General features: G+C 43.8%; 1 protein-coding gene across 1 annotated transcript; it reads right to left on the reverse strand.

Moving 5' to 3' along the window:
* Positions 1–27,351: 27,351 nt before the first annotated feature.
* Positions 27,352–55,481, reverse strand: LOC142198660 (vomeronasal type-2 receptor 26-like). Its single transcript, XM_075269689.1, has 6 exons — positions 55,473–55,481; positions 54,866–55,087; positions 49,281–49,404; positions 45,683–46,551; positions 36,019–36,108; positions 27,352–27,414 (listed from the first exon to the last, which is right to left on the reverse strand). The coding sequence occupies exons 1-6, from the start codon at positions 55,479–55,481 to the stop codon at positions 27,352–27,354; spliced, it is 1,377 nt and encodes a 458-aa protein (XP_075125790.1).
* Between the last annotated feature and the right edge of the window lie 16,608 nt (positions 55,482–72,089).

Consider the following 72,089-nt stretch of genomic DNA (forward strand, 5'->3'; position numbering starts at 1 on the left):
AAAATTTGGTGGAAGTTCCATCATGCTTTGGGGCTGTGTGGTCAATGCCGGCACCGGGAATCTTGTTAAAGTTGAGGGCCGCATGGATTCCACTCAGTATCAGCAGATTCTTGAGAATAATGTTCAAGAATCAGTGACGAAGTTGAAGTTACGCCGGGGATAGATATTTCAGCAAGACAATGATCCAAAACACCGCTCCAAATCGACTCAGGCATTCATGCAGAGGAACAATTACAATGTTCTGGAATGGCCATCCCAGTCCCCAGACCTGAATATCATTGAACATCTGTGGGATGATTTGAAGCGGGCTGTCCATGCTCGGCGACCATCAAACTTAACTGAACTTGAATTGTTTTGTAAAGAGGAATGGTCCAAAATCCCTTCATCCAGGATCCAGGAACTGATTAAAAGCTACAGGAAGCGACTAGAGGCTGTTATCTTTGCAAAAGGAGCATCTACTAAATATTAATGTCACTTTTCTGTTGAGGTGCCCATACTTTTGCACCAGTCAAATGTTGGTTTAATGCATATTGCACATTTTCTGTTAGTACAATAAACCTCATTTCAATCCTGAAATATTACTGTGTCCATCAGTTATTAGATATATCAAACTGAAATGGCTGCTGCAAACACCAAAATATTTAGAACTAAAAATGATTAAGATTAATAGGGGGGCACAAACTTTTTCATAGGACTGTATATATATATATATATATATATATATATATATATATATATATATATATAATAAACTTTAACTACAGACCCGCTAGTCTGCAGACACTGCAGCGAGGTCCACAGGCCCAGATGGGCGGCTGTAAGTCTGAACAGCGCTCTATCAGTTAAACTGCACTGGCAGTCATGTGGCGCGGCACACAGTGTGAACAAGCTGCAACAACACCCTGCCGGTTAACCTCACTGGACAGGTGCACAGTACAGCTGCAACAGCAAGGCTGCCAAGGGTTAACTGTCACCCCAGGTCAGCAACAAAACATGATCCTGCAACAACTAGGAGCTACATAGTGAGTAGTCAGTTAAATGGGCTACTGATTCCCACTGGCAGAGCCAAGGAATCCTATCTAGATCCCTAGAGACTGCTCCTACCATTAACTGGAACCTGACCCTAACCTCCTGTCTTAAGGTACTTAGTCAAAGTGTGAGCACCGGGCGGGCGTCAGCTCACGCCATATAAAGGCAAGCCCCCGCCAACAGGGCGGTGGCCATGATGTCACCGATCATGCTCAGTATGGGCAAAATGGGACTTAGCCTCTGAGCGGCTCCAAAATTTCTGAGCATGCTCAGTATGGAAAGAATGGTACTTAGCCTCTGAGCGGCTCCAAAATGTCTGAGCATGCTCAGTGGGCCGAAAGCTGGACTTAGACTCCAGGCAGTTCACTGCACGATGCCGAGGGTTGGACAGACCCGCAGGTGATGCTATGGGCTGGACGGGAAGCCTGCAGGACCCCATCCTAACACACAGAGGGTTGGTAAGTATGCCACAAGGAGTTAACAATTAGTATACACGGTATACAGTCATAAACAGGAATGATATACACACACATTACAGAGTGTGACAGCTATGGAACATTAAAGATGGTCTTAAAAAATTATAGCAGTAAATGTTGAATAAAGATATATATATATAAAACCTTGTAAAACAAGGCTCAAATGGACACAGGAAAGACTCTGCTGTGCAAATTCCAAGTGTAATCAAAACTAAACTCTGCAAACATCTAATGGAAAGGTAAGTATAGTAAAGGAAGTATCTGTACAAGATACTGGTCTGTATTGCCCTTTACTCACGAACAAAACTACATGGTGTATTATTGTTAAACTCAGCTTGTGTTAGTAGAGAGTGACCCAAAGTCCAACAACTGTTAAGCAGGTTATCCGGGTTCAGCAGCTTTCATACACCATCTGAGCCCATAATATTGGGCATTGAAATTTCCTATTTTGAGAAAAATTGCAATTTTATCTCTTTACCTTCAATTGCACACTCATTTCTAGAAAATAAATGAATACAACACATGGGGGAGTAAAGAAAAATTGCTCCCCTGCTATGACAGGGAGATTGTTGGTGGGGGGAGATGACAAGCTCTGAGGTAGACTGTGACTGTCTCCACTCACTTATATACAGTCTGACTTACCAGTATAAGAGGACAGAGTATACCTACATCCCAGACTATACCTAGGCTTAAGGTGGCCTAGGCTAGATCATACTCCGGGGTATAAATTAGCTTAGACCAATTCATACCCCTCAGGCCATATTATACCCCCTTCAGTAGCATTCAGTGATATACACAAGATTATTATTATTATTACTTAATCTTTCAATCTTTTATTAGGGGATTCAGCTTTGTCTGGGAATACTTTGGGAAAGTATTTTAAATACAAATACTAAATACTACTTCAAAAGTATTTTAAAAATACTAAAATACTTGAAAAATTTAAATAAAAAATTTAATAAAAACAAAAAATGGAACAATTGAACATAGGATAAATGGAAAAAGAACTTGAAGTTTATTTCCAAAACTCAAAAAGTTATTATTAGAGATGAGCAAGTAGGTATTTGATCGAATACTACGGTATTCAAAATACTCGTACTCGATCGAGTACCATTCGCTATTCGAGTGTAAAAGTTCGATGCAGAACCAGCATTGATTAGCCGAATGCTATACAGCGTCCCCGCGGCGTCTTCCGGCTCTGAATTCACTCTGCCAGGCATCGGGCCTGAGCAGAGCCGACTGCGCATGTCTGCTTGTAGTGCGGGCATGCGCAGTCGGATCTGCCCAGGCCCGATGCCTGGCAGAGTGAATTCAGAGCCGGAAGATGCCGCGGGGACGCTGCACGGAGAAGACTGCTCGGAGGATCCAGGCTGACCCTCACTCGTGGACTTGGTAAGTATAATTTGATCGAACATTGCCTACCCCTGAAACGAACATTTTCCCCCCATAGACTATAATAGGGTTCGATATTCGATTCGAGTAGTCGAATATTGAGGGGCTACTCAAAACGAACCTCGAACATTTTACTGTCTAATAAAAACTCTCTAATAAAAACCAAACCATGATGTAATTAAATAACTTACCCTTGAGGAAGTTGGACGTTGAGTTTATTTGACCCGTGAGTAACTTGTTTGCAGTATTTAGTTTTGTTAATTTTGAAGAAAAGTTCCGTCCAAAATTGCAGGGAGATGCGGGTCTTCGAAATCTGAATCATTGTCGGTTGCGTCCCCATCACTGGTAAAAATTACATTTCTGAAGTAATTTTGGATTACGCGATTGGGATGATTAAAAACTAAAAATAAATCATGCCAGAACATGCAGGACGGTGAGTATGTAATTTTTTTCTTTTTTGTCTCAGCGATTTCTCATTAGTGATAAGTCACTTATCACTCAATGTAAAGCACAACTATTCAGGGCAACAATCGCCATCCTATGTAGTGGGACCTTCAGATTAGCAAGTCCTTGCTATTATATCAATGTTTAAAGTTAAACACTGATAACAACATTACAATGATCAGGTTTATTCTCCAGTAGGGTTGAGCCGATCTTGACTTTTCAGGATCGATTTTAAAATCCGATTTCCGATCATTTTTCATTCGAACCCGATCTCGATCCCAATTCCGATCCCAATGCAAGTCAATGGGATTTTTTTTTATTAATCGGAGATTGGATTTTAAAAGTAATCCTATTCACTATACAGCATGTAATCTAAGAATTGTTAGAATCCACGCTGTGTAGTGATTTTTTTTTAATCCTCTGGCTTAGTCCCCCCTGGTGTCCACTTACCTGCAGAGATGGCTGCTCCGCTGTTCTTCGCCTCGCTGCCGCTCCAGCTGCAGTCTTCTCCCTTCGCTGCCCCCTCCCTGCCAGGTTAGGAGAGTGTGGGCGGGTACTGGGTGGGGAGACGTCACGTCACGCGAAGAAGACTGAAGCTGGAGCGGCAGCAAGGCGAAGAACACCAGAGCAGCCATCTCTGGAGGTAAGTAGCTACTAGAGATGCTACTTTAGTCTCCCATTAGAATGAATGGAGGCAGCCGGCGCGCAGGGGGGTTAAGGCTGTGTGTCGGCTGCTTCCATTCATTCCTATGGAACCGCAGCGGAGCCTTCACACTGAGTATATGCTATATACTCAGTGTGAAGGCATTGTGGGAAATACTACCGATCTCGATCCCACCTAAAAAGATCGTGTTCGGAATTCCGATCGCGATCGTGAAATTTTCTCGATCTCTGATTGGAATCCGATTTTTTCCGAACACGATCGCTCAACCCTATTCTCCAGATAACATGCATCTGTTACGATTCTGTGTGTATATATATATATATATATATATATATATATATATATATATATATATATACAGTCCTATGAAAAAGTTTGGGCACCCCTATTAATCTTAATCATTTTTTGTTCTAAATATTTTGGTGTTTGCAGCAGCCATTTCAGTTTGATATATCTAATAACTGATGGACACAGTAATATTTCAGGATTGAAATGAGGTTTATTGTACTAACAGAAAATGTGCAATATGCATTAAACCAAAATTTGACTGGTGCAAAAGTATGGGCACCCTTATCATTTTATTGATTTGAATACTCCTAACTACTTTTTACTGACTTACTGAAGCACAAAATTGGTTTTGTAACCTCACTGAGCTTTGAATTTCATAGCCAGGTGTATCCAATCATAAGAAAAGATATTTAAGGTGGCCAATTGCAAGTTGTTCTCCTATTTGAATCTCCTCTGAAGAGTGGCATCATGGGCTACTCAAAACAACTCTCAAATGATCTGAAAACAAAGATTGTCCAACATAGTTGTTCAGGGGAAGCATACAAAACGTTGTCTCAGAGATTTAACCTGTCAGTTTCCACTGTGAGGAACATAGTAAGGAAATGGAAGACCACAGGGACAGTTCTTGTTAAGCCCAGAAGTTAATCTGCTAACTACAGAGCAGACAGAGGCTAAGGAAACCCCACACAGAGGCCTAGTCTGTACACATGCCTGGATCCTGGAGCCTAGCCCTGAACTACTGTCATTTAACAAATTTCAGTCATTCTGATTCAAAGTGTGAGGGCAAGAGTTAAAGTGACCTGCAGGTGGCGCTGTGTGCTGAGAGAGAACCCTGCGGGACCCAATCCTAACAGCATGTTCTATTGTTGACTGCAGATTGAAGCTTGCAGGACATGTTAATGTTAATTTATCTCTGACAAAATGGCGACCAGAAGTTTTCACGACAGGCTTTTAGGATATTTGGCAGTTGGATATTAGTGAGAACCTGATTTTCCCCGTGTTAAAGAATCCCTCCATCTCCTCGACATGGCTTAGCTTTTTGTCTGAACTGGGACTTGGCATTTACACGTTTTTCTGGATGTAGGTAGTAGATCCACTGGGGGGAACTTTTGTGGTGTCGCAACGTAGAATCTTAAAAGCTGGTCATATTGTTGGTCTTCCATGATTGTCAAAATTGGAAAATATTTGGTGTCATAGAGCGCAGAATAAACAGCACATCAGAGGCAGAGTCATAACTTGGACCACACCCACTGTCTGTGAAGCCACACCCCTTCTAAAACATTTGAGAAATGTGGCACAAGGAATGTTACAGGTTTTTGTTTTTTTTTTATACAAATTATACCACAATTCTGGTGCATTTAATAAATTCATAGTAAATCTCCACTCTGCCTCTGTTTAGTATCAGGTGATGATAACTAGGGATAGGCGGTTCAGATTTGGTTTGACTGATATAAGGACTAGAGATGAGCGAACAGTAAAATGTTCGATATTCGATATTCGTTTTGAGTAGCCCCTCAATATTCAACTACTCGAATCGAATATCGAACCCTATTATAGTCTATGGGGGGAAAATGCTCGTTTCAGGGGTAGGCAATGTTCATCAAATTATACTTACCAAGTCCACGAGTGAGGGTCGGGCTGGATCCTCTGTGCAGTCTTCTCCTTGCAGCGTCCCCACGGCGTCTTCCGGCTCTGAATTCACTCTGCCAGGCATCGGGCCTGGTCAGAGCCGACTGCGCATGCCCGCACTACAAGCAGACATGCACAGTCGGCTCTGCACAGGCCCGACGCCTGGCAGAGTGAAATCAGAGCCGGAAGACGCTGCGGGGAAGCTGCACGGAGAAGACTTCTAAAGGTAGGAGAAGAACCAGCGTTGATTGGCCGACTGTATAGCATTCGGCCAATCAATGCTGGTTCTGCATCAAACTTTTCCATTCGAATAGCGAGGGGTACTCAATCGAGTACGAGTATTTAGAATACCGCAGTATTGGATCGAATACCTACTCGATCGAGTACTACTCGCTCATCTCTAATAAGGACTAATGAGGTATTTTTGTCAAACGTCATACGTCCTCTGGATTGATTTTCTTAGCTGAATCAGTTGCAGCGGATTGTAGTCTCCAATGTGGTTTACTAAGCTTCACCAAACCCCAGCAACGAAGTGTCCTTTTGAGGAAATAAATGGTAGAACCAGCCAATGGCTAAATGTAGAGTGAACCTTTCAAGATTCTGTTTGGGTTTGTTGGCTTGGACTATAAGCTTGGTGCCATCCAAACCAGAAGTGCGAATACATTTTTTTTTTTTTTTAAAAAAGTTGTCTATGGTGCTCTGAGTGCTCCTTTGATTCTATGTAACCTTTTTTCTTGTTCTTTCATGTAAATATAGAAGGATGTATTGGCATTTTTTAGGGAAAAAAATAAGATCTTTAAATTGCTACATTTTGAAGAAGAAATAATAAAGGGGGTAGTGTATATAACTTTCACTAGGATTTAGCATGTCCTTTCCGGGGCATCCCCATTGCATCCTATGCACCTCCTGGGTTCTCTTTCGCCCTCCTGACTGACGTTATGTACACCGGCGTCACTGTGGAAGCTTTTAAGCAACATGACAATCATTAATAAATGAGATATATTGTCAACTAATCCCAAAACATTATCAACCCAGTATGCCATAATCTTTTTCATAATCTTGAGACTAATCCTGCATTCACATGAACATTGTCCCCATATGATGACCAGTAGAGCCGGTCCATAGTTACAGGACATGATGTTCATTTCATGTATTTCCCTTCCAGATCAGCTATGGAGCTATGGATTCCATATTTAACAACAAGCTCCGCTTCCCTTCCTTATACCGCACAGTTCCTGATGGGAGGGATCAGTATAAGGCCATTGTTCTCTTACTGAAGCATTTTGGATGGAGCTGGGTGGGGATTGTAGTAGGAGAAGATGAAGGAAGCCAACGAGCCGCCATGGAGCTGAATAGCGTAATAACTCAGAACGGGATGTGTGTCGCTTATCAAGTCATTGTGAAAGAAAAAGTCTCAGAATCAATGATATTCCAAGGTGTTAATAAGTACTACAGGGCGGAGTATCAGATACTGAAGACACATTGTGATGTTATTATAGATATTGGGACCTCTGATGATCTACAGATTGTACAGTATGTAACACTGAAGGAATATAACAGCAAAAAAGTCTTTGTATTATCGGCTTCATTTGCTATGTGGGATATAGAATATGCTCAGACACTGATGGGATCTCTACAGATTTCACTACCAAGAAGAAATATTCCAGGGCTGAAGGATTATTTGCTCGGTGCTGGTCTGTACAAACATCTGAACTCTTCAATAATGTCTGACATACGGTTTACCTATCTTTATTTTGATGAACATTTCTTAAGTCAAGTGGATCCTTATGTGTATGATGTCAGTAATTTCCGCTATACCTTTAGTATATACTCTGCCGTCTACGCTGTGGCGAACGCATTACATGACTTATCATTAATAGAAGGAAATCTCAAGTCATTGTCTAAGAACAGATCCCAGATGTTATCAAAGGTAAGTAGTCTGGTAAATATAGGGCAGTACTAAGAATGGCGCATTGATGGAACAACCCTGGAATCTCTGATGTCCATTACACACATCCCATTATTCCACAGGTCAACCGATACTTACAGAAGGTTAATGTCACGACTCCGGGCGGTGAGAGGGTTTACTTTACTGATGAAAGAAATGTGCCCGGAAGATTTGATGTGGTGAATTATTTTATTTCCAAGACAGAGAAAGAAATAAGACAAGTTGGGTATTTTCAGAATGTGGACGGCCATGAACAGTTTATAGTAAATGACGGTGATATTCGATGGAATCCAAGATATACTCAGGTAAGTTCTTGAATCATTTGATGTATTTTATTTATTTCTTCCATTATTTATATGAAAAAAAACCTTCTATTCTCCTCCCTCCTGGGCTCAGAATTTGTCTTGTTTAAGGTCTTTATATACTTAAGAAGTTTACTATAGTTAATCAGAGACAAATTCCAAATGGTTCCAAAAATTTTGAATATGCTATGGATTGCAGTGGATTTCATTGCGTTTTGCCAACTGATAACATGTGCAACACCTTGGTAGAAGTCACCTACCCGCCAATATTTGTCTAGGAAAGCTGTTGTTGCTTTATATGCTTTGCATATCTAGACCATTTTCCACACCCATCTTCACCAGGGCAAGGTGTTGCTTCCACTTCCCCTCCCTTGTTTTATCGGTGTAAAGTGAAGCGCTGCTAGACCTAGAGGAGCCATGCAGAAGACCTGCTGTGAGTGCTGCAAATTGAGTTGAGTAACATATTGGTCACCAACATTGCCCTTGGTTGATGCAAGGGGAACCAGGGAAGGGTGAAGATTTGGGTCAGGGTCATTATGCTGGAGGATCTGAGATTTCTTGACTGGGAGATATGGAGGAGGAGGAAAACTAATCTTTAAATGCAGAGGGGGGGGGGACTTAATATTTTGCAAGCAATCATTGGAAGGAGGCTGATCTCTATTTTTTTCAAGCTGCTGGGCCTATACACACACTTGCATGCATGTAAAGCTGTATGCTCTGCTGTTTACACAGTGACAAGCTTATTATTGGCATCAAGCTGAGGAATGAATAATGGATCGGCGTGAACTTAAATTCTTATTATAAAACCAAAATGGGGCAATTCTTCTCTGTCTCCCAAACAGAAGAAAAATTGGAATATTATATTTCCTTTGCTTACCATTTGTTTTTCCATGGACATATTTGTCATGTTTACTTTGACATAACTTCAGTGCTATTTGAATAGATGGATCCTAAGAGTCCTAAGAGTATTCTACACTATGTTTTATAGATAGGTTCCTAGGAGTCCTAAGAGTATTCTACACTATGTTTTATAGATAGGTTCCTAGGAGCCCTAAGAGTATTCTACACTATGTTTTATAGATAGGTTCCTAGGAGCCCTAAGAGTATTCTACACTATGTTTTATAGATAGGTTCCTAGGAGCCCTAAGAGTATTCTACACTATGTTTTATAGATAGGTTCCTAGGAGCCCTGACAGTATTCTACACTATGTTTTATAGATGGGTTCCTAGGAGACCTAAGAGTGTTCTACACTATGTTTTATAGATAGGTTCCTAGAAGCCCTGACAGTGTTCTACACTATGTTTTATAGATAGGTTCCTAGGAGTCCTAAGAGTATTCTACACTATGTTTTATACATAGGTTCCTAGGAGCCCTAAGAGTATTCTACACTGTGTTTTATAGATAGGTTCCTAGGAGTCCTAAGAGTGTTCTACACTATGTTTTATAGATAGGTTCCTAGGAGTCCTAAAAGTATTCTACACTATGTTTTATAGATAGGTTCCTAGGAGCCCTGATAGTATTCTACACTATGTTTTATAGATAGGTTCCTAGGAGACCTAAGAGTGTTCTACACTATGTTTTATAGATAGGTTCCTAGGAGCCCTAAGAGTATTCTACACTATGTTTTATAGATGGTTCCTAGGAGCCCTAAGAGTATTCTACACTATGTTTTATAGATAGGTTCCTAGGAGCCCTAAGAGTATTCTACACTATGTTTTATAGATAGGTTCCTAGGAGTCCTAAGAGTATTATACACTATGTTTTATAGATAGGTTCCTTGGAGCCCTAAGAGTATTCTACACTATGTTTTATAGATAGGTTCCTAGGAGTCCTAAGAGTATTCTACACTATGTTTTATAGATAGGTTCCTAGGAGCCCTAAGAGTATTCTACACTATGTTTTATAGATAGGTTCCTAGGAGCCCAGAGAGTATTCTACACTATGTTTTATAGATAGGTTCCTAGGAGTCCTAAGAGTATTATACACTATGTTTTATAGATAGGTTCCTTGGAGCCCTAAGAGTATTCTACACTATGTTTTATAGATAGGTTCCTAGGAGTCCTAAGAGTATTCTACACTATGTTTTATAGATAGGTTCCTAGGAGCCCTAAGAGTATTCTACACTATGTTTTATAGATAGGTTCCTAGGAGCCCTAAGAGTATTCTACACTATGTTTTATAGATAGGTTCCTAGGAGCCCTGACAGTATTCTACACTATGTTTTATAGATGGGTTCCTAGGAGACCTAAGAGTGTTCTACACTATGTTTTATAGATAGGTTCCTAGGAGTCCTAAGAGTATTCTACACTATGTTTTATACATAGGTTCCTAGGAGCCCTAAGAGTATTCTACACTATGTTTTATAGATAGGTTCCTAGGAGCCCTAAGAGTATTCTACACTATGTTTTATAGATAGGCTCCTAGGAGCCCTAAGAGTATTCTACACTATGTTTTATAGATAGGTTCCTAGGAGCCCTAAGAGTATTCTACACTATGTTTTATAGATAGGTTCCTAGGAGCCCTAAGAGTATTCTACACTATGTTTTATAGATAGGTTCCTAGGAGTCCTAAGAGTATTCTACACTATGTTTTATAGATAGGCTCCTAGGAGCCCTAAGAGTATTCTACACTATGTTTTATAGATAGGCTCCTAGGAGCCCTAAGAGTATTCTACACTATGTTTTATAGATAGGGCTTCTAGGAACCTAAGTGTATTCTATAAAAGATAGGTTCTCAGAAGCCCTGGAAGTGTCGTATACTCTGTTTTATAGATAGGTTACTCCGAGCCTTGGCAGTGTCATACTGTATACTGTGTTTTAAGCCAATGTGATATATGGTTTATACCAGACTTATCTGACCCATAGCAAATCTTTATGCTGAACTGCCTGAACCAGGTACTTTATACCAAGAAGCATCATGGTACAAATAAAGCAAATATAACAAGAGAAAACATATGTAACATAATCTGACCAATCTTACCAGACTAGTAGAAACAGAGTAAGGAAGTGTGTGGAGCAATGAGCGTCAGGGAATAGGCTGTATGGCAGGGGTCAGGCGCTGTGTATAGTATCAGGGACGAGGTATTAAATAGGGAATGAAATTCACCTGTGAAAATGTGTGAAAATTCACTCACCACTGTGTGCATCGCAACGGGATTGGAGGATGTACCTCTATGGTCCATAGTAGCACTTTACAGTGAACTCACTTCCGGTCACGAGCAAAAGTACTTGGGAGTGAAGCCAATGTGGAAGGTGCACAATGGCGCATGAGAAGTGAATTCACTTCCAGTTGAGTCACCCAGTGCCAGGAGAGAAGAGAGAAGACCAGGACAATGGCAGGCCAGAAATGAGTTATGTCATGTCACTCTACGTCTGGGAAAGGAGGTCACATGTGTACAGGACACACTGATGGGTTGAGCCCCTCTCTGAGCTCCTCAAGACAATGCAAACTAAGTGCTGAAACATTAATGTTTACAAAGCTTTGTTTTATAAACCTCCTTCTATCCCCAGACTCCCCAATCTGTCTGTACTCCAAGCTGTCTACATGGATATAGGAAAGTCCTCCAGGAAGGTCAACAGAGATGCTGCTACTATTGTGTGCCCTGTCCGGAGGGCGAAATCTCCAATGAGACAGGTAATATTTACCTACAGACTGTCAAGAAAAAATGAAGTTGAAAGTTTCATACATTGGGGCGAATGTAATAATCTGTTGATTTCTGGCACAGAATTGGTGCATTTGTGGGGCACAGCTGATTGCTCTAAAAATGCACCAAAAATGCAGCACTTTGGCGACTTTCTAACTTGATTGCAACATTTGAAAAAAAAATGGTCGGATCAGCCCAAGGTCGAGGCCCTAGAGATTTATTATTATTCATGAAATGTCTGATATAGATATCATTTCTGGCACACGGGACCTCTCATAGTGCACCAGATATATCAGGTCAGTGCCATATAATAATCCATGCACATCTACCACTAGTACTCTAAATATTACAATTGGTGCAGTATGTGCTGGTCTTAATAAATTCCTCCAATTATCTATCTCCATTTCAAACATATTGTGGGGATTTATTAAGACTGCTATATACTGTGAATGTCTTAATATTTTCAGAGCTGGTGAAAATGAGGCATTGATCTAGAAAGAGCTACCTTCCATAAGGTGGTGCTAGAGCAAGTTCCTCTCGTGTTACCTTATTTGCAGATTTTTTTCTCAGCCAACCAATACTCTACTTCACACTGATGAGAGACAATAACCTCTAGACAGCGAATGGGTCACTGGACGGGTCACTATTCCTTTGGGAGGAGATTTGCTTTTTTGACTTTATTTCCAAATCATGCCGCTAGTGGGGTTAAGTGATCGGGATCGGAAAAGATCGGATTCCGATCGGCGATCGAGTAAATTTCACGATCGCGATCGGAATTCCGACCCGATCATTTCCAGCGGGATCGAGATCAGAGGTTATCTCAAGATCGGCTCAACCCTAAAAGTGACTTTTCCCATAGAGAAGCATTGACTAGGGTTGAGGATCAGGATCAGAAAAGATCGGATACCGATCGGCGATAGAGCAAATTTCACGATCAAGATCAGGATCGAGATCGGCTGGAAAATGATCGGAAATCGGACTTTAAAATCGATCTTGAAATCTCAAGATCGGCTCAACCCTAGCCGCTAGGTTTCATGAAAACCAGACATTGATCTGTAGAGAACTACCTTCCTTCCAAAAGGTGGCGCTAGAAAGACTTCTTTTTCCATCAAGGTGGTCGTATTTGTATACTCTCTTCCCAAGGCAGCAGTCAAATCTGCTTTAGTGTTTGCCCTATACCCCTTCACTTCCATTTCTCAATATGAAAAGCCTTAATGCAAAATTGTGGGTCTCAGATCATTATCCACCCATAAACATCCTTCGTTGTAATTTCTTAATACTAATTCTTGCCTTTTACCATTCCACAACCCTCTCAAACCCATCACAACCACTATGTTTAAAGGGCTATTTAAATGGGTTTTCCCGCAAACATCACCAGATTTACATTTCTAGACTATTAAAAGTTAAAGATTTTAATAAAATAAAGTTAAATTTGGGAAATTTTCTTGTAAATCTATAAAAATCGCTGTGACACTTGTAAGCTTTGTAACATCTAAAATAAATTAAAGGACGATTAAAAGATGCCGATCCATCTCTTAAATCTATCCCTAACCAATGGATCCTTCCCCTCAGCCTTCAAACACGCCACTGTCACTCCTATACTTAAGAAACCGTCCCTCGACCCGTCCTCTCCTGCCAACTATCGTCCCATCTCACTGCTCCCGTACGCCTCAAAACTTCTTGAGCAGCATGTCCACTCCGAACTCTCCTCCTATCTCTCGTCCAACCTGCTCTTTGACAGACTTCAGTCAGGCTTCAGACCCCGGCACTCCACTGAAACTGCCCTAACAAAAGTCACCAATGACCTGCTAACCGCCAAAGCCAAGCGCCATTACTCTGTCCTCCTCCTCCTACTCGACCTCTCCTCTGCCTTTGACACAGTTGACCACTCCCTCGTGTTAGAGACTCTCTCATCCCTTGGTATCTCAGACCTGGCCCATTCCTGGATCTCCTCATACCTCTCCGACCGCACATTCAGCGTCTCCCACTCGCACACCACCTCCTCACCGCCCTCTCTCTGTAGGTGTCCCCCAAGGTTCCGTCCTAGGACCCCTCCTGTTCTCCATCTACACCCTTGGCCTGGGCCAACTCATAGAATCTCATGGCTTTCAGTACCATTGCTATGCCGACGACACCCAAATACACATCTCTGGACCAGACATTACCTCCCTGCTGGCCAGAATTCCAGATTGTCTAGCGGCCGTAGCCTCCTTCCTCTCCTCCCGCTTTCTCAAACTCAACATGGAGAAAACAGAGTTTATCATCTTCAGCCCATCCTGTATGGCCCCACCACCTGACCCATCTATCAAAGTTAATGGAACCACAATTACCCCTGTCCCACAGGCCCGATGCCTTGGGGTAACCCTGGACTCTGACCTATCCTTCAAGCCACATATTCAAACCCTCAACACCTCTTGTTGCCTCCAGCTCAAGAACATCCACCGAATCCGCTCCTTCCTCACCCCGGAAACTACCAAGATGCTCGTCCAGGCCCTCATAATCTCCCGCTTAGACTACTGCAACACCCTTCTGCATGGACTCCCGGCTAACACCCTCGCCCCCCTCCAGTCCACCTTAAACTGTGCTGCCCCCGATCTTCATCAGCTGCTCCCCTCTGCCAGTCCCTCCAGTGGTTACCCATAGCCTAGCGAATTGAGTTCAAGCTACTAACGCTAACATACAAAGCCATCCACAACCTGTCCCCTCCATATATCTCTGAACTAATCTCCCGCTACCTGCCCACACGTAACCTCAGATCCTCCAATGACCTCCTACTCCGCTCTGCCCTCATCCGCTCCTCACACAACCATCTCCAAGATTTCTCTCATGCATCCCCCATACTCTGGAACTCCTTACCAAGACACATAAGACTGAACCCCACAATCACAGGATTCAAGAAGGCCCTGAAGACTCCCCTATTCAGGAAGGCCTACACCCCCCAATAACACTATCACCGCACTGCCATCTGTACAGTCTTCTCCTCTCCTTCTGTCTCTACCCCTCTCCCCCATAGATTGTAAGCCCTCGCGGGCAGGACCCTCTACCCCACTGTGCCAGCCGGTCATTGTTAGTATTATATCTACCTGTATATTCTGTGTATTGTATGTAACCCCCAAATGTAAAGCACCATGGAATTAATGGTGCTATATAAATAAACAATAATAATAATAATAATAATAATAATGCTGATGTAAAGCAGAGATATGGTAGAGAATATTTATTCATGTGTTTGGGTGGTAAGACGATATCTTTTTGAAAAGCAGAGCATTTCACATCTTGAAAACTGTAAATTTTTCCAAATTTCCATCAAATTTCCTATTTTCTTTTTAGAAATTAATGCAAAAAATATTGATCAAAGTTTTACCACTAACATGAAGTCCAAAGTGTCATGAAAAAGAATCTGAAAATCCCATGAGAAAATTAAAGTGTCTCAAAGTTATTGTGAAAAATAATAAAGTGATGAGGTTTGGGAAGTGGGGAGTCAAAAACGAAAATCAAAAAACATCAGCGGTGGAAAGGGCTTAAGGAAATTTTCCATCATGTCTTTAAGGGGTAACATTAAGTTTTCCTTCACTATTTCAAAACTGCCTCAGTTTGTAAAGTCAGAATAGTTTTCTCACCCCCGTGACCTCTTGTTCTCATTCTTTGTTCTGGAAACATTGTAAGCTCCTACGGGGAATCTTCTTACTCTCCCACTTCTTGTATTGCGCCTTATTCCTTATATATTATAAACTCCTATGGACAGGATTGAGAATTCCAAATACTTCTACTGCACTGGATGGTCAATTTGTTGAAAAACAATTTTCTAAAGTTTTTTTTTAAGTATTTTCTAAAGAAATAAGGTTTTTATATAGCATTTTAGAAGATCTAGATAGAAAATAGGAGAAATCTGGTTACAGATTTTAGAAAAGATAAAAAAGAAATAAATGATAGAAAGTTTCCTATGTAACAGAATATTATTATATAAATAATCATGAACATGTCATCTCCACAGATATGGAAACTTGTCTGAAGTGTTCTGAGTATCAATGGTCGAATGAGAGAAGAGACACCTGTATCCCAAGAACGATTGTGTTCCTATCTCATGAGGATTCCCTGGGATTATATCTGGTTGTTATTGCCGTGGTCTTCTGTCTTCTGACTGCTGTTATATTGGGGATATTCATCAAATACAAGGACACCGCCATTGTGAAGGCCAATAACCAGAACCTCAGCTTTATACTTCTTCTCTCACTCATGTTATCCTTTCTCTGTCCTTTTCTATTTATTGGGCGTCCAACCAGAATGTCCTGTCTCCTCCGACAAGTGGCTTTCGGGAACATTTTCACAGTTGCTGTCTCTTCAATCTTGGTCAAAACAATCACCGTAGTCTTGGCCTTCAAAGCCACAAAACCCAACACAACAATGAGGAGATGGCTCGGGAGACATTTCTCTACATGTCTTCTAATCATCTTCTCATCCATTGAGGTTTTCATCTGTGTCATCTGGTTGTCTTTATCTCCACCATTCCCATATCAAGATACAGAGGTAGAAATAGGGAAGATAATCCTACAATGTGATGACGGGTCTGTCATTGGTTTCTACATTTCGTTAGGTTATATGGGATTTCTGGCTGTCTTGAGCTTTGTTGTAGCATTTTTAGCCAGGAAACTTCCAGACACCTTCAATGAGGCTCAGTACATCACCTTCAGCATGCTGGTCTTCTGCAGTGTGTGGATTGCCTTCATTATGGCCTATCTCAGCACCAAGGGGAAATACATGGTGGCTGTGGTGGTCTTCACCATTGAGGTTTCTAGTGCGGGACTTCTGGGCTGTATCTTCTTTCCTAAATGTTACATCATCCTACTGAGACCAGAACTGAATGTAAAAGGAAACTTAATAGTTCAAACAAAACATAACATCATATAACTGTTAGGGAAGTGCCAAGACAGCCAGACAATCCCCCAGAAGCTGCTGGAAACCCTGGGAAGGGGCACAAGAGACAGTGAGCCCTAAGCCGAAACCCCTCAGTCCCTTCCTACTTGCCTGGTCCTATCCTATGTAATAGGTGGCAACTGGGCGACGGGCCCTTCCTATATATGTGAAACACAAAACGCAGACAAGACAAACAACACAAAAGGGAGGTCAGCGAGCCAAGGGTTCAGTAATAGTCGAGCTATGTAGTGCCAAATCAAAATCCAGAGAATAGTCAATAGGGAAAGCCAGAGGTCAGTAATATAATAGTAGAAGAAGAGAAGCTTAGCAGGGACAAAGTCAATAGCCAGCACATCTATGTGGACTGATGGCCTGTATATAGGAAGCCAAAGACCAGCTCTAGGCGTGATTGGAAGACAGGCTGTCAGTCACAGGGCAAGACTATAATTAACCATTTCATGTACAGAGGCAAACAAGGTGCAGGAGACGGGTGTGGTGGAAATTCAATTACAGAAATAGAGCCAAGTTTGCACAGTGCGACAAAAAACTCTAAGCAAGGAATCAAACTGCACCCGCCTCCTGCACCGCAGCATGCGAGCAGAGGGTGGCGCAATGACCCGAACAGGCAGAGACGTTACACTTACAGATGTGTCACTTCTTAGCTGCTCCTGTATCTAGATATATCCTCAGATGTCTAGCCTTAAATACACAAGATAGAATCTTGCATAGGACTGTCAGGTGACTGGGTATACTGAAGCTGTCTACTATAGAACTGCGCAGACCTATCTCAACCTATGAGTGTCCAAGGCAAAATTATTACTTCTTTTTGTTACTTATCAGAAAAAATGGACAAAAAGAAAACAAAAAAATTGTTTAACCATGTTGTGTATATCAGTACTTGCTTACAACCACGTCTTTATAACTTTTAGTATTTTCTCTATTTTTATACAAAAAAGTTTTTTTTTATGACTGTATTATTTAAAAAAATAAAAATAAAAAAAATTATAAATTCTCAGTTAGGTCTTGAACTTTTCACATTGGGAGCTTTACCCCATACTGACAACTCTGCTTATAATATGCGGTGCTACAAGAGAATACAACTTATCAAACCTCTGAAACACAAGTGAACAAGGGAGACCCAGGCCATGCAGAGGACTTCTGTTCTTCATGTGTCGGAGCCTGACATTACAGTTTAGCCGAACAATCACTGCAAATGTTTTACTGTTAAAAGCTAGAAATGGCCAAACCTTGAAAGATTTGTCTGGTTTCGGGTTTAGTTGGTGGGCGCAAAGATTCATTTCAGATTGAAAAGTTTGTCATGAAGAGGAAGTGAAATTATTCTACTCTTGTGTTCTTTAACCCTCAGAATATAATAGGTGTAGACCCGGGGGAGATGTAAGACATAGCAAACAGTTATACTCACCTTCCCTGGATTCTTCTGGTCTTCCATGTGGCAGCGTCTTGGTCCTCTTCTGGCCTCTCACCATCTCCTGTATGCCATACACCCCTGGGTCAAGAATATTTTAATAAACTTTTAGAATATATTATTGAAAGATCTAGATTTACGATCTGAATCTTCCTTCAGGCTGAAGCCCCACATTGTGAAAATAAGATAAGATAATCCTTTAATAGTCCCACATTGGGGAAATTTCAGCATGTTACAGCAGCCTAGTAATACAGGTACAGGATAATACACAGTAATAAATTACAGACGTAGACACACATATGCTGAGAAGAGAAGATATACTAGGAGTCCAAAGCAGCTAAGGAACAGAAGAGAAAGAAGGAAGACCTCATAGTCATAATCATTAGTTCTCTGTGCGGAGTGTCTTCGCTTGGTCTGATGTAGATTATACAGCCTGGTCGCGGTTGGAAGGAAGGACCTGTGATAGCTCCTTCTCACACTTGGGGTGAAGCAGACGGTCACTTACAGTACTGCCTAGTGCCATCAAGGTCTCATACATGGGGTGGCATTTATTCTCCCACATGGAGGTCACCACAGACAGTGTCCTTCTGTCACCCACCACCTGTACTGGGTCCAGGGGGCTCCCCAGGACAGAGCTGGCCCTCCTGATCAGCCTGTTAAGTCTATTTCTGTCCCTGGTTGATATACTGCTCCCCCAGCAGGCCACCCCGAAAAAGATGGCTGAAGCAACCACAGAGTTGAAAAAGGCCCTAAGAAGTGTCCCCTGTACTCCGAAGGCCCTCAGCCTCCTGAGCAGGTAGAGTCTGCTGTGGCCCTTTCTGTGCAGCGCCTCCAGGTGATCAGCCCAGTCTAGTTTATTATTGAGGAGCACGCCCAGGTACTTATAGGTCCTGACTATCTCAATACATGTTTCTTGGATCTCCACTGGGGTCGGAGCACCTCTCCGTTTACTAAAGTCCACCACTATCTCCTTGGTCTTCCCGGCATTAATCCTGAGATGGTTCCGCTGGAACCATTCAACAAAATCCCGGTTTAAGTCTCTGTATTCCCTATCGTCGCCATCAGTGATAAGGCCGACTATAGCAGAGTCATCGGAGGACTTCTGTAAGAAAACACCTGGAGGAGTTGTGCCTAAAGTCAGCAGTGTACAGTGTGAAGAGAAATGGGGCAAGAACTGTACCTTGTGGTGCCCCCGTACTACAGATCACAGTGTCAGACACACAGTCCTGGGCTCTCACATACTGAGGGCGGGTTGTCAGGTAGTCTAGGATCCAGTAGGACAGGTGATGGTCCACTCCACCAAGGTTCAGCTTCTCCCTCAGTAGCCCTGGCTGAATGGTGTTGAACGCACTGGAGAAATCAAAGAACATTATTCTCACAGTGTTCCCGGCCTTGTCTGGTTTAATGCTGCAATTTCTGGCTGCTGAACACAGTACTAGTACACAGTTTACTATTTTGGTGAATCTCATCCACACATTGCAGAAAATAAACTCTGTGGATAAGCAGCATGTCAATAGATGGAAGAAAACGCAGTAAAAATACAATGAAAAACTCTGCGGGGAAAATGAAATGAATGAAAAAAATGGTTTTGTCCCAAACATGTGTCCTGAAACAAATAAACAGATGGAACGCAGGACTGAATTGTATATGGCCAAGTCTAATAAGAGAGCGGGATGTGCGTGTGCTGAGCTGTATATACAGCAGGAAGGATGGACAGTTTTATTGCTGCTAGTTTTATCATTAGACTTCTGATCGCTTTATATAACTTCTTATTTTTGAATGTCTTTTTTACACCATTTACTGTGCAAGGAAAATAGCGTTAAAGTTGTATCGCTCGGACCATCACAGACCTGGCAATGCTCAATATGTGTTTAATGTTTTTATTTCTTATGTTTTTATTATTAGAAAACATATTGGGATGGGAGATTTATTATCAGGATTTTCTATCCAACTGCTGCTCCTTTAATATTACCATGCCAGCCAAGGAAGCTTTTGCAGTTTCAGAGGCTTCCTGGCTTGGTACAGTTAGAGGCTGAGGAGGTTTATATAAACCGCTGCCTCCTGACACAAGTGCCGTCTAATTTAGTTGCATTCCTCCTGCTAGTAAATAATAAAACAGAATATTGGACTCTGTACAATAGATAAAAATCATTACATATAATAAATAAAACATAATAATAATAATAATAATAATAATAATAATAATAATAATACAATATTAATGTTACAGTTAGAGATATAAGGTCACTATAAAAGCAATATCAGGAGATTGGCTGAAAACTGTGAGCAATAGAGACAGCTATTTATAACAAGCACACTTCTGCTATGACAGACCCCCAGACACCTTCACCAGAGCCCACTGTGAGGAGAGTTGGACTTGCACTGAATCTGGGAATCTGAATGGTCACCAATTAGATAGATGTACCAATAATAAATGTGCCACTGCAGAAACCAAACCAAAGTCCAATAAAACTTACACAGAGGTGTAGAGACAAGAGAAGTCGCACACACAGGGCCAAAGCTAGGAGCGGACATAAGGGGCAGAAACAGAAGATGAAAGCAAAATCAAGGAAACAAGCCAAAGTCACAAATCCAAATGGGCTTGTCAAGGAAGAACTGTCACAGTTGTGTCAGCCCCGGACAACTGCGGTACTGAATGCTGCTTGCACTACTAGGGAAACGGGGTAGGTAAACTATCCCTAGTGCCACAATGGCTGACTAGGCCCTACCTGAGGGTGTTGGTCACCTGAACCCGAGCTAAGCTCGGACCCGAAAACTACTGGCTCTGTAAACCCGAAGACTTAAAAGACAGGTAGGATGAGAGCTAAAAGAGGCTAGGGACTGGGAAACTAGAATAAGTGCAGATGCAAACAGGACTAACTAGGATGGGACATGCTGGACAACTAACAGGTGCAGCACAACCACCAAACACACAACCGGGATTGAGGAGAGGAAGAGTGGAGTAGTGAGGAAAGGGTATCACAGGCCAGGGGCAAAACCAACCTGGAACTCAAAACAGAAACACCAAACAGTGTGTTATGGTCAGCAGGGTTATTAAAAAAATTAATAAACAAAAACCCTGCAGAGCCCTACTGGGCTCTGAACCGCAGGAACACACTGGTGTGAACAAGGTCTGGCAGTTAGTGTCACTGCAAGATCCCTACACGAGACGGGTGTGCTCTGGTTAATTCACAGAGGAAGCAGACAGACAGACAAGAATTCATTTTTATAATATAGAGAGATTGTTGTCTACAGCAAGCACCATCTCAGCCACACTAAGCTCCTGTTCCTTAACGCACTTTTGGGCTGTCTCCTTAAGGGATTAAGGGATTGTCCTCATGTGTCGCTATTAAATTAATAAAATGTAAATATATATAAGATTCATCTACACAGCCACTGAGCATACACAGTATTTGTACCAAAGCAATAAAATTCCCATCTATTGGTAAGCAAATTGTCTAACATATCCTTCTGCACAGGGAATCTACATTGCATATTTGGATCTTCATGAATAGTCATATAAGTATCTTGTCCCCCCCCCCCAATCTTGCCACGGCAATATCGCTGAACCCCTTGGATGCTGTGGTCATGTTTTACCATGTCATCTAAAGGGTTAAAGCCTCCTATTTGAGCTCAGCTCCGACAGTGAGGGGGTGGCCGGCCTTGGGCATAGTATTATGCCCTGGGTCACCAAGTATAAGACGCCAGGATATAATAGCACGTCCAAGGTTGTTCAGTGGTTAACAGTGACACATGAGGATAACACTGATTCTACTAGCTACAGAATCACACTGTGTGAGCAGGACACATTTTGATAATTTAACACTGACATCTGAAGACAACACTAACCCTATAGACACAGATATAGACACAGACACAGACATAGAAACACACTGGCCCGAACCACCTAAACGCTAAGCAAATTTTGAGAGGCTTGTCTGTAATTATTGCCTGATACAGATTTTCATTTCCGAAAATATTCAGGAATGGTCTGCCAAGGACCTTTAACTCTTTGTGAATTTGTTAATTTTAGGTCTAAAGGAATGTATTAGTGAAAAAATGAAATGTCTAAATTTAACCTCCGTATTATTTTTATTCTTTCAAAATGCTTAAAGGGTTAACAAACATCCCAAACGCTATTTTGGATTATTTGAGAGGTACATTTTTGAAAAAGGGGTTTATATTATATAGGCCTCTCTAATTCCTTTTAAAACTAGAGTAGTCCCTAAAAAATGAGTTTGGGGAATTTTCTTGTAAATCTGGAAAATCGCTGTTACACTTGTAAGCCTTGTAACGTCCAAAATAAATTAAAAAACAATCAAAAGATGATGCCAATATAAAGCAGAGATATGGGAGATAATATTTATTAATGTATTTTGGTGGTATGACTATCTGCCTGAAAAGCAGAGAATTTCACATTTTGAAAACTGCATTTTTTTCAAAATTTCCATAAAATTTCCTATTTTTTTTATAAATAAATGCAAAAATATTGATTAGTGTTTATCACTAACATGAAGCATAATGTGTTACGAAAAAAAAAAAAAACAATCTCAAAATCACTTGTGTAAGTTAAAGCGTCTCAAAGTTCTTGCCATTTAAAGTGACACATGTCAGTTTTGAAAAACGAGGCCTGGTCTTTAAGGCAATTTTGGGCTGTGTCCTTAAGGGGTTAAATTAACAGAATGTAAATATGTATAAGATTCATCTACAGAGCCACTGAGCATACACAGTATTTCTGCCAAAGCAATAAAAATACCATCAATTGATAAGCAAATTGTGTAACATATCCTTCTGCGCAGGAATCTACATTGCATATTTGGACCTTAATGTAAAGTCTTATAATTATCTTGGCAGACCAATCCTGAGCATTTTAGGAAAGCAAAATCTGTATCAGGCAATAATTACAGATAAGACAAGACTCTCACGATTGATTTCAGTTTAACTTGGTTTGGGACAGTGTGATTCTGTAGCTAGTAGAGTTAATGTTGTCCTCGGGTGTCACTGTGTAATTAGTTAATTGTTTCCTGATTAAACAGTGTGATTCTGTATCTAGTAGGGTTACTGTTGTTTTCAGGTGTCACTGTTAAATTAGCAAACTGTAAATATGCATAAGATTCATCTACATCTATATATTGATAAGCAAATTGTCTAACATATCTTTCAGCGTAGGGAATCTACATTGTATAGTTGGACATTCATCTATAATCGTATAATTATCTTGGCAGATGATTCCTGAAAATTTTCAAAAAGCAAAATCTGTATCCGGTAATATTTACAGATGAAAAAGCCTCTCAAGATTTATTTTGGGTTTAGGTGGTTCGGAACAGTGTGATTCTGTAGCTAGTAGGGTTAGTGTTGTTCTTAGGTTTCACTTTTGAATTAGCAAAATGAAGTTGTGTTATAGATTAATCTACACAGCTGCTGAGCGGTGTATCTAATCCTCTGTTGTGAGATATTGTGTTCTGAGTTCTGTATCTAATCCTTCGATGTGTGTTGGTGTGTGCTGAGCTCTGTATCTAATCCTCTGATGTGTTTTGATATGTGCTGAGCTGTTTTTCTAATCATCTGATGTGTTATTATGTGTGCTGAGCTGTGTATCTAATTCCTTGATGTGTGATAGTGTATGCTAAGCTGTGCATCCAATCCTCTAATGTGTGATACTGTGTGCTGAGCATTGTATATATAATCCTCCAGCATGTGGTACTGTGTGCAGAGGCACGTATCTAAGTCTCCGGCGCGTGCTACTTTGTGCTAACTCACCTATCTAATTCTCCGGCGTGTGGTACTGTGTGCAGACACATGTATCTAATCCTCCAGTGTGTGGGAGTGTATGCAGAGGCACATATAATCCTCCAGCATGTGGTATTTTGTGCAGAGGCAGTTATCTAATCCACCAGCATGTGGTACTGTGTGTAGAGGCGCATACCTAATACTCTGGCGTGTGGTATTGTGTGTAGATGCGTGTATCTAATCCTCTGACATGTAGAACTGTGTGCAGACATGCGTATCTAATTCTTCGATGTGTGGAACTGTGTGCTGATGCACATATCTAATACTCCGATGTGTGGTACTATGTGTTGAAGCTCCAATCTATTTCTCCGGCATGTGAAACTGTGTGCAGATGCACATATCTAATCCTTTGGCGTGTGGGACTGTGTGTTGACACGTATATCTAATCTTCCGGCATGTAGAACTGTCTGCAGAACTGCAAATCTAATTCTCCGGTGTGAGGTACTGTGTGCAGATGTGTTTATCAAATCCTCTGACATGTAGAACTGTGTGCTGATGCGCGGATCTAATCCTATGGCGTGTGATACTGTGTGCTGAGCCGTGTATCTACTCCTCTGATGCATGTAACTAAGTTTGGATATCAGTGTTGAATTGCACATGTGGAGTGACCCTGTGTATTGCAGTTGGAATATGAGTTAAAGACTTGCAGGTTTGTATTGATAAATGGGAGTCATTGTTTTGGGAATACTGTATCTCAGCAACAGTACACGTCTGAGTGAGTTGAGGCCTCATCGTAAACCTTTCCTGACACCTGAAGTATCTGTGTGCCAAATTTGGTGAAGATTGGTCATTTGATCGTGCATAAAGAATAGACAGACAGACAGAGAGACAGACAGAAACTTATTTTTATAATATAGAGAGATAAGATACTAGCAGGAGGACTCGGCTTCGCATGGGTATATTATATTTTTTGTTTGTGTAGTGGTCCCATAAGAATTGCCCAGTTTTGCACTGGTGTATTTGGTATGGTGAGCCGTGTGCTGAGCTGCATATCTAATCCTTGGATGTGTAATACTGTGTGCTATGCTGTGTATGTAATTCTCTGACATGTGATACTGTGTGCTGAGCTGCATATCTATTCCTCTGATGTGTGATACTCTGTGCTGAGCTGGGTTAGATAATCCTCCAACGTGTGATACTGTGTGCTTATCTGCATATCTAACCCACAGACGTTTGATACTGTGTGCTGAGCTGCGTATCTAATCATCCGATATGTGATACTGTGTGCTGAGCCATGTAACTAACCCTCCAAAGTTTGATACTGTATGTTGAGCTGTAATACTCTGACGTGTGTTTTGTGTTCTAATTTGCGTATCTAATCCCCTTACACGTGATATTGTGTGCTGAGCTGCATATCTAATCCTCCAACATTTGATACTGTTCTCTGGTCCACGTATCTAATCTTAAGAGGTATGATACTGTGTCTAATCTTAATAGGTGTGTTACTGTGTGCTGAGCTGCGTATCTAATCTTTAGACGTGTGATACTGTATGCTGAAGTGCATATCTATTCCTCTGATGTGTAATACTGTGTGCTGAACTGTGTACTTAAACCTCTGATGCATGATACTGTGTGTTAAGCTGCATATCTAATTCTCTGACATGTGATACGGTGTGCTGAACCACGTATCTAATACTCTATGTGTGATACTGTGTGCTGAGCTGCATATCTATTCCTCCAACGTGTGCTGAGCTGCGTATCTAATCTGACGTGTGCTGAGCTGCATAGCTAATCCTCCGACATCTAATACTGTGTGCTGAGCTGTGTATCTAATCTTCTGATGTGTGTATCTAAGTTTGGATATTAGTGTTGGCTTGTGCATGTGGAGTGACTGTGTGTATGGCAGTTGGAATATGAGTGAAAAACTTGCAGGTTTGTATTGGCTAATGCAGGTCATTGTTTTGGGACTACTGTATCTCAGGAACGGTATGTCCGATAGAGTTGAGAACTGGTCTAAAATCTTCCCGGACACCTCATGTATCTGTTTGCTAAATTTAGTGAAGTTCGGTCCAGTCATTTGGTCGCGCATAAAGAACATACAGACAGACAAAAACTCATTTTTATACATATGCGAGAGATATAATCTCCTTAATTCTCGTCAGACTTGGAGTACGGCAGCCCATTCTAGTGGAGAGTTGAATATGTTTAGCTGGATTATTCAACATATCTGTTCCTTATTAGGAGCTTTGTTCATGGTGCTCTGGTGCTCACTACATTTCTGCAGTTGTGTAATAAACTACTAGGGCTTTAATATTCTTCCCTTATGTAAAAGCCGATTACTTGTTTTGTATTCTTATACATTGATGCATTCACTTGGGGATTAAGCTTACACACATAACACCATCGCATTATCATTGCCTTCTAAATGCCAGGTTCTGATGATTAGAATACAATATAATAAATAAAAGATATATTTTAGACAACCTCCGTTCTTATAATATACTAACCCAATATTGAACTACAATTGTTTTATTCATTTCTATTTGGGTTTAAGTAGTTTTGACCCACATTTTAATTTAATAGCGTTGTCTAGCCTCTGCACAGATAAGCTATAATGGACCCCTTCCAATGCCTGCACTGTACACAAAACATAGCCAGTACCGATCCTTGGCTACTATACAGGGTATGGAGCTGACTGCTTCCAGCCCCTTGTTATGTAAAGTACATTGTCAAAAGTGGCCTGCTATAGCTGATCTGCATGGGAACTGCCGTTCCACCCCCCCAACAATCGCATACTATATTTGTATCCTAATAAGAGCTCACAAAACTAATTCATGGCCATCCCCTTTATTCCTATTTGTGATCTGATAATTTGCTTTTCTGTGCTTTAAATAGAGATGAGCAAACCATTTCAGATTGAACCAAATTTTACCCGAATTTCAAAAACTGTAGTTCATATATATCCTGAAACTTTAGGGGTTTGTCACCCAAAAACCGGAAGCAGAGGCGTAGCTATCGGTACGGGAGGGTAGAGGGAAGGGCTGCACCGGGCGCCCTGACTCGGGTGGGGGGCTCACCTTGGGGCTGCCATCAATGCATTACTTTTAACTAGATCGGTGTCTGCACTTCAGGCTTGCAATTTACAAGACACTGAGAGCAGACAAAATTATTATACTCTTGGGTCTCTTCCCTCACTTTTCTTTCTTCTAGCCTCTTCCCAACTCTTAGGTAAAGTCATATGACCACTGAGGCCTAATCACAAGACTCCGCAATGACCCTGTTGTGCACGACGTCACCCAGGAGTCCAGAAGAGGCCAGAAGAGGACCAAGAGAGATGGATGACATGAGGAAGACCAGAAGAGTCGAGGGAAGGAGAGTATAACTGTTTGTAATATTTTTTACACCTTTTCTGGACCTCCACCTATTCATCTTTGTGGTCTGAAGACACCCTAGTGTATAATAATTTCACTTCCAGTTCATGATCAACATATTTAGTCTAAAATGAATCTTTGGAATGAACATCCGAATCTGAAAGAAGATAAATCTATAAACAAAAAACATAAACAAAAGGCTGGTCCTCAGATAGAAGGGGACAGGAAGTGGCTTAACGAGCTTAAAGGGGTTGGCCACCCTTAAGCTGAAAAACCCACAGTGCCCCAGGCAACTCAGAAAGATGGTTATAGGACAAATGTGCTGTAAAAATGAAATGTATCTTACCTGTTCCCCATTAAAATGAGATATTGCAGTGTGAGCTCAGCCGGCCTGTGTGGGCGGGACATCAAGAAACTGAAGGTGAAACTCCTGACCTACATTCCAGGCTGAGGCGCATCACAGCGCTGCCCACACATAGGATGTGATCACACAGCTTCATTCACCTCAGCACCTCCGGCTAACAGAATGCGCTCACAATGGCTGTCACTGTCACAACACTGGGCTGAATCCTAGTGGTCCTGCACAACTAATAGCCGCTGAGGGCCGCTATGATTCATCCCATTTGAATGGAGCCCCAAAACACCTTCTTTAGCGCTAAATTCAATAAAATGCCACCGAACACCATCAATTACAATAGAGTTGAGACTAAATCCTATACTCAGTAAGGACCTGCTCCTTATCACTTATAGTATTAGCTGCCTCAGTGGGATCTATTTCCCATTACTGGTCAGAACTAGAGATGAGCGAACACTGTTCGGATCAGCCGATCCGAACAGCACGCTCCCATAGAAATGAATGGAGGCACCTGTGACGCCGGCCGGCCGCCGGCAAAGTCATCATCACAGGTGCTTCCATTCATTTCTATGGGAGCGTGCTGTTCGGATCGGCTGATCCGAACAGTGTTCGCTCATCTCTAGTCAGGACCTTTTTCCCCCCTAGTGGTCAAGATCTGAATTGAAGTAGTATTTAGCCAGCTCACAGTAAAATGGCCAAATCCCCTACTCCAGAAGGACCAGGTCCTCACCAGTGACATATATATATATATATATATATATATATATATATATATATATATATATACAGCCAGGTCCTCACCAGTCCAAATTCCAGAGAAAAGTTCAAATTCTTATGACCCCCCTTGCAAGATACCCACAGGGCAGTTATTTCACCATTAGCCATATATTTCCTGTGCACCCCCAGACAAGCATTCTATATCTTTCTAGTGCACCCCCATAGTGTTAATAAGCACTCCACAGCTCAGAACACTCCAAACAAGTTTCACACAGCTACCAATGTGTCTTTTATGGCCGAAGCCCAACGTGGTAACAGCACGGCAAAAACTGCAGTGTATTCCAGAGTTTCATGTGCCTCTCATGCAAACCTAAGGCTTAGTTCACACGTAAATTACGTATGATTTATTTTGGCAACGGAAAAAAATGCTTCCTAATTAGGAAGGTTTTTTTTTTTTTAACCTTGGCCTTCTTTTTGTATAGCGTTTTTTGTAAAAACCGCTTCCAACAAGGCCAGGCGTTTTTCCCATCCCTTAAAAGAGAACGGGCCGCAAAAAACTGCATGGTAAAAAACGTGCTTCCCATTCACTTCTATTGCTTTCTTCAGGCGGAAAACGCCTGAAGAAAGGTCATGTAGCTTCTTTTTTCGTCTAGCGTAAAAAACGCTAGCAAAATAAAAAAAAGCAAGCCCTCTACATAGATTATCATTGTATGGAGGCGGATTATGACGTGGTTTCCGCTGTCAAAATCCGCCTCCATGTCCCCGTGTGAACTAGCCCTAACACAGATATGAAAGATTCCTCCATTCTTCATGAGCCTCTTGTGCATCGCCAAACCCCCCCTTCCTGAATGTACCTTCAGTACAAGGAGCACACACAACCACCCCCCAGCTCTCCACGTGCCTCTCTACTATGCACCCCACAGTACACACTACACCCCACATTATACAATGCACCCCACATCTCTCCACCTCCACACTACAACACGCACCCAATGACTCTTACCCCATAGTACACCATGCACCCCATATCTCTCCCCATTAGACAATGCACCCCACATCTCCCCCACTTTATACAATGCACCCCACACTTCTCCACCTCCACACTACAACATGCACCCTACAAATCTTACCCCATAGTACACCATGCACCTGAGATCTGCCCCCCCTGCACAGTACACCATGCACCTACATCTCTCAGCCCCACTACACAATGCAGCCCAGATCTCTCCCCCAGATTTGTCCTCCCCTCCACACCATGCACCCTACATCTCACCCACACTACACAGTGCAGCCCACATCTTTCACATCCCCACAGTACACCAGGCACCTCACATCTCTGCATGTTCCTCCACTGCAATGGGATACAACTTTTCTACATTGTTGAAGGACCTTCTTGCAATCACAGAAACGCCTACCCAGTAACAAGACTAGAGAGTCATGTGACTGTGACGTCATAAGGTCCTTGCTGAGTAGTGAAAGACCAGGCAGAAGAGCAGAGCAGGCACAGACGTGTGACATGGTCAAGCTCAGTCACATGTCCCTCCATGTCACCAGCTCAGTGGTCAGAGGAGGAGTGTCGGGGAGCAGGCGGAGCCAGGTAAGCGGGGGCGTGGCTTCAAAAATAAAGAGACAGGTGTAGAATTGAAAATGAATGTCTATGAGAAAGTTTATTATTTGTCTTTGGGCTACACATTACAGACTGTTAGTTATAAAGTGGCCAACCCCTTTAATTTATTCTTCAATAGATTTGACTCCAAACCAACTGTCCCTTCACCAGCATGTCAGCCAACTCACACACTAAGACCCAACCTCCACTGACCTGCAGTCAACTGCAATTTGACTATGTGATCCTCAAGGAGTCTCGGGTGTGTAGGGAAATCAAAGGGATTAAAGCAGACAAGGCCGGAGGACCTGATGGTTTAAGTGCAAGGGTTCTTAAAATGTGCAGTGACCAGCTAGGTGGCATTATTACGCACATGTACAATATGAGTCTAAAGCTGGGAGTGGTACCTAAACTCTGGAAAAAATCTTGTGTGGTACCAGTCCCAAAGGAACCAAACCCGATGGGCTACAATGACTGCCGACCTGTAGCACTGACATCCCACCTGATGAAGGTCCTAGAGAGACTGGTCCTGACACACCTACGCCCCCTGGTGAGCTCCGCTCTGGACCCCCTCCAGTTTGCCTATCGGCCGGGCATTGGGGTAGATGATGCCATCATCCGCCTTCTTCACAGAGCTCTCTCTCACCTGGAGAAACCCGGGAACACGGTGAGAATAATGTTCTTTATCTTCTCCAGTGTGTTCAACACCATCCAGCCAGGGCTACTGAGGGAGAAGCTGAACATTGGTGGTGTGGACCATCACCTGTCCAACTGGATCCTAGACTACCTGACAAACTGCCCTCAGTATGTGAGAGCCCGGGACTGTGTGTCTGACACTGTGATCTGTAGTACGGGGGCACCACAAGGTACAGTTCTTGCCCCATTTCTCTTCACACCGTTGCTGACTTTTGGCACAACTCATCCAGCTGTAACTTACAGAAGTACCCCGATGACTCTGCTATAGACGGCCTTATCACTGATGGCGACGATAGGGAATACAGAGACTTAAACCTGGATTTTGTTGAATGGTGCCAGCAGAACTGCCTCAAGATTAATGCTGGGAAGACTAAGGGTGCGTTCACATGATGTAACGTGTATCGTGATCTGGCACGTATACGGCGTGTCAAAGTTTGAGTGCTCAAAAACATCCCATTGATTTTGATGGGCGTTACGAGCGATACGCCGCGTTATTTTGTGCCCGTAATTTTGCGGCTGCAAAATATTGAGCACTCAAACTCTGACACGTCGTATACGTGCCAGATCGCGCTACATGTTACATCGTGTGAACGCACCCTATGGAGATAGTGGTGGACTTTAGTAAACGGAGAAGTGCTCCGACCCCGGTGGAGGTCCAAGGAACATGTATTGAGATAGTCAGGACCTATAAGTATCTGGGTGGGCTCCTCAATAATAAACTAGACTGGGCTGATCACCTGGAGGCGCTGCACAGAAAGGGCCACAGCAGGCTCTACCTGCTCAGGAGGCTGAGGGCCTTCGGAGTCCAGGGGACACTTCTTAGGCTCTTTTTCAACTCTGCGGTTGCTTCAGCCATATTTTTCGGTGTGGCCTGCTGGGGGAGCAGTATATCAACCAGGGACAGAAATAGACTTGTCAGGCTGATCAGGAGGGCCAGCTCTGTCCTGTGGAGCCCCTTGGACCCAGTACAGGTGGTGGGTGACAGAAGGATACTGTCTGTGGTGACGTCAATAATAATAATAATTTTTATTTATATATGAGGGAGAACAAATCCCACCCCATGTATGGGACCCTGATGGGACTTGGCAGCACTGTAAGTGACCGTCTGCTTCACCCCAAGTGTGAGAAGGAGCTATCGCAGGTCCTTCCTTCAAACTGCGACCAGGCTGTATAATCTACATCAGACCAAGCGAAGACACTCCGCACAGAGAACTAATGATTATGACCATGAAGTCTTCCTTCTTTCTCTTCTGTTCCTTAGCTGCTATGGACTCCTAGTATATCTTCTCTCAGTATACACTCACCGGCCACTTTATTAGGTACACCTGTCCAACTGCTTGTTAACACTTAATTTCTAATCAGCCAATCACATGGCGGCAACTCAGTGCATTTAGGCATGTAGACATGGTCAAGACAATCTCCTGCAGTTCAAACCGAGCATCAGTATGGGGAAGAAAGGTGATTTGAGTGCCTTTGAACGTGGCATGGTTGTTGGTGCCAGAAGGGCTGGTCTGAGTATTTCAGAAACTGCTGATCTACTGGGATTTTCACGCACAACCATCTCTAGGGTTTACAGAGAATGGTCCGAAAAAGAAAAAACATCCAGTGAGCGGCAGTTCTGTGGGCGGAAATGCGTTGTTGATGCCAGAGGTCAGAGGAGAATGGCCAGACTGGTTCGAGGTGATAGAAAGGCAACAGTGACTCAAATAGCCACCCGTTACAACCAAGGTAGCCAGAAGAGCATCTCTGAACGCCGCACAGTAAGTCGAACTTTGAGGCAGATGGGCTACAGCAGCAGAAGACCACACCGGGTGCCACTCCTTTCAGCTAAGAACAGGAAACTGAGGCTACAATTTGCACAAGCTCATCGAAATTGGACAATTGAAGATTGGAAAAACATTGCCTGGTCTGATGAGTCTCGATTTCTGCTGCGACATTCGGATGGTAGGGTCAGAATTTGGCGTCAACAACATGAAAGCATGGATCCATCCTGCCTTGTATCGGTAACGGTTCAGGCTGGTGGTGGTGGTGTCATGGTGTGGGGAATATTTTCTTGGCACTCTTTGGGCCCCTTGGTACCAATTGAGCATCGTTGCAACGCCAAAGCCTACCTGAGTATTGTTGCTGAGCATGTCCATCCCTTTATGACCACAATGTACCCAACATCTGATGGCTACTTTCAGCAGGATAATGCAATGCCATGTCATAAAGCTGGAATCATCTCAGACTGGTTTCTTGAACATGACAATGAGTTCACTGTACTCCAATGGCCTCCACAGTCACCAGATCTCAATCCAATAGAGGAGCATCTTTGGGATGTGGTGGAACGGGAGATTCGCATCATGGATGTGCAGCTGACAAATCTGCGACTGCAACTGTGTGATGCCATCATGTCAATATGGACCAAAATCTCTGAGGAATGCTTCCAGCACCTTGTTGTATCTATGCCACGAAGAATTGAGGCAGTTCTGAAGGCAAAAGGGGGTCCAACCCGTTACTAGCATGGTGTACCTAATAAAGTGGCCGGTGAGTGTATGTGTGTCTACGTCTGTAATATATTACTGTGTATTATCCTGTATCTGCATTACTATGCTGCTGTAACATACTGAAATTTCCCCACTGTGGGACTATTAAAGGATTATCTTATCTTATCTTCAAGGGTTTGCCCATTTCTAGTATTAAACAGTAAAAGATTTGCAGTGATTGTTAGGCTATATCTGTAACTGTCAGTCTCCAACACATGAAGAATAGAAGTCCTCCGCATGGCGTGAGTTTCTATTTCCCACTTGTATTACAAAGGTTTGATAAGTTGTGTTTTCTTGTTGCACCGCATATTATAAGCAGAGTCGTGGTTCTGGGGTAAAGCTCGGCTTTTTTTTTTTTATAACCATACTCTCATAAAATTAATTAAAAAAAAACAAACAAACCTCATCTATAAAAAGAGAGAAAAAACAAAGTTATAAACATATGTGATTGTAACCAAGGACTGAAATACACAGATTGGCAAAACAGTCTTTTTTGCTTTTCTTTTTGTCCTTTATTTTTTTCATATACATAAGAGATTTTCCAAAGAAACTTATTATTATATTAAAACAAAAAAGGTAACATTTCATTTTGCCATGGATACTTCTTGCAAAAGGAAACACAAACAATGCGAAACACATCTAATATTAATCAGACTGAGAATAACATTAAAGGGGTTGGCCAAAATCAAAGTGCCCCAGACAACTCAGAAAGATGGTTATAGGACAAATGTGCTGTAAAAATGATTTTTATCTTACCTGTTCCTCATTAAAATGAGATTTTACAGTGTAAGCTCAGCCGGCCTGTGTGGGCGGGACAATCAACAAACTGAAAGTAAAACTCCTGCCTGCATTCCATTGGTGGAGCTGAGGTCACATGACAGCTCTGCATCTTTCCACAAATAGGACGTTATCACACAGCTTTATTCACTTCAGCTCCTCCACAGACAGTGACAAACACTGAAAATGGTCACAAGCCTCCAATCTAAACACTAGATAATGTTTATTACCCATCTGAAGCTATATGTATACTTTCAAACATATACTGTGTAATTTGTACAGAATATATATATATATATATATATATATATATATATATACACTCACCGGCCACTTTATTAGGTACACCATGCTAGTAACGGGTTGGACCCCCTTTTGCCTTCAGAACTGCCTCAATTCTTCGTGGCATAGATACAACAAGGTGCTGGAAGCATTCCTCAGAGATTTTGGTCCATATTGACATGATGGCATCACACAGTTGGCGCAGATTTGTCGGCTGCACATCCATGATGCGAATCTCCCGTTCCACCACATCCCAAAGATGCTCCTCTATTGGATTGAGATCTGGTGACTGTGGAGGCCATTGGAGTACAGTGAACTCATTGTCATGTTCAAGAAACCAGTCTGAGATGATTCCAGCTTTATGACATGGCATTGCATTATCCTGCTGAAAGTAGCCATCAGATGTTGGGTACATTGTGGTCATAAAGGGATGGACATGGTCAGTAACAATACTCAGGTAGGCTTTGGCGTTGCAACGATGCTCAATTGGTACCAAGGGGCCCAAAGAGTGCCAAGAAAATATTCCCCACACCATGACACCACCACCACCAGCCTGAACCGTTACCGATACAAGGCAGGATGGATCCATGCTTTCATGTTGTTGACGCCAAATTCTGACCCTACCATCCGAATGTCGCAGCAGAAATCGAGACTCATCAGACCAGGCAATGTTTTTCCAATCTTCAATTGTCCAATTTCGATGAGCTTGTGCAAATTGTAGCCTCAGTTTCCTGTTCTTAGCTGAAAGGAGTGGCACCCGGTGTGGTCTTCTGCTGCTGTAGCCCATCTGTAGCCTCAAAGTTGGACGTACTGTGCGGCGTTCAGAGATGCTCTTCTGGCTACCTTGGTTGTAACGGGTGGCTATTTGAGTCACTGTTGCCTTTCTATCAGCTCGAACCAGTCTGGCCATTCTCCTCTGACCTCTGGCATCAACAACGCATTTCCGCCCACAGAACTGCCGCTCACTGGATGTTTTTTCTTTTTCGGACCATTCTCTGTAAACCCTAGAGATGGTTGTGCGTGAAAATCCCAGTAGATCAGCAGTTTCTGAAATACTCAGACCAGCCCTTCTGGCACCAACAACCATGCCACGCTCAAAGGCACTCAAATCACCTTTCTTCCCCATACTGATGCTCGGTTTGAGCTGCAGGAGATTGTCTTGACCATGTCTACATGCCTAAATGCACTGAGTTGCCGCCATGTGATTGGCTGATTAGAAATTAAGTGTTAACGAGCAGTTGGACAGGTGTACCTAATAAAGTGGCCGGTGAGTGTATATGTCTGTATAAACATATATAGATGTATATATGTATTTCTATGTATACTGTACATGCATATATGTATCTATGCTATTGTGTACAAGGGTGTAACTATGAAAGACTGGGCTTCATAGCAAACTTTTGACTTGAGTCCATTACCCCCCACATGACATAGCGCCCCCTTTTCTGGCCCCTATTTTGTATAATGCCCCATTTACAAACACTGTAATGTCCCAAAGTGGCCTCCAGACAGTATAATGTCATATAATGGTACCTCCACACAGTATAATGTCCCATACTGGCCCCTATAATGTCACATAATTGTCCCTGCATACAGTATGATGTTCCATAGAGGTCACTGTACACAGTAAAATGTTCTGTTATGGACCCTCCACACAGTATAATGTCATATATATGGGGTACACCACATATGAGCTCTTCAGACCCTAGAGCAGGGGTCCTCAAACTGCGGCCCGCCAGCCACATGCGGCCCACCAAGCACTTCTGTCTGGCCCCGCCGACAACGCCTGCAGGTGTGCATTTATACTGAAGCTCCTGGGGAGCTCAGGCCAGGCCATGGGGCGCACTTCACTTTATCTATTGGAGGGCACCGCTCCCGATGTCTGTGCGACCTGTTCTGCCTCCGGCCCACGGTTTAAAAAGTTTGAGGACCCCTGCCCTAGAGTATAATAACTGGAGGCCCAGGGAAGGTGTCAAAAATAAAAAAAACAATGCTAATTGCTAGAGATGAGTGAACGGTGTTCGATCGAATTGGTATTTGATCAAATATCAGGCTGTTCGAGGTATTTGATTCCAATTGAATACCACGTGGCAAACGCACTAAAAATTTGTTTCCCCTCCCACCTTTCCTTCCGCTTTTTTTGCACCAATAACTGTGCAGGGGAGGTGGGATAGGAACTACGACAACGGGGGCAGTGAAAAAAAACGGAAAAAGTAATTGGCTGCCGGAATCAGGTGACCTCCACTTTATACGAATAGTGGATTTCAGATTCGGTTCATATGAGACTGTGAACTAGACTAGAACTACTCAAACAGCTCTTTGGGGCTCTATATACCTTCCTTGTAAGTCCTAGATACATGCAAGAGTACGGTCAATGCATTCCTATGGGAAAAAGTCAGCTCCCGCTGTGCGTTCAACTCTGAGCGCTATACCTGAGATGTAACAGAGCTGGCGGTGCGCTGAACTCTTCTATATCTGAGATCGGACCACAATGGAGACTGCTGTGGAACGATCTTAGACTCCGACTTCTCTGGCAGAACCAGCGTTGATTGGTCGAATGCTGTACACTGTATGGCATTCGGCCAATCAACGCTGGTCAATGCATTCCTATGGGGAAAAGTCAGCTCCCGCATTATTAGTGGCATAATACAGGTACTTGGGCATGTTAGATGCCCCCAGACATGCTTCCCCTGCTGTCCCAGTTGCATTCCAGAGGTGTTGGCATAATTTCCTGGGGTGTCATAGTGGACTTGGTGACCGTCCTGAGTCGAATAGTGGTTTCCCCTGAAATGAAGCTTTTTTCCCCATAGACTATAATGGGATTCGATATTCGTTCGAATAGTCAAATATTGAGGGGCTATTTGAAACAAATATCGAATATTTCACTGTTCGCTCATCTCTACTAATTACCTCTCCTGGATTCCAGAAGACATAGGTTATGCCTGTATAATTATACATTTTGATGTCACCCTGGCCCACATAATATTACTAAAGAGTCTTATAGGGATCACTATGCTTATGCGTATAATAATAGTACTTTCATGTTGAACGTGTTTGGTCCGAACAGAACCGCCAGGCAAATCTCATAAAATACATCTCATGGGGTTTGCCAAACATATTCTCATCTTGTGGGCTCATGACCTTGCTCACCGATCCCCACTTCTACTTTTGCTTGCCTCTGCTTTCCCTTGTTCCCTCCAGGGGGCTCCATCTGTCCCATATCATGTCGCTGTCAGCACGTGATATGAGATACACGGGGCCCCATGGAGGGAACAAGGGAAAGCAGAGGCAAGCAAAAGTACTGCTGCTACCCCAGTAGTTACACCCCTGAGTTGGACCCTGACTCGAGTTTAAAGGGGTTGCCCCATCACAAGGAGAATGTGAAGTCAATGGTGTCCGTCGGCCTTTCATTGATTGGTCCATTTGAATATGACGTCAAAGCAGGAGTTGTGGCGCTCTATTCAAATCGGCCGAATCATAGAGGGACCGTCGTGGCTTTTAGCAGCGCCGGAACACCTAGGTTTCATCCCTGTGCTGTGATAACACTGCCTCAGCATAGGGATGGATTCTATGGTGTCTGTTGCTGCTAATATCCACGCCGGTCCCTCTATGATTCGGCCGAATGGGATTGACGAATCACGCTACTCAATTGTATGAATGGGCATTTAGGGAATTTGAATTGAGCGCCACAACTCCTGCTTTGACGTCATATTCAGATGGACCAATCAATGAAAGTCCGACGGACATCGCTGATCTCAATGGCGGCCATCGGCTTTCAAAGCAGGAGTGCTACATTCAAAGGGCCGATTCCGCACCCTCACAATGGCGCAGTTCAGCTAGGGTTTTTTTGTTTGTTTGTTTTTTTAAACCATTGATCACAGCACAAGATGAAAGCTAGGTGTTCCGGCGCTGCTAATAGCCGCGCCAGGTTATTATTATTTTTTTTTTTTTTAATTCTTATTTTATTTGAATTTTAACAGTTTTTACAAGGTAAAACATTGTTTGGAAAACAAGGAGTTGTATAATAATATCAGATAAATCGTAGTATCAAAGGAAAAATTGTTCTGGACGCAGCCAGAACCAGATACAGAAACAAGTGATGTGACATAAACATGACTTTGTGATACTGTCAATGAATAAAAATATAATATTGTATAAAATATAGAATCAGAATTAGATAATAGGGCGGACAGGAGGGGGGCATGAGCAGAAGGGAGGGGAGAGTGGGGTAAGGAGGATGTTGAAAATAGGGGACAATGACAACTTAGAAGTGTGAGAGAGCTGATGTAGGGCAGCAGAGAAAAGCGGGGCAGGAAATTAGTTCAGTGGTGGTCATTTAAGAGTGTGGAGCCTCTGAATTCAAGCCATGGAGACCAGATCCGTAAGAATTTGTCCTTGCGGCCTTTGGACCAGAAGATGAGTTCTTCAAATCTTGCAATAGAAGCAACTTTTTCCAGCCAGTGATGAATAGAAGGGATATCGGTCGACAGCCATAAGCCGGGGATCAAGGATTTAGCAGCTTCAATTAAATGGGTGGTGAGGTTCGACTTGCTCGGGTTAAAGTCCGGCTGAGGGCAGGAGAGGAGGACTAAGGCTGGAGAGAGGGTGATGGTTGTGGAGGTTATAGCTCTAATATGTCGCTGGATATCATCCCAGTAGGGTTTGATTTGCGGGCACGACCACCAGATGTGGAGTGGGGAGCCTTGATCTGTGTTGCAGCGCCAACATCGTTGGGAGTTAGAGAGTTTGCGGGCGTATAACCACGAGGGGGTTCTGTGCCAACGAGTGAGAGTCTTATAGTGCATTTCCATCATTTTAACACAAGTCGAGAAACCATGTGAATTAGTTAAGATGGCTTCCATTTCCTCCTCAGACAGCGTTATGCCCAAGTCTTTTTCCCAGGAAGAGAGGAAAACTGGCTTGTGATTTGAAGTTTCTAGGATGGGATCTGCTAGGGCAGTCTTACAGTGAGATAATTTCCTCGTTCCAGGGACATTTGACACAATCAATTTTTCAAATTTGGTAAGTCTTTTCCTAAGACCCTCTGGTGTAGAGATAAGAGAGAGGCACCACTTGAAATGGTCATAGTGCAGGTGAGTAGTGGGCGAATTCGGAATCAGGAATTGAAGGGCGACATGGGATAACGGTGTATCATCCTTAAACAAGTCACCTAACGAGTAGTTAGCTAGTTTGGACCAAAAGTCTCTTATTGTTTTTTTGTTCTTGGGAAGGAGAGTAGGGACAAGGTCAGCAGGACAGACTTTGGATGGGTGTGGAGCCAAGTACGAACGGTGATCGCACCAAGCTTCACAGGGGCCTTTGAGAAGGAGAGGGAAAGTGTTTTTGTTAATTTGTTTCTTACTGGAGTTCCATAGCGTGTCGTTCAGGGAAGGACCAAATTGTATTTCAGCCATACGCCTAATTAGGGAATTCGGAAGGGGGGAACTGAGGGAGAGCCAATGTTGGAGTAAATTTGCTTGGTAATAAGTGTTCAGATCGGGCAGAGCAATACCTCCTCTGATCAGTAGAGAGTGAGCAAGTCTAGGTGGTTTCCCTTTCCACACAAATTTAGAAAAAAGAGAGCGCAAAGCGGCTAAATAGGTGCGCGGGAGCGAAATTGGGAGCATCTGTGGCCTGTAAAGTATTATTGGGACTACATAGGATTTTATAAGATTGTTTCTGCCGAGCCATGAAAGGTATGGGAGATCATACGAGTGCAAGGTTTGTTTGACTTTTTGTAAAAGAGGGATGAAATTCTCTGAGTAGATGTTTGCTAAGTCGCTAGTGAGGTTTATGCCTAGATATTTAATACTGTGGGATTTCCACAAGTAGGGCGAACCAATCTCTAACTCTTGCTTTTCTTGGGGGGATAAGTTCACAACCAAGACCTCGGATTTTGACAAGTTTGGTTTATAAAAGGACAACTTTCCATAGTCACTTAACATGTTTGTTATAGTAGGGAGGCCATCTTTTGGGTTGGTTACTAGGAAAAGAATGTCGTCCGCAAATGCTGCGGCATGCAAAGATTGATCTTTGAGGGATAAGCCACTCACATTTGGGTGCGACCTAACAGCCTGTAATAGGGGCTCCAGGGAAAGTATAAAGAGGGTTGGCGAGAGGGGGCATCCCTGCCTGGTGCCATTTTTGATGTCAAAGTAAGGTGACAAGGTGTTATTGACTTTAATTCTGGCATGTGGGGTCGAGTATAGGGAGAAGATAGCATCAATGAATATTTGTGGGAAGCCAAATTTAGCTAGGGAAGATCTGATAAAACTCCAGTTAACCCTATCGAATGCCTTCTCGGCATCTACGCCGAGAAGGACAAGAGGGGTATTCTTCATTTTTGCAAGGGATATGGCATGCAGAAGCTTATGAGCATTGTCTTTCCCTTCTCTGGAGCGGACAAAACCTGCTTGTTCTTCGTGTAACAAAGAAGGAAGATAAGGCTGAATTCTGAGGGCCAAAAGCTTCGCCCAAAGTTTGATGTCTAGGTTTAATAGTGATATGGGGCAGTAACTGCTGCAAATTTTGGGATCTTTCTCTTCTTTGGGTATTAACGTGATAAATGCCTCTAGGGACTGTTTGGGAAATGCACCTCCTTTGAGTAGCGTGTTACATAGGTCTACAAGCCTGGGGAGGAGAACATCACTAAATTTTTTATAATAGAGGAGGGTCAGACCGTCTGGGCCTGGGCTCTTGCCGGGAGGAAAAGTTTTTAGAACAGTTCGTAACTCATGCAGTGTCACAGGCTCAACTAAAGATGTAATTGCAGTGTTTGAGAGGCGGGGTAAGTTTAAAGAGTTTAGGAAGGTCTCTGTTTTTTCACTTCTAGTAGCTTCAGGAAGAACAGATTCATGATCACTTATGTTATACAGGTGCTCATAAAATTTTTGGAAGGCATTAGCAATCTCGGGAGTAGTGCGTGAGGGTTTATCTGAAGAGTCTCGTATTTCGCGAATGAAGGCTTTAGATTTCTTTTTTTTTAATGTATTGGGACATAAGCCTCCCTGCCTTATCTCCATGTTCATACATTTTAAGTTTGTAAAAGAACTGGTGCCTTGAAACTTGTTGCTGGAATAGTCTATTGAGTTTATCTCTAAGTACTAGAAGGTCTGATTGTCTAGAAAGAAGTTGATTTGCTTTCTGTAGTCTCTCAATACAAGAGATTTGTGACAGCAAGGAATCTACTTCCTTCTGCCTTTGTTTCTTTATGTACGCAGCTTTAGCTATCAGAATGCCTCTAGCAACAGATTTGTGAGCTTCCCATATCATTCCCATTGTAGTATCAGGGGTTTGATTAAGCACAAAGTATTCTTTAAGTTTGTCTGTTAGATCAGTAACTAGCGAGGGATCATTTAGAAGACCTTCATTGAGTCTCCAGTGCCATTCAGAGGGTGTTAAGTCTGGTATGCTAAATTTGGTCACTACTGGAGCGTGGTCAGAGATTGTGGCACACGAGATTGCAGATGATGAAATGCAGTTTAGCAGGGATGAAGAGCTAAAAATGTAATCAATCCGCTGGTGGGAATTATGTTGGGCGGAGAAGTGTGTAAAATCTTTTGTGGAGGGGTGAAGAGTTCTCCACGTATCAACCAGTCCCATCTCATGGAGTGTCTTGTTTAAGGAACCCAAAGTTTTCTGTGAGACAGGTGACTTCTTAGAAGAAGAATCAATTTGCGGGGACAATGTGACATTCAGGTCACCAGCTAACAAAATATCTCCTAGGGCAAATTGTTTAAGATCCTGTAAAGCCTGCTTTATCCACATACCTTGTTTGTGGTTGGGGGCGTACAGACATGCCAGGGTTATGCGTCTGGAGGCAAGTAGGCCCTTAACAAACAGGTACCGACCTTCTGAGTCCGATAGTTGGCCTTGAGGTTCGAAGGGTATAGATCTCTTAACTCCAATAGCCACACCTTTACTCGCAGATGTTGGGTGCGAAGAGAAGAACCATTGGTCGTAGATTTGCTTGGGGAAATGGGGTAGCCTGTCTGCTTTAAGATGGGTTTCTTGTATAAAAAGAAAATCAGAATTTAGTTTCTTGGCAATCCTAATCACACCGTGGCGCTTGTGCGGTGAGTTTAGACCATTCACATTCAAAGTGGTGGTAGTAATTGTCGACATTGTCAATTCCCTAGATAAACAAATAAATTTCTTGAAAGTGGTGAGGAGGGAGAATGAGAGAGGAGAGGAAGAGAAGGTAGAGGGGGGGAGATGTGGGGAAAAATAGAGACAGAGGGTTGAGAGAAAAAGGTTCTCCTGTCTGAGCTAGGAGGATTCAAATATATAATAGTTTTTCAGAAACAGTTAGTCACAGTGAAACAAAGGTTAACTAACAAATATAACCTTGGAGAGAACAAAGTGTTATGAAACAGGTTCTATATAATTAATAATGCTATTTCAGTAAATATCGGAGCGGAAGAAAATTGGGTGTCTGATCGAAAGGCCAGCCTGATCCCGCTTCCGTTGAAAAGAAAAACGGGTGGTCCAAGGCAGTGAGGACCAGGGTACTAGTATCTAAGCCTAAATGGACATCCAGACCTATCAATATATAGGTTGTGGGAGATAGGGTGGGTGAGGGAGGGTAGGGGAGTGGAGAGAGGTAGGAGAGAAGCAGAGTGGGGCCCCCACACACCCAAACCATGATGTTAAGCTAGAGTGGGGGACACAGTCCGCATCTCCCCAAATTTTAATAAGGAGAGACCATCCATTATGAGAACCTATCAAAGTAACAAATAATAACATTTCTGAACTAAGCAAATTGCTCCAAAGCGAAGTTATATATGGTAATATATATCAGAGTAATTATAGACACCATTTTGGTAACTTATAGAAGGCAAAGACAGGTGTTCTACAGTAGGCATAATAACTGTTAGATAAGTAGGCCAAACAAACTTAAGCACAACATGGCTAAGGCACTTATCTGTTCAGGAAGAGGTATGGATAAGGAAGAGAAAAATTCTCCAAAAATAAACCAAAAACGTTCAAGAGAGAAAGTTCAGTTAGTACTGTTTGTTTTTAGCTGTGAACTTCTTCATCTTGGGAGACTTGTATCTGCTCAGTGGACGGTCATCATCTTCTAGATCCAGGAGATCAGGAAGGTCCGGTAGCGACGGCATGGGCAGCCAAGAGGGAATGTCTATGGGTTGGACATCCAGCAAAGGCCACAGAGGAACAAGATCATCCGGGGTATGTATAGTATACCTTCTGCCTCTCAGTGTGATAGCTAATCCAAATGGATATAGCCAGGCGTACTTTATGTCCTTGTGCCTGAGTATTTCCAGTAGCGGTTTTAAAGTGCACCGTTTGGCTAAGATGGAGGGTGCAATGTCCTGATAGAGAAAAATTTCGTCCTCTCCTACAGTGATGTGACGCTGGGCACGTGCAGCTGAGAGTATGGCAAAGGTGTCTTGGTAGGACAGGAGTCCACAAATGATGTCGCGCGGCGGTTCACCTGGCTGAGGCTTGGGCCTAACCGCTCTGTGGATGCGTTCTACTACTACTGTGCGGGCTCGGTCTGGGCCTAGTAGATCTGAAAAAAGGGAGGCCGCCATTTTTGTGAGATCCTCAGAAGCTGACTCTGGTAAGCCCTTAATTCTAATATTACGTCTTCTGCCTCTATTTTCCTGATCTTCGATCAGGGTGAGCGATCTGTCTATATATTCTTTGTGGGCTCTTAGTGTAGCGGCTACAGAGGCGGAGTGGTTTCGTAATGCTGAATAGCCTGTTTCAAGATTTTGTACCCGCTGCCCGACATCCTGTATTCCAGCTTTAATGTCTGCTAGGTCCGTGAGCACCGGGGATAAAGCTTTGGTGAGGGCTTTTTGCAAAAAGGAGCGAGATAGAGAGACTGATTCAGTTTCTACCTGGTCTTCTTCCTGTACGCTCTCAAGGTCAGAGTCTTCCCCCATGTAAAGCGCCTGTTTTGCTGCCGACGCCATCTTGGAGCTCCGGGCGGGAGACTGGATAGATTTTCTCCGCTGGAATTTCTGTAGATCATGCGGTTGTTTTTGCATTTTGGGTGTCTCAGGTAAGTCCTGGCCCTTTTCCCTGCCCGGCTTTACCATTTTCGCTAAGTTTGCTGGAGAATGAAGCGGGATTTCGGCTGAAGAAGACGGAGCTCTAGTTCCAAGCGTCCATCTACATGCGCGGTCAGACTCCGCCCCCTGCCGCGCCAGGTTATTATTGCTTTCACTTTCCCCTGAAAAGGTATCGGAGGAGAGCGCTATATATGTGAGGTGATTTTGTATGTGTGTGTGTGTATATATAAAAGTTCTCAATTAGTTTAGATAAGGGACAGGACACTTTTTATTCTCACCCTTTCGCTATGTTTAGTTTGAGGTAGTGTCTGTCCAGGGGTGAACCTGCCATTTTCGCCGCCTGAGGCGGACGACAGAAAGGCGCCCCCCCCTCGGGAGGAGGGCAGGGCGGAGCGAGGAGGCAGGGCGGAGCGGCGTTAGCAGGCAGAGAGCAGGCACGGAGAGGACCTGCTCTCTGCCTGAGCGTGAGGGGAGGCCGCTGGAGCAGTGCTGCTCCAGCGGCCTCCCCAATCCACCGCTCGGTGACGCTAAGCCAGTCCAGGACAGCTTGTCCTGGACTGGCTTAGGTAAGCAAAAATGCTGCCCTCCCCGGGGCCCTGACATAGCGCCGCCTGAAGCTGTCGCTTCAGGTCGCCTCATGGTAGGTGCGGCGCTGTGTCTGTCAGGTTATGCAGCACTTCCTTTATACACGCAGACCTGCTCAATGCGTCTCTAGTAATAGACAAATTGGGAGAGCAGCGCAGGCGCACAACAAAGTCACATGACATGGTCAAGCAGTGTCACATGCCCCTTCATGTCACGCGCTCAGTGGTCAGAGGAGGAGTGTCAGGGAGCCGGCAGAGCCAGATAAGTGGGGGGCGTGGCTTCAAAAATAAAGAGAAAGACGTAAAAATGAAAATGAATGTCTATGAGAAAGTTTATTATTTATCTTTGTTCTACACATTACACACTGTTAGCTATAAAGTGGCCAACCCCTTTAATCATTCTGCCCTTTATAACTAAAGTGATTTCTGCAAAGTCTTCACTGATGTCTCTGGAGGTCTGGAGATGTTGTGTATGTGGGAGGTGGACACAGGTCTGCACAGTTCTATAGTAGACAGCTTTCATATATCCAGTAACCTGACTGTCCTATGCAAGCAAAGAAAACAAGGATCGCACTGAACACATGTTGTATGCGTCTTCAATAAAGGATCAGATTTGTACCAAGTCGGTTCTAGTGCGCTGTTATTTACCTCTGGCACTTCCATCTCATCTGAGGATCACCAGGCTGGTCACATCGTTTGAGTTATCAATCCTATGCAAGATTCTATCTTATACATTTAAAGTTAGACATCTCAAGATATATCTAGATACAGGAAAGCTAAGAGGTGACACATCTGTAAGTGTTATATTACGTTATGTTTTATTTGAACTATTAAGTTTCCTTTTACATTCAGTTCTGGTCTCAGTAGGATGATGTAAAATTTAGGAAAGAAGATACAGACTAGAAGTCCTGCACTAGAAACCTCAATGGTGAAGACCACCACAGCCACCATGTATTTCCCCTTGGTGCTGAGATAGGCCATAATGAAGGCAATCCACACACTGCAGAAGACCAGCATGCTGAAGGTGATGTACTGAGCCTCATTGAAGGTGTCTGGAAGTTTCCTGGCTAAAAAGGCTACAACAAAGCTCAAGACAGCCAGAAATCCCATATAACCTAAAGAAATGTAGAAACCAATGACAGACCCCTCATCACATTGTAGGATTATCTTCCCTATTTCTACCTTGGAATTTTGATATGGGAATGGTGGCGATAAAGACAACCAGATGACACAGATGAAAACCTCAATGGATGAGAAGATGATTAGAAGACATGTAGAGAAATGTCTCCCGAGCCATCTCCTCATTGATGTGTTGGGTTTTGTGGCTTTGAAGGCCAAGACCACGGTGATTGTTTTGACCAAGATTGAAGAGACAGCGATTGTGAAGATGTTCCCAAAAGCCACTTGTCGGAGGAGACAGGACATTCTGGTTGGACGCCCAATAAATAGGAAAGGACAGAGAAAGGATAAAATGAGTGAGAGAAGAAGTATAAAGCTGAGGTTCTGGTTATTGGCCTTCACAATGGCGGTGTCCTTGTATTTGATGAATATCCCCAATATAACAGCAGTCAGAAGACAGAAGACCACGGCAATAACAACCAGAGATAATCCCAGGGTCTCCTCATAAGATAGGAAGTCAATTGTTCTTGGGATACAGGTGTCTCTTCTCTCATTTGACCATTGATACTCAGAACACGTCAGACAAGTTTCCATATCTGGGAAGATGGAAATGTATAAGACATAGTCATGATTCCTTTTAGAATAATACTCTGTTATATAGGGAACTTTATATCATGTATTTCCTTATTTCTTTGTTTCTAAAACCTTTCAGGTGTCTTCTAACATCCATCTAGATCTGCTAAGATGCTATAAAAATTCTTATTTCTTCACTTTGGAAATAGTTTTTAACAAATAAGACACCCAGTACAGTACAAGTGTTTGGCTTTCTTGGTCCAGTCCATAGGAGTTTATAATTTATAAGGAATAAAGGGACAAGAAGTGGGAGAATAAAATATCCCATTAATAGTTCCACCATCGGGAAATTCAATGTGTTACAGCAGCATAGATAATACAATAATAATACATCAGATAAAAAAGGTAAAAAGTAGCAGAAGGGATATCACATCTTACAGATCTTTCAGTTCTCTGTATGGAATGATCTCCGCTTAGTTCAGTGTTGGGTTTACAGCCTAACCACAGTGGGGAGGAAAGATTTCCGATAGCGCTCCTTCTCATACTTGGGGTCACTGACGGTACTGCCCGGTGCTATCACGGTTTCATACATGGGATGGGAGTTATTCTGCAGCACGTAACTCACCACACACAATATCCTTCTGTCACCCACCACCCTTAGGCTGCATTCACACAGAGTAACGCCAGGCGTCATTTGTGTGTAATTTGTGTGTCTTTTACGGCCGTCATAAAACGTTTACATAGAGTTCTATAGGAAAAGACGGCCGTCATTTCCTATAGAATTCTATGTAAACGTTTTATGACGGCCGTAAAAGACACACAAATTACACACAAATGACGCCTGGCGTTACTCTGTGTGAATGCAGCCTTACTGTGTCCAAAGGGCTCCACAAGACTGGCCCTTCTAAACAGCTTATCGAGCCTATTCCTATCCCTTATTGATATGCTACTTCACCAGCAGGCCACTTCAAAGAAGATGGATATCGCCACTATCGAGTTGAAAAAGGCCCTAAGATGCCCCCACTGAGCAGGCAGAGCCTGCTGTGACCCTTTCTGTGCAGCACCTCCAGGTGATCGGCCCAGTCCAGCTTATTATTGAGGGGTACACCCAGGTACTTATAGGTCTTGACTATCTCAATGCATGTCCGTTGGATCATGCCTGAGGTGGTTCTGATGGCACCATTTCTCAAAATCCAAATTCAATTCTCTGTACTCCCTGTCATCTTCATCTGTGATGTGGCCTACTATTGCAGAGTTACCAAAATACTTCTCTACATAGCAGCTAGATGAGTTGCACCTAAAACCTGCAGTGTACAGTGTGAAGTGGAATGAGGCAAAAATTGTAAGATGAGATGCCCCATATTACAGATCATAGTGTCAGACACACAGCCCAGGGCATCACATACTGAAGTCGGTTTGTGTGGTAATCTAGGATCCAGTTGAAGTGTTGGTAGTTCACTCCAACAATGGCCAGCTTGTCCCTCAGTAGCCCTGGCTGTATGGTGTTAATCAAAGATCATTATAATCAAAGTGTTCCCTGGTTTCTCCAGGTGAGAAAGAGGTCTACGGAGAAGGTGAATGATGGCTGATAGGCAAACTGGAGAGGGTCCATATCAGTGAGAAGAGATGTGCAAGAATCAATCTCTCTAAGACCTTCGACAAGTGAGATGTCAATGCTACAGGTGTGTAGCCATTAAGGTCCGTTGGATGAGGTGTCTTTGGAACTGCTACCACACAAGATGATTTCCACAGTTCTGGTACCATTCCCAGCTTCAGGCTTATACTGATCATATGTGTATTAACACCAGACAGCTGGTTTCTACAAGTCTTAAGTAGCCTGGCAATGATGCCATCTGGCCCTGCGGCCTTGCCAGTCTTGATCTTTCTGAGTTCCTTTCTCACCTGGGCACTTGTGAAGATCAGCTTGTAGCCAGATGACTGATAGATATACTAATCTGAAGGTAAGAACTAACAGCAGAAGGTGAAGTCAGTGTGGAAGAGAAGACTGAATGACATGCTGGGGTGGGAGAAGCTGGTGTGTGTGATCAAATCTATTGAAGAATAGATTTAGTTTATTAAGCCACTTTGTATCTCCTTTTACCTGGGAGACAGGTTGTCTGTGCCCAGAAATTGACTTAAGGCTTTTCCATGCTTTACTGATGTTTGTCTTTCATTTGCTGATCCATCTTTCTCTTATAATTGGCCTTTCCCTCCAGTATTTGAGGCCTCAGCTCCTTTTTCACATCCTTCAGTCTTTCCTTGTCTCCAGACCTAAATACTGTCTTTTTTCTCCTTGAGAAGAGCTTTTATTTCAAGGTGAATTCATGGTTTGTTGTTAGAGAAGCACCTCACCACTTTTACACAAAACATAATGTAGCCCATTATGCAGTGTGTGAGACCTTCCATGTCCTATCCATAGGAATCCTGAAACTCTTCCCAAGCAGTTGTGTCAAAACAATCCCCCAGACCACCATCACTCTTCTTGTACCATCTCCTCACTGTGCGAGTGACAGCCGGTTCTCTATGTACAAGAGGCTTGTACACGGGTCGCAGATGAAACAACTTCCCCAATGGAGCTTACAATGTTTCCAGAATAATTGAATGGGTACAAGAGGTCATAGGAATGAGAAAACTATTTCTGACTTTACAAGGTGAGGCAGGTTTGATACAGCAGTGGAGGGAAACTGTGTTTAAAAGGATATTCCTAACATTACAAGTTGTTTTTGCTTGACAGTCTGTAGGTAAATATTACCTGTCTCATTGGAGATTTCACCCTCTGAACAGGGCACACAATAGTAGCAGCATCTCTGTTGACCTTCCAATGGAATTTTCCTATATCCATGTAGACACCTTGGAGTACAGACAGATTTTGGAGTCTGGGGATAGATGAAGATTTATAAAACAAACTTTCACACTTCAGGAAAATGACAATATTCAAGTTGATTAAAGGAAGTCTATCACCTACACCAGCCTAGATAAACTACTGCTATAGTAATGTACCTGCTACAAAGACAATTCCAAGCCTACCTTTGATATGTAGATTAGTTCACCAGGATGGCAATAAAACAGTTTTTACTGGTATGCAAATGAATCTTAGAGAGCACAGGGGGTGTTGACTGAATTGCAGGAGCACAGCCACGTCATCAGAAATAATACCCATCCAGTCATGTAGTTTGGCTCCCTCAGCAATTCTAGAGCAGGATCATCATCAATTACAGAGCAGTGCACCAAAATCTCACAAATGTGCAGTACACTCCTGTAGTTGAACTACAGGAGCATACTTTGTTTTCCTATCAGTCTGTCTATGTAGAAAGGGAGGAAATCCACGCAAACATGGGGAGAACATACAAACTCCTTGCAGATGTTGTTCCTGGCAGGATTCGAACTCCGGACCCCAGCACTGCAAGGCTGCAGTAATAACCACTGAGCCACCATGTTTCCCCTGTAAGGTTCATTAGTATACCCATAAAAAATGGCTTTAGACTAAGACCCCACATTGTGGGCCACAACCAAAAATGCTGGAGGAAACACCAAGGCAACAACACATTGCATTTTTTCCATTGCAGATTATTTTCTAATGTGTAGATGGGATTAGCCAGAATACTGCCCACTTTGCAGTTAATGTAAATCTCTGTGTCTTATAATCATGACGTTTACACTACGTGGGGCCATGGTCTCACAGTCATCCTGCCGGGCTGATCTACATATCAAAGGTATGCTTGGAACTGTGTTTGCAGTGGGTACATTACTATTACAGTAGTTTATTTTGGATGGAGTAGGTGATAGACTCTACATAAGCATATGCATTTTATTGGCCATTAAGTTAGCAATCATGGGATTTTCCAATAGTTGTTATTTGGTTTTACTCTGCTTAATGGGGGATTACCACCTAAGAAATTTATCACAAAATCATCGGCTAGATGAGAAAATGTGGAAACTGTGCCTGGCTATATGTGAGTATCATACACATTGAAAATCATTATCTCATCCCTTGATTCTGTAGCCCCATTCACAACCATTAGAGCCCGACCAATCAATAGACAACCCTGGCACACTGACCTGACTAAGAAACTAAGATGTGCCTTGTGGGTTGCAGAACGCCTCTGGAAGAAAAGCCACTCCCAGGAAGACGTCCTCAGTTACAAAGAGGCAGTTATCATATTCAAGAACACCCTATCTGCCCTATTCCGCAACCCCAAACAGCTATTCACCACCTTCGACTCCCTCCTCCGTTCTCCTGTGCCCCTCTGACATCACTTATCTCAGCTGACAACTTTGCCTCTTATTTCAAACATAAAATTGACACCATCAGAGACAGTTTCACCCTACACCCCCCAGCAACCCCTCTACCCAACTGTTCGCTGCTCCTCATCCTTAACCTGTTTCTCCACTGTCACTGATGAAAAGCTCTCCACCCTAATCTCTAAATCCCACCTCACCTCCTGCGGGCTGGACCCAATCCAGTCACATCTCATCCCCAAACTCGCTGAAATCATTACTCCGGCCCTAACTCATCTCTTCAACCTATCCCTAGCCAATGGATTCTTCCCTTCTGCCTTCAAACATGCCACTGTCACTCCTTTACTCAAAATAAAAACATCCCTTGACTTCCTCAGCCAACTATCATCCCATCTCACTGCTCCCGTACACCTCAAAACTGCTTGAGCAACATGTCCACTCAGAACTCTCCTCCTATCTCTCATCTAACCTGCTCTTTGACAGACTACAGTCAGGCTTCAGATTCCATCACTCCACTGAAAATGCCCTAACAAAAGTCACTAATGACCTTCTAATCGCCAAAGCCAAGCGCCATTACTCTGTCCTCCTCCTCCTCGACCTCTCCTCTGCCTTTGACACAGTTGACCACTCCCTCTTACTAGAAACTCTCTCATCCCTTGGTATCTCAGACCTGGCCCTTTCCTGGATCTCCTCATACCTCACTGACCGCACATTCAGTGTCTCCCACTCGCACACCACCTCCTCACCTCGCCCTCTCTCTGTAGGTGTCCCCCAAGGCTCCATCCTAGGATCCCTCCTGTTCTCCATCTACACCCTCAACTTAGGCCAACTCATAGAATCTCATGGCTTTCAATTCAATACCACTTCTATGCCAATGACACCCAAATATATCTCTCTGGATAAGACATTACCTCTCTGTTAGCCAGATTTCCAGATTGTTTAGCAGCCGTAGCCTCCTTTCTCTCCTCCCACTTTCAAACTCAACATGAAAAAAATAGAGCTCATCATCTTCACCCCACCCCGTATGGCCCCTCTACCTTACTCATCTATCAGTTAATGGAACCACTCTTACCCCTGTCTCATGTGTCCAATGTCTTGGGATAACCCTGGACTCTGACCTATCCTTCAAATTGCATGTTCAAACCCTCAACACTTCCTGCTACCTCCAACTCAAGAACATCCATCAAATACGCTTCTTCCTCACCCCTGAAACTACTAAGACGCTTGTCCATGCCCTCATAATCTCCCGCTTAGACTACTGCAACACCCTTCTCCATGGACTCCCAGGGAACACCCTCACCCCCCTCCAGTCCACCTTAAACTGCGCTGCTCGCTTAATTCACCTCACCCCCCGTTCTTCATCAGAAGCCCCCCTGTCAATCCCTTCCCTGGTTACCTATTGCCCAGCGAATAGAATTCCAACTACTAACACTAACATACAAAGCCATCCACAACCTGGCCCCTCCATACATCTCTGAACTAATCTCCCGCTACCTGCCCACACGTAACCTCAGATCCCCCAATGACCTCCTACTCCGCTCTGCTCTCATCCGCTCCTCACACAACCGTCTCCAAGATTTCTCTCATGCATCCCCCATACTCTAGAACTCCTTACCACGACACATAAGACTGACCCCCACAATCACAGGATTCAAGAAGGCCCTGAAGACTCACCTATTCAGGAAGGCCTCCAACCTCCAATAACACTACTGTCACCAAATGCTCCCCCTCTCACCTTCTGTCTCTACCCCTCTCCCTCAAAAATTGTAAGCCCTCATGGGCAGGGCCCTCTATCCTACAGTGCCAGTCGGTCATTGTTAGTATCATATCTGTTTGTACATTTGGTGTACTGTATGTGAACCCTCAAATGTAAGGCACCATGGAATTAATGGTGCTATATAAATAAATATAATGATAATAGTAATAATAATAATAATAATAATAATAATAATAATAATAATAATAGAAAAGAGAAGAAGGGGGACACAAATAAAAATGGGCGAAGCTCTCAAGAATTGTTTAAGGATTTAAGGTCTAAAGATTTGTTTTTGGTCAAATAAGTTTGATACGAATCAAAGCTTATATTGGCTCAAAACACAGTATATAACACTGCCGGGGCTCCTAGGAACCTATCTATAAAACATAGTGCACAGTGGGTACGGAAAGTAAAAGAAATATAGATATTTTTGCAAATTTATTAAAAAAGAAAAACTGAAATATCACATGGTCATAAGTATAAATATACAAATCTGTTTCGAGGATGTAATTAGGAAAACTGCCTCTGTTAGCTGTCTCTTAGGATAGCCCCCTTAACATCATGCATGACTTTTTTCAATAAGCCTAATAACATAATGCGGGGACCGTAAAGGTGGACACTCCCTAAGGAGTATTATTATCCCCTGATCATGGTCATAAGTATTCAGGCTCTCTGCTCAGTCTTGAGTATTTGCCCCTTTTGAGCTAGTACAGCCAAGTTTTTCACATCTGGATTTGGGGATCCTCTGCCATTCTTTCTTGCAGATCCTCTCCAGTTCCGTCAAGTTGGATGATGAACGTTGGTGGATAGCCGGAAAATATTTTCTTCCAAAATATCTCTGTACTTGGCTGCATTCATCATTCCTTCAATTGCAACCAGTCGTCCTGTCCCTGTCCCATAACATGATGCTGCCACCACCATGTTTCACTGTTGGGATTGCATTGGGGAAGGGATGAGTAGCGCCTGGTTTTCTCCACGCATACTGCTTAGAATTAACGCCAAAAAGTTCTATCTTCATCTCATCAGACCAGAGAATTTTATTTCTCATAGTCTGGGAGTCCTTCATGTGTTTTTTGGCAAACTCTATACCAGCTTTCATATGTCTTGTACTGAGGAGAGGCTTCCTTCCAGCCACTCTGCCATAAAACCCCGACTGGTGGAGGCTGCAGTGATAGGTGACTTTGTGGAACTTTCTCCCATCTCCCTACTGCATCTCTGGAGCTCGGCCACAGTGATTTTTGGGTTTTTCTTTACCTCTCTCACCAAGGCTCTTCTCCCACGATTGCTCAGTTTTTCTGGTTGGCCAGGTCTAGGAAGCGTTCTGCACATGTGCCATACAGGGACAATGTTTTATTTAGCCTAATTTGTATTAGCGATACAGAAGCTCCTGTACCTGTGAAACAGAATGGGAGCGCTTCACCTTATACCCACAAAACCAGAGAGGAGAAGTTGAAGCCACGCCTTGCCCTGGTAAAGATAGGTGTGGGAAATGGTCTAGATATACAAAGCATATAAAGCAGAGAAATAATGGCAGGTAAGTATCCTCCACCAAGGTTGAGCACATGCCATCAGTTGGCAAAACGCAGTAAAATCCAATAAATTGGTGTTTTGGCGACTCCACCGCCAGTAGTTTGGCCAGATGAAATCTAAGTTGCAGAGCTGTTGGATGACTGGGCACATACTGCTGTTTCCTGGACACACAATCCCTTCAGAATGACTGACACTGGTGTGGAAGAGGAGGAAGACTAGGAGAAAGGTGATGGGGATTAGATTTGGACTTTATCTTGGGAGAACTAAGATGGCCACTGCCAGTAAATTATTATACTCTGGGATCTCTTTATAACCAGAGTATTATAGCCACAGACCTAGGGAAGTTGACAAAAATAAAAACTATTTATAATCACAACTTTTCCGCTACCTCTTCGGGGCCTCCTCATGGTGTCTAGCACTTCATTTCTTTGTCCTGGTGGAGTCTGGCGCTCTTCTCTGCTATCATGCACTTTAAATACCAAGTCCCCATATACAAGCACCCATGGCTTGGCCAAGATTGCATTTGCTACACAACTTTGGAAGCGGTTTATCTTTTATGGGAACAAAGCTTCAGGTATGATTGAATCCAACATGTCCAATCTGGCTTTTCCCTGACAATGTCTTCAGAGGTTGCACCCAGGACATCCTCATATACATTACATAGATAATATCCTGCCTTCTATCTGCTAATGTGTATAAGGACCTTAAATAAGGCTAAATTCTGAGCCCAGGATGGGAGGAGAATAGAAGGTTTGTTTCTCATAAATAATGGAAGAAATAAATAAAATAAATCAAATGATTCAATAAGTTACCTGAGTATATCTTGGATTCCATCGAATATCACCGTCATTTACTATAAACTGTTCTTGGCCGTCCACATTATGAAAATATCCAACTTGTCTTATTTCTTTCTCTGTGTTGGAAATAAAATAATTCACCACATCAAATCTTCCGGGCACATTTCTTTGATCAGTAAAGTGAACCCTCTCACCGCCCGGAGTCGTGACATTAACCTTCTGTAAGTATCGGTTGACCTGTGGAATAATGGGATGTGTGTTATGGACATCAGAGATTCCAGGGTTGTTCCATCATCTCCTCCCTATTAGATGGTTTGGGGCAGTCACTATGTAGATGTCTCAGGGCTTAGTCACTAGTGATCAGGTGATCTCTGCTCCGGGCAGGCTTGTTAGGGAGAAGTTCCTGATGGGTTAGTCCCTCTATAAATATCCCTGGTCCCTGCAGGAAAGCATTGGGATACAGAGATAGACTCTACACATGTCTTCCACTGTATCATCTAATACCTTGCAGTTTACCTAGTTAGTCTCTTCTTATTCAGTTTGCTCTTGTGGTTTATCCTAGTCCAGTCTGATCTATTGTATTTCCTCTTTATTTTCTTTCTGTTTATAATTCCTATCTAACAATCTTCATCCATCATCAATCTGCTCCATTCCCTGACTGTCCCCTCCATCACCCATCTGCTCCATTCCCTGACTGTCCCCTCCATCATCCATCTGCTCCATTCCCTGACTGTCACCACCATCATCCATCTGCTCCATTCCCTGACTGTCACCACCATCATCCATCTGCTCCATTCCTTGACTGTCGCCACCATCATCCATCTGCTCCATTCCCTGACTGTCGCCACCATCATCCATCTGCTCCATTCCCTGACTGTCCCCTCCATCACCCATCTTCTCCATTCCCTGACTGTCACCACCATCATCCATCTGCTCCATTCCCTGACTGTCGCCACCATCATCTATTTGGGCCATTATATGTTTATCTTCACCATGTGGTTCTTGTCATCTCTTGGACAGTTTCCATTTCTTGCCATTGCTTGGTATCTGATGTGCTTAATATTATTGCTCTTCTGACTGTCTGGCTGTTACACCATCCTGCCCTACTGTAAATTTTGGAGGAATCAGGAGACACTGATAGTGCTCTGAAAAGTGACTGTTATAGATGATGTCCCATGAGCAGATGCCTAGCTCAGGACAGGTGAGTATAAGCATTTCCAGCAGGCTACGGTCACCTGTACCCCTCTGGGCCTGGTCGCAGTCGCACTCCCTGCAGTGGTGAACCTAGCCTTTCTGCTGCCTGAGGCAGCCGACGGAAAGGCGCCCCCCCCCCCCGCCGGACTGAATACCGGAAAGGAAGGGAGGGGGTGCACTAGTGGTAACATTACAGTGATACAGTGCGTAACATTTTGTGGTGACTTAGCGGAGACGTCCCTGACTAATCGCTCACTTTTCCCGTCTCTTCCCTCTGGACAGTCATGACTAGAGATGAGCGATTAGTTAAATACTCAATATTCGATATTCGTTTCGAGTAGCTCCTCAATATTCGACTACTCGAATCGAATATTGAATCCTATTATACTCTATGGGGAAAAAATGCTCGTTTCAGGGGTAGGCAACATTTGATCAAATTTAACTTACCAAGTCCACGAGTGAGGGTCGGGCTGGATTCTCCGAGAAGTCTTCTCCGCGCAGCGTCCCCGCGGTATCTTCCGGCTCTGAATTCACTCTGCCAGGCATCAGGCCTGGGCAGAGCCGATTGCGCAGGTCCGCACTACAAGAAAATGGCCGCTTACAGTCAAAGCGGCCATTTTCTTGTAGCGCGGGCATGCGCAGTCGGCTCTGCCCAGGCCCGATGCCTGGCACAGTGAATTCAGAGCCGGAAGACACCGCGGGGACGCTGTGCGGAGAAGACTTCTAAAGGTAGGAGAAGAACCAGCGTTGATTGGCTAACTGTATAGCTGGTTCTGCATCAAATTTTTCCATTCGAATAGCGAGTGGTATTCGATTGAGTACGAGTGTTTCGAATACCGTAGTATTCGATTGAATACCTACTCGATCGAATACTAATCGCTCATCTCTAGTCATGACCACTCCTTCCAGCATGTGATTTGTCTCTGTAAAGTTTGCAACACAGACATCATGCAGAAAGGTGAGGTGTTTTTCCAATAACAAACCATGGATCAACTCTGAAATCAAAATTCTGATCAAGGAGAAAAAGCACATTTTTAGGTCTGGGGACAAAAAGGGCCTGGGGAGGTGCAGAAACAGCTAAGACAATTGATCAGAGAGGGGAAAGCCAACTACAGGCGGAAGATGGAACTACATATGGGTGAGGGTAGAGTCTCGAAGGTTTGGGAAAGTCTTAAGGCTATATCTGGACATAAACAAAAGGCTGGCCCTCAGACAAAAGGTGACAGTAAGTGGCTTAATGAGCTTAATCTATTCTTCAATAGATTTGACTCCAAGCCAATGCTCCCTCCACCAGCATGTCATCCAACCCCCCTCCCCTCACACACCAAGACCCAACCCCCACTGATCTGCAGTCAACTACAATCTGACTATCTGATTCTCAAGGAATCTCAAGTGTGTAGGGAAATCAAGAAGATTAAGGCACACAAAGCTGGAGGACCTGATGGAATAAGCGCAAGAGTTCTTAAAATGTGCGGAGATCAGCTGTGTGGTGTTATTACGCACATGTACAATATGAGTCTGAAGCTGGGAGTGGTACCTCAACTGTGGAAGACATCTTGTGTGGTACCAGTCCCAAAGAAACCCAACCTGATGGGCTACAATGACTACCGACCTGTAGCACTGACATCCCACCTGATGAAGGTCCTAGAGAGACTGGTCCTGACACACCTTCGCCCCCTAGTGAGCCCCGCTCTGGACCCCCTCCAGTTTGCCTATCGGCCGGGCATTGGGGTAGATGACGCCATCATCCATCTTCTTCACAGAGCTCTCTTGCACCTTCAGAAACCCGGGAACACTGTGAGAATAATGTTCTTTGATTTCTCCAGTGCCTTCAACACCATTTAGCCAGGACTACTGAGGGAGAAGCTGAACCTTGTGGACCATCACCTGTCCAACTGGATCCTAAACTACCTGACAAACCGCCCTCAGTATGTGAGAGCCCAGGACTGTGTGTCTGACACTTTGATCTGTAGTATGGGGGCACCACAAGGTACAGTTCTTGCCCCATTTCTCTTCACACTGTACACTGCTGACTTTAGGCACAACTCCTCCAGCTGTTACCTACAGAAGTCCTCCGATGACTCTGCTTTAGTCGGCCTTATCACTGATGGCGACGATAGGGAATACAGAGACTTAAACCGGGACTTTGTTGAATGGTGCCAGCAGAACCATCTCAGGATTAATGCTGGGAAGACCAAGGAGATGGTGGGGGACTTTAGTAAACGGAGAAATGCTCCGACCCCAGTGGAGATCCAAGGGACATGCATTGAGATAGTCAGGACCTATAAGTACCTGGGCGTGCTCCTCAATAATAAGCTAGACTGGGCTGATCATCTGGAGGCGCTGCACAGAAAGGGCCAAAGCAGACTCTACCTGCTGAGGAGGCTGAGGGCCTTCGGAGTCCAGGGGCCACTTCTTAGGGCCTTCTTCAACTCTGTGGTTGCTTCAGCCATCTTTTTCGGTGTGGCCTGCTGGGGGAGCAGTATATCAACCAGGGACAGAAATAGACTTGACAGGCTGATCAGAAGGGCCAGCTCTGTCCTGGGGAGCCCCCTGGACCCAGTACAGGTGGTGGGTGACAGAATGATACTGTCTGTGGTGACCTCCATGCGGGAGAACAAATCCCACCCCATGTATGGGACCTTGATGGGACTTGGCAGCACTGTAAGTGACCGTCTGCTTCACCCCAAGTGTGAGAAGGAGCTATCGCAGGTCCTTCCTTCCAACCGCGACCAGGCTGTATAATCTACATCAGACCAAGCGAAGACACTCCGCACAGAGAACTAATGATTATGACTATGAAGTCTTCCTTCTTTCTTCTTCTGTTCCCTAGCTGCCATGGACTCCTAGTATATCTTCTCTTCTCAGCTTATATGTGTCTGCTTCCGTAATATATTACTGTGTATTATCCCGTATCTGTTTTTCTATGCTGCTGTAACATGCTGAAATTTCCCTACTGTGGGACTATTAAAGGATTATCTTATCTTATCATTGACTCCTCACTTCTCCACGCACCCAACCCATATTGTCCTCACCTACACAAAGCCCCTTAAAGAGGACCTTTCATGAGCTGGGGCACATGCGGTTTTATATACCGCTGGAAAGCCGACAGTACCCTGAATTCCGCGCACTGTTGGCTTTCACGATCTGTGTCCCAGGTGAAGAGCTATTGGTGCCGGTACCGTAGGTCTTCACCGTCATATAGCACTAAAGTCATATAGCACAAACCACAACATAGTGCTGCTGTCATACTGCGCTCCCAGCCACATGTGATTACCACTATTTGCCTGGATACACATGTTCTTTTCTATTAGAAGCAATGTAAGTACATGTGTAACCCACAATTAGTGGTAATTAGAGATGAGTGAACACTAAAATGTCCAAGGTTCGAAATCCGATTCGAACAGCCGCTGACTGTTCGAGTGTTCGAACGGATTTCAAACCCCATTATAGTCTATGGGGGGAAATGCTCGTTTCAGGGGTAGGCAAAATTCGATAAAATTATACTTACCTAGTCCACGAGTGACAGTCAGGCTGGATCCTCCTTGAAGTCTTCTCACGGCACAGGGTCCCTGCGTCTTCTTCCGGCTGTAATTCACTCTGCCTAGGCATTTGGCCTAGGCAGAGCCGACTGTGCATGCGCGGACATGCACAGTTGGCTCTGCCCAGGCCCGACGGATGCTTAGGCGGGGACGCCGCACGGAGAAAACATCTAAAGGCAAGAGAAGAACCAGCGTTGATTGGCAGAATGTATAGCATTCTGCCAATCAACGCTGGTTCAGCATCGAACCTTCAACTTCGAACAGCTTGTAGTGTTCAATCGAGTAGTGTTCGATCGAATACCGTAGTATTCGATCGAACACCTACTCGATCGAACACTACTCGCTCATCTCTAGTGGTAATGTATGTGACTGGGAGCAGAGTGAGGTCATACCTGTAAAGCGCTGACACACAATGTACCTGGATGCTCCATCCAGTCCTCGGCCATTAGTAACTTCAGTTTTCTGTAAGTGAAACGCAGATTAACTTCAGTCACTTTTAGTTCCTGGCAGTGCAGTAACAGCAAAACCTCATCCAGGAATTAATGGGTGTCACACTTACACCAAAGTGACCGCACTGGTGCCCAGGAACTGGATTTGGCTATAATTGCATCTAGTTACAGTGTCACCACCCAATAGAATCACACTAAGGCTGAGGCCCCACATTACAAAAATGCAGCTTTTTTTGTTGCAGATTTAGCTGCGTTTTTTTTCCGTCAAAGCCAGGAATGGCTACAAAAGAAATGGGAGATATATAGGGAGCTTCTTATACGTCTCCCTTCTTCTCAATCCACTCCTGGCTTCGGCTCAAAAAACACAGCAAAATCTGCAACGAAAAAAAAGCTGTTTCTGCAACGTGGGGCTTTAGCCTAAGCCTGAGGCCCCCCACGTTGTGGGAACACAGCTTTTTTTGTTGCATATTTAGCTGCGTTCTTTTGAGCCTAAGCCAGGAGTGGATTGAGCAGAAGGGAGACGTATAAGAAGCTTCCTATATATTTCCCATTCCTTCTGTAGCCATTTTTAGCTTTGGTTGAAATAAACCGAATCAAAATCTGCAACAAAAACGCTGCGTTTCTGCAACGTGGGGCCTCAGCCTTACGCCTCCTGCATACAAATGGCACGGATGTGGTTTTCACTGACCTATACATTAAAAATGAATTGACAGGGCTGCAAATGCAGACAGGTATAGGGTATGTATAGGACAGATATAGGGTATGTATAGGACAGATATAGGGGATGTATAGGACAGATATAGGGGATGTATAGGACAGATATAGGGTATGTATAGGGCAGATATAGGGAATGTATAGGGCAGATATAGGGAATGTATAGGACAGATATAGGGGATGTATAGGACAGATATAGGGGATGTATAGGACAGATATAGGGGATGTATAGGACAGATATAGGGTATGTATAGGGCAGATATAGGGAATGTATAGGGCAGATATAGGGAATGTATAGGACAGATATAGGGGATGTATAGGACAGATATAGGGGATGTATAGGACAGATATAGGGGATGTATAGGACAGATATAGGGGATGTATAGGACAGATATAGGGTATGTATAGGGCAGATATAGGGAATGTATAGGGCAGATATAGGGAATGTATAGGACAGATATAGGGGATGTATAGGACAGATATAGGGGATGTATAGGACAGATATAGGGGATGTATAGGACAGATATAGGGTATGTATAGGGCAGATATAGGGAATGTATAGGGCAGATATAGGGGATGTATAGGACAGATATAGGGGATGTATAGGACAGATATAGGGGATGTATAGGACAGATATAGGGTATGTATAGGACAGATATAAGACCTGCTCTATAATTTTCAGCTCTTCAATTTGGCCCAGATACACAGCATAAAAAAATGCTGTATATACGGGTCCTTAAAAATGCATAGGTCTGTACTTTTATCCACAGTTGTAGATAAAGAGTCGGGTCATGTGCATTGCAGGTTAGCAACTCAATGTGCCTTATATTAATAGCAGTTAACCCCATCATGTCCCTCACATTAACCCCCTGTGTGCTTTACATTAGGGACACTGATATGTGAGACAAATGGAGGTAATACGTGAATATCTTCATTATATAGGTCCTTTATTAGTACCCCCATATGTCTCACATATCAGTAACCCTTATGTGAGCCACACAGTGGTTAATGTGAGGGACAAGCTGGGGTTAGCTGCTATTAATGTGAGGCACATGGAGTTACTAAAACTAAATTAATAACCCCAAATGCCTGACATTAATAAGAATAGTTAGTAACACACACGTACCTGGTGTTGTTTTCACTTTCACTTTGCTCACCGGAGCTTCCTCTCCTCCTCAGGGCTGCAGACGGCAGGAGCTCCTCAGTGGAGCCGCAGGGTCCAGGGAGCCCTGATCCTGTGCAGTGAGAGGCTCACCTCTGATTGGTGGGCAGTGAGAGAAGGGGGCATGTCCTATACTTCAGTTCTAGCAGAGCACTGAAGGGACGCACTCTCTAAATTTAGTGCATGAAGGTTGCGGGCTGGCTGGCCTGTCAGCAAAATATGCCTCGCGTGCCAGTCTTCGCATGCATGCCAGGGGTTGCCGACCCCTGATCTACAGCAACACGGCATTAGTTTTAAATAGATCGGTGTCTTGCAGATGCTGATCTATTTAACAGCGCAGCCACTATCAGGAGGGGCAGCATATAATGGTCTGGAGCAAATAATGCAGACCAGCGCTCCTCTATGCCGCCTCCCCGATAGTGCCGCCTGAGGCCATTGCCTCACGTCGCCTCATTAGAGGTGCGGCCCAGACTCCCTGTGACCACTATCGTTACACCACTGCTCAATCCTTCTCCTGCAATGTCATGTCTAAAGAAAGGCTCTAATCAAATTAAAGAACAGGATCTTCTTCGGACCTTGTGAATGGGTTGTAAGGACCAACCATAGTCCTACTTTGTGGATTCTCTCGCTTTGAGATCTTTGTATTTTTGTGCCCATCATAAAAATATCTTCTAGATTAGAATAGGATTGTCTGTACATTACAGGTTCAGGGAATGATAAATGGCAGAGGATAGACATGGACACCAGGGGACTTTACTGTCCTGATTTTAGTACTATGCGCCATTCTTAGTACTGCCCTATATTTACCAGACTACTTACCTTTGATAACATCTGGGATCTGTTCTTAGACAATGACTTGAGATTTCCTTCTATTAATGATAAATCATGTAATGCATTCGCCACAGCGTAGACGGCAGAGTATATACTAAAGGTATAGCGGAAATTACTGACGTCATACACATAAGGATCCGCTTTACTTAAGGCATGTTCATCAAAATAAAGGTACATAAACCGTATGTAAGACATCATTGATGAGTTCAGATGCTTGTACAGACCAGCACCGAGCAAATAATCCTTTAGCCCTGGAATATTTCTTCTTGGTAGTGAAATCTGTAGATATCCCATCAGTATTGGATTATATTCTGTATTCCACATAGCAAATGAAGCCGGTAATACAAAGACTTTTCTGCTTTTATATTTATACACTGTTACATAATGTGCAATCTGTAGATCATCAGCGGTCCCAATAAATATAATAACATCACAATGTGTTTTTAGTACCTGATACTCCGCCCTGTCGTACTTAATTTGCATATAATGTCGGTCATACATTGATCGTTCGAATTTTACTTTTATAATGACTTGATAAGCGACACATATCCCGTTCTGAGTTATTACGCTATTCAGCTCCATGGCGGCTCGTTGGCTTTCTTCATCTTCTCCTACTACAATCCCCACCCAGCTCCATCCAAAATGCTTCAGTAAGAGAACAATGGCCTTATACTGATCCCTCCCATCAGGAACCGTGCGGTAAAAGGAAGGGAAGCGGAGCTTGTCGTTAAATATGGAATCCATAGCTCCATAGCTGATCTGGAAGGGAAATACATGAAATGAACATCATGTCCTGTAACTATGGACCGGCTCTACTGGTCATCATATGGTGACAATGTTCTTGTAGGCTTAGTCCCTCCTTGGTAAAAAGATTATGGCATACTGGGTTGATAATGAATTTGGGATAGATAACTAGACCAAAGACTAACACCACATTTTCACTGCACAATGCTCAGATAGACAAGTGCTGATTAGAAATGAACAGCATTCGATCAAATAGGTATTCGATAGAATATCAGGCAATTCGAGATATTTGATTCCAATCGAATACCACGACACAATCTCGTAAAAATTTGTATGACCTCCCACCTTCCACGACGCTTTTTTGGCACCGATAACTGTGCAGGGGAGGTGAGACAGGTCCTACGACAATGTAGGCATTGAAAAAAAATAAGAAAAAGCCATTGGCTGCCGAAATCAGGTGACCTCTGATTTATAAGAATAGTTGCCGCCATGTTCGTCTCAGTTGCAGTTTGGAGAGATAGGGACAGAGATCTGGGGAGGGTCAGATAGAATTGTAGCTTCTGTTAGGCAGGAAAACTGAACAACAGCTCTTTTCAGAGCTATACTGCAGGGAGAGGAGGTATACAGCTCTGGTATATCGATTCAACCTGCCAAAATATCCCAAAAGCCCTTTTTTTCCTAACCACTGGTATACAGTATATACCGGTCCCATAGGGGTAAGCAGAAACCTGTATATTAACATAGGGCATATAGGATCCCATATACGCTCAATACAGCTTTCCTCGGTGTATACCCCCCAAAAAATCTAAGTGGTATACACAACAAATCCTTCAGGCCATATACGCTCAATCCAGCTTTCCTCGGTGTATACCCAAAAAAGCCTAAGTGGTATACACAACAAATCCTTCAGGCCATATACGCTCAATCCAGCTTTCCTCGGTGTATACACCATAAAATTCGCATTTATATACATCTAAAAATGCGTAAGGCTAGCGCACAGGGATGTGGACGAGGCCGGGGATGTGGAAATACAGCTGGGGAGCAAGGCTGTAGTCAAGCTACAGCGCATCCCATGCCTACTCCTCTGGGGCAGCAAGCATTGCGCTTCCCCACAGCCCCCGGCTTGCTGGCCACATTAAGTAGGGTGCAGGGTATAACACTAACCAGGCCCGAGCACCAGGAACAGGTGTTACAACCAGTCAGCCTCTACCTCAACTCCTCCTCCTACCCAACAGTCTGGTCGTCCTTCATCACATGCCCAATCTTTCCAGCAGAGTAATCCCACCTTTCCAACCTCCCAGGAGCTGTTTTCAGGTCCTTTCACTGTCCCTCTCTCTGTCCAATCACTTCCCAAATCCCAGGAGCTACCAGATGAGTTTCTGTATCCTGATGCCCAAACACTGGAGAATCTGCCACCTCCTGTTGATTTTGTTGTTGTTGACAAGCAACCCGCCCTCAGTGACGATGATAAGACACAGTTGCCATCAGGGCAGCCTGTTGACATGTGCGGTGTGCAGGAGGAGGAGCCGAGAGAGGAATTGGAAGAGGAGGTGGTGGATGACAAGGACACTGACCCGACCTGGACAGGGGGGATGTCAAGCGGGGAAAGCAGTGTAGATGTGGATGGAAGTGCAGCACCAAAGAGGGTGACTAGAGGCAGAGGCATGTCCAGAGGCAGAGGGCAGCTGCTTCACCGAAGCCAGGCCACAGACAGCAAGGCCCAAGATGTTCCCTATTCTAGCCAGCCTAGAAAAACTCCCCCATCGAGGCCACGATCTTTGGTGGTGTGGAGATTTTTCTATGTGTGCGCGGAGGACAAATATAGTGCGGTTTTCACACATTGCAACTCGAAACTGAGTAAGGGCTCTGAAAAGTGCAACCTTATGACTATTGCCATGTGCAGTCATTTGGATTGCAAGCACTGGGCTCAGTGGGAGAGAAAAAACACAGGACAATCGTCATCCGGCGTTACCACCACTGCCTCTACCACTGTTGCCAGTGCTGGCTCTGCAGTCCAGACCACCAGCCAGGACACCTCCACATCTGCCTCCACCACTTTAGAGACTTCTTCCTCATACTCCCCTTTTCCTGCCTCAGCTCCTTCTCCTGCACCATCATGTGCCTCTTCCCAGCAACCCACCATCTCCCAGACGTTTGAGCACAGGCAAAAGTAAACTCCTGGCCCAGGAGATGTTGCTGTTCCGGTTTGTAGAAACTCAGGCCTTCCGTGACTTGATGGCAAGTGCGGCACCTCGCTATGCCATCCCTAGTCGTCAATACTTCTCACGGTGTGCCATCCCCACCTTGCACCAGCATGCGTCACGCAACATCAGGCGGGCCCTAAGTTCCACGATTTGCACAAAAGTCCACTTGACCACCGACGCGTGGACAAGTGCATGTGGACAGGGACACTACATTTCACTGATGGCACACTGGGTGAATGTAGTTGAGGCTGGGACCGGGTCACAAACTGCGGCGGTCTACCTCGGCCCCCCCGCCCAACATTCCTGGCAGGGACTCTGACCCACCACCCTCCTCCTCCACCTCCGCCGTCACATTGACCAAGCTACCTGCTGGAAACGCTGCATTACTGGCATGGGGAGATGTCAGCAGGCCGTGCTGAAGCTCATCAGCTTGGGGGACAGACAGCCTCTGAGGTGAGGGATGCCCTCCTCGATGAGACATCAATATGGTTTTCACCGCTGCACCTAGGCCTAGGCATGGTCGTGTGTTATAACGGCCGCAACCTGGTAGCTTGCCAACCTACCAGGTTGCGGCCGTTATCACACATGACCATGCCTAGGCCCATGCCTGGCCCACATTTTAAATTTAGTGGTGCAACAGTTTTTAAAAACGTACCCCAATTAGGGTGCATTCACACGGAGTTTTTTGGCGCGCAATGCGTGGAGTATACGTGGCGTTTGTGCTGCACTTTTTACGGGCGCATTTTTGCGGTCGCGTTAACGCCACATAAACGCTGCGTTTAGCGGCGTTTACGCGGCATTAACGCGACCGCAAAATGCGCCCGTAAAAAGCTTGGCGCAAACGCCACGTATATGTCACGCATTGCGCGCCAAAAAACTCCGTGTGAATGCACCCTTAAGCCGAGCTACTGGTGAAAGTGCGGCGCTTGTGCGCCCACTTTCGCAAGTTATAAGTAGCTGCTGCTAACCTCAAAACACTCCAGCAATGCCTACATCTGTCCGAACACCGGCTGTTGTGCGACATCCCCACACGCTGGAACTCGACGTACCACATGTTGAGTAGAGTGTGTGAGCAGCAGAGACCCTTGATGGAGTACCATCTCCAAAACTCAAGGGTTCCTCAGAGTCAGCTCCCGCAGTTTCTGCACCATGAGTGGCCATGGATGGCAGACTTATGCGAGATCTTACGTGTCTTTGAGGAGTCCACCAAGAGGGTCAGCTGTGACGATGCACTAGTGAGTGTAACAATCCCGCTCCTGTGTGTGATGCGAGAATCCCTCATCGCTATCAGGGATAACACATTGTACGTTGAGGAGTCGGGCATAGGAGCAGAACCATCCCAGCAGGATAGTCAGTGCACACTCCTGTCCGCTTCACAGTGTATAATGACAGAGGAGGAGGAGGATGACGAAATGGTAGATGATCTTATTGTCACACAGGAGGCTAGTGAGGAAGTTCAGTGCGTCCAATTGCTGCAGCGCAGATGGGGCAAAAGGGAGGAGGAAGTGGAGGAAATGGAGAGTGACCTTTCCAGTGGGGGCAGCGAAGTCATGCCAAGTAACACTCTGGCACACATGGCTGAATTCATGTTGGGGTGCTTTTCAAGTGACAAACGCATTGGCAAAATCCTGGAGAGCAACTAATACTGGATTTTTGCAATCCTTGACCCCCGGTATAAAAATAACATCTCAACTTTTATTCCGGTAGAGGGGAGGGCCAATCGCATCAATGCTTGCCACAAGCAACTGGTGCAGAATATGATGGAAAAGTTTCCATCAACTCTAGTTGGCGGCAGAGAGGAGAGTTACTCCAAGAGGCTAACAACTGCCATCCGGTCCACACCCAGCAGGGGCACACTCTCCAAGGTTTGTGAAACGTTAATGGCACCCCCTCACCAAACTACCGCCGCTGAGGGGCCTAGTGTCACCAGGAGGGACAAGTATAGGCGCATGTTGCAGGAGTACCTGGCCAACCACAGCCCTGTCCTCCGATCCCTCTGCGCCCTACACTCAGAAAAAGAGCCTAAAACTAAGCTGGTTACAGGCTCCACTCCAATAAAAGGGCCAAAAACTAAGCTGGTTAGAGGCTCCACTCCAACAAAAGGGCCAAAAACTAAGCTGGTTAGAGGCTCCACTCACAAAAAGGGCCAAAAACTAAGCTGGTTAGAGGCTCCACTTCAACAAAAGGGACAAAAACCAAGCTGGTTAGAGGTTAAACTCCAACAAAAGGGCCAAAAGCTACGCTGGTTAGAGGTTAAACTCCAACAAAAGGGCCAAAAATGAAGCTGGTTACAGGCTCCACTCCAACAAAAGGGCCAAAAACTAAGCTAGTTAGAGGCTCGACTCAGAAAAAGAGCCAAAAACTAAGCTGGTTAGAGGCTCCACTCTTAAAAAGGGCCAAAAACTAAGCTGGTTAGAGGCTCCACTCACGAAAAAGGGCGAAAAACTAAGCTGATTAGAGGCTTAGTTTTTGAAAAAGGGCAAAAAACTAACTCACCCAAAGGGCCTAACATTCTGCTGGTTCAAGGCTCAACTCACCATAAGGGCCTAACATTCTGCTGGTTTAAGGGCCTAACATTCTGCTGGTTAAGGGCATACAGTCCTATGAAAAAGTTTGGGCACCCCTATTAATCTTAATCATTTTTAGTTCTAAATATTTTGGTGTTTGCAACAGCCATTTCAGTTTGATATATCTAATAACTGATGGACACAGTAATATTTCAGGATTGAAATGAGGTTTATTGTACTAACAGAAAATGCGCAATATGCATTAAACCAAAATTTGACCGGTGCAAAAGTATGGGCACCTCAACAGAAAAGTGACATTAATATTTAGTAGATCCTCCTTTTGCAAAGATAACAGCCTCTAGTCGCTTCCTGTAGCTTTTAATCAGTTCCTGGATCCTGGATAAAGGTATTTTGGACAAACAATTCAAGTTCAGTTAAGTTAGATGGTCGCCGAGCATGGACAGCCCGCTTCAAATCATCCCACAGATGTTCAATGATATTCAGGTCTGGGGACTGGGATGGCCATTCCAGAACATTGTAATTGTTCCTCTGCATGAATGCCTGAGGATTTGGAGCGGTGTTTTGGATCATTGTCTTGCTGAAATATCCATCCCCGGCATAACTTCAACTTCGTCACTGATTCTTGAACATTATTCTCAAGAATCTGCTGATACTGAGTGGAATCCATGCGACCCTCAACTTTAACAAGATTCCCGATGCCGGCATTGGCCACACAGCCCCAAAGCATGATGGAACCTCCACCAAATTTTACAGTGGGTAGCATGTGTTTTTCTTGGAATGCTGTTTCTTTTTGGACGCCATGCAGAACGCCTTTTTTTATAACCAAACAACTCAATTTTTGTTTCCAAAATGAAGCTGCCTTGTCCAAATGTGCTTTTTCATACCTCAGGCAACTCTATTTGTGGCGTACGTGCAGAAACGGCTTCTTTCTCATCACTCTCCCATACAGCTTCTATTTGTGCAAAGTGCGCTGTATAGTTGACCGATGCACAGTGACACCATCTGCAGCAAGATGATGCTGCAGCTCTTTGGAGGTGGTCTGTGGATTGTTCTTGACTGTTCTCACCATTCTTCTTCTCTGCCTTTCTGATATTTTTCTTGGCCTGCCACTTCTGGGCTTAACAAGAACTGTCCCTGTGGTCTTCCATTTCCTTACTATGTTCCTCACAGTGGAAACTGACAGGTTAAATCTCTGAGACAGCTTTTTGTATCCTTCCGCTGAACAACTATGTTGAACAATCTTTGTTTTCAGATCATTTGAGAGTTGTTTTGAGTAGCCCATGATGCCACTCTTCAGAGGAGATTCAAATAAGAGATCAACTTGCAATTGGCCACCTTAAATACCTTTTCTTATGATTGGATACATCTGGCTATGAAGTTCAAAGCTCACTGAGGTTACAAAACCAATTTTGTGCTTCAGTAAGTCAGTAAAAAGTAGTTAGGGGAATTCAAATCAATAAAATGATAAGGGTGCCCATACTTTTGCACCGGTCAAATTTTGGTTTAATGCATATTGCACATTTTCTGTTAGTACAATAAACCTCATTTCAATCCTGAAATATTACTGTGTCCATCAGTTATTAGATATATCAAACTGAAATGGCTGTTGCAAACACCAAAATATTTAGAACTAAAAATGATTAAGATTAATAGGGGTGCCCAAACTTTTTCATAGGACTGTAACTCAGGAATAAGGAAAGCCAGAGCAAAAACTTTTATCCCATCCATCAAAACCCCTCTTGGCAAAACAGTAACATCTACAAAGGACATTACAACTGAATTTGTGAATTTTTATGAATCTCTATATAATCTTCGAAACGCTGCAGATAAAACGGCACTTCCCACAGATGACCACATTAAACTCACCGACGCTTTCTTATCAAACCTAAATCTCCCATTAATTCCACACGAAGCGGGAGAGTCCTTAACTGCAACTATCTCCCTGGACAAGATAATCAAAGTTTAACACAGTTTACCCCCCGGGAAGAGCCCAGGCCCAGATGGCCTGCCCCTCCAGTACTACAGGAAGTTCCAGTCCACCCTGTCACCACACTTATCGCTCTTATGTAATGCCTTGATGGCGGGTAAACAGTTACCTAAACAAACACAAGAAGCTCACATAACCCTTATTGCAAAAGATGGTAAAGACCCACAAGCATGTGGTAGCTATCGCCCTATATCTCTCTTAAATTTGGACATTAAAATATGGGCAAAAATACTAGCACTGAGGTTGAAATCCCTAATTCCATCCTTAGTTCATGAAGAGCGGTCAGGATTTGTCTTAGGGAGAGAAGGTAAAGACAATACAGCTAAACTACTCCACCTCCTCTATGTAGCCAAGAAAAAGAATTTCCCCCTAGATCTTCTGAGTGTGGATGCCGAAAAGGCATTTCACAGGGTGGACTGGAGCTTCATGAAAACCTTACTCCTTAGTTTTGGTTTCCCTACCAGGTTTGTAACCGCCATTCTCTCCCTGTATCATAGCCCATCGGCCCGTCTGAAAATAAATGGTACTCTCACAACACCCTTTTCAATATCCAATGGGACAAGACAGGGGTGCCCCCTATCCCCTTCTATTCTTTATTTTAGTACTTGAGACTCTATTACAAGCAGTAAGGCAACACCCCGATATCAAAGGCATGGATAACTGTTTAGCCACTGGCCACTGGCTAAACATCACAGCCGACCGAGCACTCAACACATATAGCGCAACTTTTTTTGTTTTCTGGTGTCAACCCCTGAATTGGGTACGCTGAGGGGCCTAATCTATTATTTCATCAATGATTTTTGTTTGTTTGTTCAGTCTGGTGTGGTCCTCCCATGTCGAAAGTTGGATGTTGCAATTTTTCTAAAGTGTCTAAAAAATGACTAAAACATAAATGTGGCACATAGTATGCTAGACAGAATTCTCGTTCTCTTTTCTTAATAAATCACCCCCAATATACAGGGTGGCCATAAAATAACCTCAGGTGTTTGGAATCGTGTGCAGGCTGACCCAATGGACGGAATTGCCTGAAAATTTGTATGTGTGCTAATCAAGGCATGGGGAAATGGACGGCATGTAAAAAAAAACAAAAAAACCCCGAAAACTCCCCAGCAATGGATAATATGGCGCTGTACAGTGAGCCCATGGAGCAAAACTCATTTGGACCACAGACTAGCATGACTGTTCAGTGTGGCCGCCATCATGCATGGTGAGCATGGTCATCCTATGCAGAACGTGCTCGACGCTTGCGTGTAACGTCTCTGGTGAGAGGCTGCGCACTTCCAACGTGATGTGGTCTTCGAGGTCAGGCAGGGTTTCAACATTCCCCCCGATAAACACGCTCCTTCAAGTGTCCTCACAACCAGAAATCACAAGGAGTGAGATCCGGAGAGCGCGGTGGCCACGCAGAAGGGAATGAGAGGCTCAAAATCCTGTCATCGGGAAAATGTGCACGAAGAACGTTCTTCACAGGATTTGTGATGTGAGGAGGAGGCTCCATCCTGCATGAAGGTGATTGTCTGCAGACACTGCCGCTGTTGGTGTTCGGGAACGACCACTGTTTCCAGCATTATCCGGTACCTCGCTGCTGTGACAGAACAGGTGGCAACCCCAGTTGGGCCCAAATCATCGAAAAAGAACAGTCCGATCATGAACGATGAGGTGAACCCACACCAAACGTTCACCTTTGGCGAATGCAACAGAACCCCCTCGAGGGCACGTGGGTTTTCGGTGGCCCATAGGCGACAGTTCTGTGTGTTGACCGTTACATTCAGGTAAAAATGTGCTTCGTCGCTCCACAGGATATTCCATGGCCAATTGGTATCCACTTACACTGTGGCCAGAAACATTAATGCAAATGTCATGCAGGTGTCATTGTCACGAGGA

Source organism: Leptodactylus fuscus, chromosome 3 (assembly GCF_031893055.1).
Source record: "Leptodactylus fuscus isolate aLepFus1 chromosome 3, aLepFus1.hap2, whole genome shotgun sequence".
NCBI classification, from domain to species: Eukaryota; Metazoa; Chordata; class Amphibia; order Anura; family Leptodactylidae; genus Leptodactylus; species Leptodactylus fuscus.

Bases quoted from the DNA above. Each gene is read 5' to 3' on its own strand.
- LOC142198660 (XM_075269689.1), bottom strand. The intron at 46,552-49,280 runs GTAATATTTACC...CCATCTTCCCAG, and splicing joins TGAAATCTCCAATGAGACAG to ATATGGAAACTTGTCTGACG. The intron at 27,415-36,018 runs GTATAAATGCAC...ATCTTCTTTCAG, and splicing joins TGAGCTCCCCAGGAGCTTCA to ATTCGGATGTTCATTCCAAA.